Source organism: Lepisosteus oculatus, chromosome 7 (genome assembly GCF_040954835.1).
Source record: "Lepisosteus oculatus isolate fLepOcu1 chromosome 7, fLepOcu1.hap2, whole genome shotgun sequence".
Classification (NCBI taxonomy): domain Eukaryota; kingdom Metazoa; phylum Chordata; class Actinopteri; order Semionotiformes; family Lepisosteidae; genus Lepisosteus; species Lepisosteus oculatus.
The window spans coordinates 45,148,143-45,202,261 of record NC_090702.1 but is presented as its reverse complement, the minus strand read 5'-3'; the positions used below and the strand labels follow the sequence as shown (position 1 = coordinate 45,202,261).

Below are 54,119 nucleotides of genomic sequence, written 5' to 3'. Positions count from 1 at the left end.
TTTGATGTACGACGTTTTGCTGCTAAAATGCAGCACGGATATCTTTTTTGCATAGTCTTTTGGCAAACTTTGTAGAAATCGGTGGAGGTGCCATTTGAGATAGAGGACATGGCCACACTACACTGATGCAACAGGCACAAACCGCAGACACAATGTGTACAGAATGATTGCTGCTCAATATGTGCACCATTAAATAAACTGATAAAAACACATACTTCATCTTTAAGCAAAGGTATATTTGAGAAGAACACAGGAGTTGCCTGTCAAGACTGAGAGGCACACAGAGGAAAACCTGCTGGAGACTTAAAACTGAAACAAAAACTCACCTTTCAGGAGGGATGCACCCTAAAGCACAGGGTCAAAGCTGTGCTGCAGTAGCTTAATAATATGTCCCTGTAGCCCAGTTCAATTCCTGAACAAATCCTGCTTGACTTCTACTGAAAATCAGTTGAAATTGCCATCTGTGATTAATACACAAGCTTAAGCAAATCTGCCAAAATGTATCACAATTGCAACAGACTTAACCCCCCAAAAATGGTGGCTGGAATTGCTGCCAAAGGTACCTCCATCAAATAGTGGATTCATGGGTCTGAATAATTATTAATTCAATATATTTCAGTTTTTCTCTGCAGTCTTTGCTACAAACATACTGTATCTTATCTTTAGAAGCCCTTAGTTTGATCACTCAGATATTGTATAAAATATTAAGTTTAAAAACACGTGTACGCTTCATATGGTAAATTCACAAAATGAGACACCATTAGAATGGTCTGAATACTTTTTCAAAACACCTTATCCTGCTTCCCTATGCGCAATGTGGGCTATTGATAAAACTGACACTAACATAATTAGTCAAAAAGTAGATATTAACTGTTCAGGGATCTAAAAATATTTGTGCTTTTACCACACAGCTGGCTGTATGAAGAAAAATGAACAACAACTTTCTCCTCCCCAGCATGTCTCTCCACAGAGTTTTCAAGCTTTTAAAATGGTATTGTACATCAAATTAAAGCACAGGAAAGGGTACCAAATACCTCTTTTGCCATGAGAACCTAGAATTTCTAGTAGCTGCCTTCAATGTACAGTAAATTATGTTTCTATGCTATATTGTGAAAAACACATAGAAAAAAACAAACAGTTCCAGACCTAGAGTGAAGGAAATACCCATCAGTGAAACTCCCTTTTTAAATTCCCTTTTTACTATAATACTGCCAAGACTGAGCAATGTGGTTTTGCCTTTGTCCTCATGTGTCTAGTGTGATTGCCAGGAGTGATTTCCTTTGATTGGGGCAGTAAATGTTGCAATATTTAGCTGGCGTTTTCATGTTCTAGGTCTGAAACGTTTTACAAAAACACCAACAAACCATTTCTGAAGAGTTGTACCTTATGTCAGAGGAATGATATTTCCATTACTGTACTGCAGCCTCAGACAAGATTGAAGGCAGGGAATCAGATCGTTACCTAAATGCTGCTCCCATGATTTGCATAAGTTAAAGCCTTACTTTGAAATATCATCGCTATACTTCCATTATAAGAAACATGAGCTATACTTAATATGAAGAAAAAAATGACTTACAGATAGTATTATTTTAAAAGGAAGACAGCCTTATTGAGATGCTGATATATTCTGCTCAGCGGAACTTTTCTCTCCCTGTGCCTGAAAATGAAAGAAAAGCGTTAACATTTGTCTAATCAAGGACTAATCACTGTAATGTCCTGTTTGTGGGATTATGAACATGTTGTCTTTCACTTAGAAGGTTTTTCAGAATTGTTTTAGATGATGCAGTATTTTGACCAAAGCAAAACAATTCTTGAGATTGTTTTGATTTTTATTTTTGTGATTCTGTGGAGTTTAAAAATGTATTGACAGATTTTGAAGATTACCCCCTATCTGGGATAAGATAGTATGCTTAAAAGAGCTAATAAACTCTAATTCTATAAATACATTTTATTCTTGAAAAAATTAAACATACAAATTCTGGTAAATTGGAAAATAATACAATTGACTGATTCTCTATGTTTTATCATCTTAAACCTATATGTTATGTTTCTTTTCAGGTTTGCTGCTTCAGAGTTTCTAGTTGGATGTCTCAAAGGATGAACAAACACTTTCAAAATTTAAATCTAATATTTTAAAAAAAATCTTATATTGTGGGTACCAACAATCAACACGAAAATTAATTTCTGAATGTAGATAATTTTAGATAACAAGTACACTCTGTCAGCAAACATTTGTAACCTCTCTTACCTTTATAGTGTCCATATATGTGATACTATCCCATATGAAGTAACGTGTAATGTACTGCAGACGTAACATCCACTTCAAATCACAATGTAGTCAAGGACTATTCATATGACTTCCTCTATTCCCCAACACTTAAATATAAAAACCCAATTAATGTGAGTTTTACAGCTCTTTTTTTACACCAAATTTGTATTTTGCTTTTAATAAGGAACATCAGAATAATAAGAAGATATGCAAGAAACTAAGTTTTTCGGTTTCACTTCTTCCACCATGACTTTACTGAACCCCTTTGGAAATGCGGTAATTTTTGAAGGAAAAGACGTTTTGCGAATCAAGGCAGGATAGAACTGTACATTAGCTGAACTGTTTCAGCACAGACATCTCTGCAGTCCTCTGTGAAGGCACGCTGCTTGCTTCATGGTCATTGATTTCCAAGTGCGCATGAGCACTTGTGAACTTTTACAGTACATTGGGAGATCTTATGACACTGTAAAGCCCTTTTAATACATCACAACCTGAGGTTAATTAGTTTATGCAGTAATGCTTCATACACTGGGCGTCATATTTACTGTATGTAAAGGGTTCTGCAAAGGAAAGTCAACATTGCAAACGAGCAGGTCTTCTTGTGCTGCTTTTGAGGAACCTGTGTAAAAAGATAAGCCGGAGAGGGGGATACAGCATGTCAACTTTTAACATGCAACCTGCTGTTACCACCAATTAATAAAGCGCAGGAAAACACTTTTGTTTTCTTTTTGCAGCTGAACATTAAATTACGGCGTTATCTCAGCTCGTCAGGCAGTGGCCTTGGGGAGCCAAAATAAATGGACGGAGACCAAGTCGCATGCTTAATTGTCTGAGCGGTAACGCTCACATTCAAAACAAGGACCGAGAGTAATTGCCTTCCCATCTGCAAACGAACACAATCATACTTCCCAAAGCCTTGGCCAGTAATGGAAACGCCACGTCTCTTTACAATGGAGCCTGATTTTGATCTTCTTAGCTCCATTTGTGAAAGGCTGCAGCTTTCAAACAAAGGAAGGTGTTTCACTGCACTGTAGCTATATAAAGCACTTTGCCTCAGTCCTTAGGCAGTTCTTACCATAGTCTTCCCACAGACTCTCTGCCAAGCCTACACAGTTTTTCCTGGCTGTGTTTCAGGAAAGTACAGCTTCAAGCGTTCGGATGGAAACTTAGAGGGCCTTTTGCCTGGATACAGTGAAACATATACAAACAGATCCCTAATGATTCAGCCGAGGCAGACAGGCCCTTCTTTATCACAAGGCATGCAGCTTCAGACCGCTGTTATCGCATCAGAATTTTTTGTAATCCTTTTGCATATTACAGGTCAGCGATGTTAGCACTTTAACGCCAACATCAGCCTCCCTCTGCAATGTGAGCGAACCTACAGAGAAACACAAAACCGGTTTTCTCAGGATTCTAATGGTGCTGTGTATTGAAGCAAAAGGAAAATTCATGCAAATTACACTTTTTTTTTCCTACAGTAGTGACTCACTCCTGTCTTTGAAAAGCTTAGCCCGCAATGGTTAGGAGATTCCCCTGTTGATTTGTATAAACATATACAGCTGGCAAACAATCTCTGCTTGGACTCATTTTCCATATTTCATATTTTTTGGAGCATAAATCCTTGCTCAAATGAATGAAGACACAAGTAGCCTGAATACGTGTTAAGCTGAAAGTATGTATTCAAAATTACATTTCTTAAACTATGAAAAGAAAAGGACTTGAATAACATCTATTAAATCTCTAACATTTAAAGTAATTGATCATCTGAGTTTCATCATGCTTAACTTTTTAATGCACTCAAAAAGCATGTCCTCCACACAAATTAATGTAATAAATGTGTTCCAGAACAATGACAAAGGTTGCAGTTGCTCTGCAGAAAGACTGAAACTAATTTTCACAGTTCATTCAACGGGATTAGTTAAATTAGAAAGAATTTACCACCATTCTACTGCAACATAAACTGTCCATTCTCTGCCATCTAGACTCACTTCAGGAAGGATTTAAAACCTCTATTAAAAAAAAAAGCTCAATTTTTTTAGTCAGATCTCCTGCCTGGTTTAATTTCTTTGTTCCAAGTCTTTCCTCCTGGGATTTCCATGACTTTGAACTCCTTACTTTTCCTGATTTTAACTGTTAGGAATGACAACAGCCTCTTTCTGTTTCTCTGTTAACACCAAACACACAGCAAGCAACATGACAACCACCCTGCCTGCAGTATCCAATTATATTTACTTTCTCCCTTCACCCTAAATGAACCTCACCTGTCTTTCAAGTACCTTGGATATCAACTCTTTCTCTGTTGGAGCTTCAAACTGTAAAACTTCCCATTTACTCTCTGTGCTAATAATCATTCGTGTGCAAAAAAACGTGAAGATTAATGGGGACAACAATAATCTCATAGCTATACAGTACCTTACACTTTTTGTTGCTTTAAAGCATGCAATCGTGACACTTTGAAGTTGCAATTGTGACAGTGGACCACACCTCCCACTGCACGCCCCACTCCGCGGCGCGTGGGAATGCGCAGCTATCACACCGGAGGTTAATCAAGGCTGCGCTTTAAAGATCCCCACGCGGCCACAGCCGGCGTTCATCATAGAACCGAATGAGTACTCGGATCCACGAAAGGATTATCTCCTTTACTAGAGAACAGCACATTTGCAGACGACTACACACCGGCACACCGCACAGAAGACAACAAGCGCTCTGCCTGTGCTCAGGCAGCCTCCTATGACATCCGACACTATCACACAATACATATTTTTTGCATACACAATCTATTCCACCTATTCATGCCCTTTGATATGGCAAGCCCATATTAATGTAAGTACACACAATTGCCTTAGCAAACCACACAGTTTGCCGAGTGGCATCTGTCTGTGTGCGATAATAGTGGTTTAGATGATTTCTGTATAAATACAACACAGCAGAATTAGCCAGGAAAACCGGGATTAACTCCTCCACTCCTACGAACAATGCCATGGGATCTTTAATGACCAAGCAGCCAGGACTTTGATTTATCATCATTTGAAAATGCGTTATGTGTAGGTGTCTCTTTTTTGTGTGCATAAGATATTTTAATTTCTATTTCAATTTTGTGAAATTGTCTGACATATTTCCTCACATGTACAACATTACTATAAATGGTACTAATAAAATTCATAACATAAATTGTATTTTACCCAGCAGTAAATACACACCCCTTTTCTGTGGAATAGATGTGAAATTATGAGTATGACCCATTTCATAAGTTTTTGGTATATTTGACAGAAAACATGAATAATACCTAAGAATATAGTATGTGATTCTCCCATATGGATAATTTCAAGCAATTAAAAAACATGTAGTGGGTAAAGGAATAACAATAACAATAGAACAGGTATCTCTGTCTTGAGGATGTCAAGTAATGAAAATGTACTCATGTACTGTAGCTCATGGAAATGTTTTTGTCATAATGGTTTCTGTGCCTAAAATGTCTGTGCTGTGTTGGCAGTGTTGACTGTATACAGTACACTACAGAGACTGAGGGAATCACATAAAGTGGGGTTAGATGCCCTTGCCAAATTACACAGTTTGTCTTCTGTGTGGAAGTTAGACATTAGCAATTCTAAGCAGTGACTTTTGCCTTGTCGTCGTCTTGAACAGATGCCAGCCCCTTTGCAGTGCTACTTAACAAAGTCAAGAATCAAGGACTAGCCTATTCTGAGGCGTGGTCGTACAATAATACTGTAGTAACAGCCTTGGAGAGCAGCTTCATTGCACACTCACTGAAGAAATCAACGTCCTTTTCATCAGAACTTATCCTATGTTTACAACAGGCAACACAAGAACGGAGGGTCTTAAAATGTCCTGTTACCGTTATGGTGCCCAGGTCTGCAGGAAAGTCAGATCAGAGGAGTATTCTGCCATGAACTGTCTCTGCATTTTGGAAGTTTCAGAACCAAGCTTTTTCTTCAGTGTTTCCTGAAGTACAATCCTTGCTACTTGTCTCCAGTGTCCTTTCATTTCTTTTGTACAAGAACACACGGCATTGGGCCTGTTTAGCTCGTGGTTATGAGGAGCTAATTGATCCAAGGACCTTGTCTGGCCACTTCCTGAAGGGGCTGGGTAGCTTGCCACAGACTCCCACAGAAACACAAAAAAACTTCCTGAACGAGTTCATTGGGTGGACTTTAACAATGGCTTTGAGGATTGTGTACATTTAAATCAGCTCCTTGTGTGACATCCTCTGTTCATGACTGAAGAGATTCATGTATTTTTATCCCATCGGCATAGGGCATTCCTTGAAGAATGGGAAAGTACCTCATCAGTGTTCTTTGGAATGACTCCAAAGGAACAGCAATTTGTTTTTTGTAAAATGGTGGCCAAATCCAGACACAATATTATAAGTTATAATTACATCCTCATTCAAGAAATTGTGAAGGACTGTGGTAAGAGTGGGCGTATTTATCTCAGGAAGGGAAAGGGGTCCTCTTAGAATAATCCTAGAGAGGTATGCTGTCCTTGTACAAGTCATTGTTCTCTGGTGGTCTTGAATAAATTGTTCATTATGGATGCGTGTTTAGAGCTGGTAATCGTGAGGAAGCTTTCAGGGACGGTGTTATTTGAAGAACAGTATCTCCAGATTTCTTCTGGAAAGGGAAATGTTTCCTTGTATATTATGTGCTATTTTTCAGTGGTGTTGGATTATAAAATGAAAGGCGCTCATAAAAAATTGTTTCTATTATGTACTGCTTTACTGGTTCTCCTCATTGTCTAGAGAAGGAGGATGTTAATTAGTTGATTATCAAGGTGTACAGAACTGTTGATATGAAAACTCTTAAATCTTTCAGCATGGAAAGGGGACGTCTCTGACACTATAGGCTGAAATACCAAAAAATATTCAATTATCTTTTGATAATAAAGTGTGGTAAATAAGAGAACTAACGGGCTTCATAAAACTGGAAGACTGAAGAGTCTGGCTGCACTATTCTGAGCTGTGAGAATTTCCAGCGAAGGTTTTTCTCCAAGGAACAAGTTTAAATGTTCTAAACAAAATGTAAAAAATTAAGCCACAACAGTTTCAGCTGCTTGTGAAAAAAATAGATGGAGAGCTTTGTTGAGAAGTTACGTCAGAGTTTAAAAATAAAAGAGGACATCCCCAAACCTGTGTGGCCCAGCTGTATGAGGGTGGACTCATCTGGCACCGAATTCTTTTTGGATCATGGGATTTCCTCAGCTGCTTTACAAAAGGCCATAAATTAAATAGAATAATCAAGCAAATTATTGCTCTGAGGCATTGTGAACCATGTAGTGGTCTCACATTTTCCTTTGAAGGAGCTTTTGTTTTAAAGGAAATTGTTATAGAAGAAAATTGCTTGTAAACAAAAAGAAATATGTGACGTTTTGAGGTAATCTTCCTGTGCAACTGTTTGAGGATGCAGTTTCACTGACCAAAGTTCACAAACAAAGCAAAAACCTGTGGAACAGAAAGTAAGATTAATGGAAAACGCAGTGGTAACCTTTCCTCAATAATTTTGGTCATCTGACTGGGACAGCCAAAGAGAGGCATATACTGTTATACTGGAACAACAATGTGAACTTTCATAAGCTGCCACAAAGCCTAAAAATATGTAGAGAGAAACAGATACAGTTAAAAAGGTTTCTCCTGGATGGACTTCACTTAATATTCTGACACCACCTGGCACAAGAAAGAAAGGAATGCACTAGACTCTTTCCAGATCCAGTAGCACAGATGTTGTTAATTACAATTTAAGAACAAATTATTGCATTAATACACAGGGCACAGGAACATACAGAGCTGTGAAACCTAGTGGATTCTGGAAAAATAACACTGAAATCCCAGTTGTGTGATGAAGACAAACACTGTGAGATCTATCATAGTCTGCACACACATTCTTATACATAAACGTACAATACAAACATGCATGCTCATATCAGTTAACTTAATTTTATTTATGTCTTAATCCATTTGTTTTAATCTGGGATGCTTTCTTCATACAGTTAGATTCACATTGGTTATGGGCTCTTTGACACAGATAATCTCATGACATGATATTTATTGACTGTTTCCTCCATAATGGCATCTGAAATTTGACAGTCAAAGGACCGTGTAACCTTAAAAAGGGAAATGTCAGCTCTTACTCAATACAGATTGTAAATTTGAAACATATTCTAACCCTGTAATGTGAGATTAAGGATAGAATATGACCAAAACAAGTTTAAACTGTTGTTTTTAAATGGGAATGGTGTTTTCTTTCATTGCACAGTTAAACACTCAGATTCTTCGGTTATCTTCCTGATAATTTCCAAGCCTGCTTGTTACGGCTTCTTTTGATACTGTTACTGTTTTGGAAAGTTATTTATAATTTAGATGTAAAACAAAAAACAAAATTTGTTTTGCTTTCTTTAATGTATTAGATCATTTGGCAACAAGACGTTTTAATTGATCTGGAGATCTCATCCAGTTGTTTCTTGAAAGAAGCCTGGGTTTCCGTACTGCCAGAAGCCTTTGTGAAAAGGAATGCTTGTCTTTGAAAACTACTTCTATGTAGTTTCCACTTGTGTACCCTGGTTTGTGTTGATTCTGAAAAGGTCCATTGGGTTGACTTTGTCAATGTGTTTGGCGATTTTTAAATGTTAGAATCAAGTCGCTTTTAATCATTTTCTGTTTAAGACTAAAATGCTTTCATTCTCTGGATCCATTCCATTATCAATTCCATTATACTGTACTGTATATGCAGTTCTCAGAATGGCAAGGAACATCACAACTGATTCCATCTGTCCTCTCCATTCTATATTCATCTACTCCTTCTGTATAGGGTGCCAAATTCAAATAAAAACATTTTTTCAGAAGTCCTTTGTCCCCTCTGCAATAAAACTACTCAATGAAGGTATGTAAATGTAGTCACTCCACAATCTATTTATTTCTCCAACTTATTTGTATGTTCTGTACGTCTGTGGGAGAAGCCAAAGACAGATTTCCACAGCAGTGGACAATAAAGTAGCTATCTATTCATGGGAACAATATATTTTTTTTTACTAACAAGATTACCAAAATGTAAAATTTACATTTTGCACCCAATTACCCTAAACTTGTTTTTCCAAGAGAATGATTAAAATACGTATTATTAGTTTTATAATAATAATTCCTTACACTTATACAGTTCTTTTCTGGATACTCCCCTGACAGCAGCCATAGTGCACCAGAACGCTCCCCACACATCAGCTATCAGTGGGGAGGAGAGCAGAGTGATGAATCCAGTTCATAAATGGGGTTTATTGGGAGGCCATGATTGTCAATTGGATATAAATGCTTGTGAACTGCTTTACAATAATGCCTACCGAAGTCCTAAATGAACATTGATTATGCTGTACATTTAAAAAAAAAAATTGGCGAAGAATTTGGGTATGTTTGTCCATCACCTTAGTCTGCAAGTTTGACACTGCTTTGTCCAGGGTCTGTCTCACTGTCTCAGGTGTTTTTAAAAAGATGTTTGTTTCAGCTATCATACCTTTTAGCACCATACTCATCACAATGGAATGCTGATGCACTGGTTAAAGAATGACAGCTGTTGCACTCCCTTAATTAGCAAAAAATAACCCCTTTTCAATGATTGGGTTATAGCAATAAATTCATATTTCTAACAAAAAGATAGGTTTTTGAATAATATAATAAAATGACAGCTTTTTAGTTGTTCTAAAGTGACATTGAACATCAATTCAGAGAGTTGCAAAATCTAGGATGTGAAAGTGAATTACTGCCACTGCAACTCAGCCATGTACTCTATTCCAGACACAGGGCAGAATTTGAAGAATTCTCAAGAGAACAAATTAATAATAAATATTCAGAAATTAGAAGTATCGAAACGTAATGTGAAATGTATTATAACAGAAGTTGGACCTGTATTCATAAAAGTAGTTCAACCTGTCAGCCTTCCAAATTAGGTTATGTTTTCTGTTCTCTTTCTATTGACCTCTTTGTGAAAGTGTACACAAAGAGCATGGAGTTAGGTCTGAAAAGAGAGTTTGTACATCAGTCTTATTGTCTGCAAACAGTCCAATGGGTATGATAACCTTCTAAATAAATACATAACATATAAGCAGACATTAAGCTAATAGAGGTAATCAAGACACTGCTTTTACAAGACCTCTTCTACGAATGTTCTCATAAATAAATTAAATTATTATTATTAAATGGGTATACCAAAACCGATATACGAGCTATTTATGAACACTTACACATACAATTAAAGTTGATAAGTACAAGATTCTTCCCAAATTTAAAAAATGTTCTTTTTGCAAACAATATTTGGACTTGAATAGTTCAAAACACAGTTGCAGAAAAAAAAACAAGTGGCAAGCTTGTGTGTGAGAGGACTGTTTAATAGCTGACCTGCCACAAGGGGCAGTTAAAGAACGCTATCATCTGTAATTAGACACAGTGGGTGAAAATTAGTTAATTAATTAGACGGTGAAGGGTTTAGAAGTCATTTTTTCACAGGAGTGCAATTAGTGGTATTTAAAGAGCCTCAAGGGGTTAGTTGGTGGTTGGGAATTCGATGGCATTTTGATGAGGCTGCTACAGAGCAGTTTTTGTTGTTTACTTTGCATGTGCGTTAAAATAAAGCCTCTTTCACTGTCCAATGTGAGCATTCTGGGGTTTTAGGAGTTCGGATCCTTTGAGTCAACTTTGTTAAGGGTGGGGATAGTCTTAGGCTCATTTTATAATGGCAATGCAATGTGTACAACTATGCATTACTCAAGATGTAAAATTCGACACCAGTTACAAGGGCATTCTAACTTACCATGCAATTACATTCCAATTGTGCCACAATGTAAACCTCTCAGTAGTTTATAGAGAATATTTTGCACAGCTGACTATTTTAATGGGTGATAAAAGTCCATCAAGTCAGATTGATTGACTGGATGAAGCGGTTTGATTAAAATGTGGGAAAAACAACTTCTATTCTTCTCACACCCTTTGAAGCTTGTGACTTCACCCATTTTTCTGAAGTCACACTTCAAAACAAAGTGAAAGGTAATGAACAAGGCAGTGAGAAAAGAAACATAAGCTGCAAGGCAGGTCTATTGAGTAAGGTAATATTGAAAAGGTGCTCAATTCTAACTTTATAAAAAACTGCATAATTATGAATAAGTCTAATATGTTTGTATGTTTGTAAAAGACTCCCAATGTAAATGTACTGCCACCACCTCCCACGCATTGTGTATACAACCCGAGTTTGAGAGGGCTGACAGCAGCCAAGTTAGGTACCTCCATCTTTGTAGCTGCCCCTTGGTCATTTCTCACTCTGCACGGGGCCTCCAGCCTCCTCGTCCCACAGCCAGGAGGTTGGCTCTCAGTCATGGGGATTAAGCCAAATTTACTATGACAAAATGATTTTCTATGACTTTCTATTACTATGATTTTCGATTATCTAACCACTTCTTCCAGTTCAGGGTCACAACGGAGCCGGAACCTATCCCATCAAGCACCAGGCGCCAGGTGGGGTCCATCTCAGGACACACACACAGACACCCACACCCTCCCACCAGAGCCAGTTTTCACCCAGGCTAATTAACCTACCAGTACGTGTTTGGACTGCGGTAGGACACCAGAGCTAAACATTTTCAATATGCTCAAATTATTGGGTATTGTTAGTCTTGTTGCACCAACGTTTATGTCCAAAAGGGAAAGAGAAATAAGCAACCCTTGAAGGTAGGAGAATTGCCCTTGAATTGTCCATCTTTCTCATTGACTGCTTGCAATAAACTCCGGGGCCAAAAGGACCATTTTTCACTACATTGCTGCAATCTAATCTTCTGTCCCATTGAATGAAGAGACATTCCTCTGAGAGATGTGATATGTGGCTGTAGTTCTAACCTTTTCACTAACACTCGGCTCAGTAAAAGATTACATTTTCCCCATAGCAATATAAATTGACTAAGATATACTTCTTAGAACAAAATCTGGACCCCCCCCCACCTAAAAAAATGAACTTTCATGTAACATATGTTTTATCTCAATTTATTAATAATTCTAAGATACAAAAAACAGTGTATGCTTGTCATGAGTCTTAAATCACTGCAAAAATATGTGTTAGCGTGGAAAACGTCAATCTGTGACTAAATGTGGCTGGGATTTACCTGCCAGGAACAAGAGAAGTCTTGACAGAAATGAATTTGTTTAATTTTCTTCTGACAATTTGCAGATCCTCTGACTTCCTGCTGGTTGTCAAAATGCAGCATTATAAAAAAAACAGTCTGTACTGTTTGAGACCTCAGTCAAGTACTCATAATACAGCCTTTTAATGCAGAATATCTTATGAAGAATGGGTTTTTATTGACAAAGTTCTGTATTACCAGGGCGTGTGGGTAGATGTGGATATGCTTTTAAAACAAACAACTATGGAACTGACATAGTTCTAGGGGATTTAATAGTAAATTAAATCCACCCAAGTAAATGGTCAATTGTAGAGCAGGCCTAGCTCTGAGATACAGATGATGTAAATTGAGGCTTTTTTAATTCCATCTAAATAAAGCGAACTGAACAAACTGAAAACGGTCTTATGATTCAATTGGGTATATTTACAACACTCATCATGGATATGCAGCAAGAGATGTTCTCCATTTAATTATTTCTGTATGTTATATATTTTAACTGTTACAAAAGGGCAGCAGAATGTACAATCAGATTGCTTAAAATATTAAAGTCTAATTACTGAAATTGGACTATATTCACTTTAGTTCACACCTGAAGAAGGCTCCACAGCCGAAACGTTGTGTTTTCTTTCTTCTCTTTTCAGCATGGAATAAACCTATTACCTGTTCCTCTATTCTCTTTAGTTTCAATTCATTAGTGGCAATAAAACAAATTACCACACAATCACTCCCTTCGCTCCAGGGAAACGTTTTGTATTAAATTCAGCCAGAGTTTGCAAAAATTCAGACAACAAAAAGAAACAGCAAAAAGAACACGTAATGGAAACATGTACTGTATACTACTGATTTTTTTTTATTTAATTGCATTTCATTATTATTAACGAATTGCTTTACAAGACCAACATATTTCAAAAGGGAAAAGCTTTTTGGCAGCGGTCTCCTTAGTTGAACTTTGTTATGCCTTTTATGTGATTTAGTAAACTGGCTTCTACCAGCCAGTTAATTAAATTACTCCTCAGCATTGATTTAGAAATATTTTTTTTTGTTTGTGTGTGTGTATATTTCAGTTTAAAGGGAAAAGAACTGCATGTAGATGTTTTCACAGAAAGCATTGTTGTTATGTACAGTAGTACAGGCCTGTGCCAATAGGTATGAAAAAACGTGTGTATTCATGGAGGGCCGTAGATCATCGCGTTGTCACCCCAGTTATTCCAGCTGTGAGGAGTTTCCATAGCTGGTGTCTCCCCCCTCTTCAAAGCCCTGACTCCCAGCCTGCAGCCATGTCAGCCTGTGCTATCTGTGAATCACTGCTGTGGAATGTAACACAGAGAGGCTGGTGTTGTCAGACCAGGGGTCACATATTTTGCTTTAAGGGGTGGGCTGCGCTGGGCTGCTGGCAGATTGCTTTTAGTCTTGCCACCAGAGATGGAAACATTGAGGAAAATGAGAAAAGGGAGGGAATGCGCACAGGGGGAAATACCTTTAAAAAAACACTGTGTTGAGGAATTTTCCAATTTTTTTTTAACGTTCCACAAGCCTGCATCCTGTAATGGCCCCTTGTTCTATTCAAACTAAGCTGTGTAATTAAATTTTTGATTTAGATTATTATTCAAAAAACTTTTAACATTATGGCCTTGGCAGGGATAGGCCATCAGAAAAAATGTCACTGGGATTCATTTAAGTGTTGAGTAAGATCGACTGAATGAAGGAAAAATTGAGAAATAAATGTCTTTTTCCAGTGTTGCTCAAAAAAGATGTAGCCTTCTGTCTGGAATAAAGTTCAATTTGTGAAAGGTTACTGTGGTAGATTAATATTTAAAGTACTATTAGCTTTTTTGAAGCTGTAAACTAAGTGCAGCTATTCTTCTGGAATGTGGTATTACAGTAGCTGTGCATCCCAGTTAAAATATTAAGGTGTTTGTGCATTGATTGACAGTTTTATATTTGTTTTGTATTTGCTTACCATGCATACAGAGTTTGAATTTAAGATTTTTAAATGGAGGTATTAACCTCCACAGGGAACATTCTTAGGTTACAATGCACATATACAGTATAGCAATGGGTGTGTATACTTTTTAGTTTTTGATAGTTCTTTGCAATTCTTGCTGACATTTAACTTAATTTCACGTTTTTAGTCTGAGGACAGAAAAAGGTACAGTATACGGCATTTGCAGTTAAACAAAATGGGACATCATTAGAAGAGGGTAAATACTTTTGTGAGACACTATACCTAAAATAACAGAAGAATATAGTCTTAGTCTCCGTCTATTAAGTAATACTGATTCAAAGCATTTTGAGCAAACTTGCCCAACTCAAATGTTGTTACATACAAAGCAATTATCTGCAGATGTTACTGTATGTCGGTGTCATGAATGTAGGGTCTACTGTGCTTTAATGGACAGCCTGTAAGTGAGCAGGCATGTTGCTAACTGCAAATAAGTTATTGTTGTGTAACTGTCATATGTTTTAAACCCAAACACTTGCTATGGGAGTTAAAATATGTTACACATCACCTTGGGTATGTTTAGAAATAGTTGTGTATCCATTTTTTTTCTGTTTATACAACCTCAAGCAAAAGACTTATTCTATAATAATCAACAAATGTATCATCATACATCCCAACCAAGCATTTTCACTCTACTTTTTTTGGTGGGGGTCATGGCAACTGTATCACCAGTACCCTCAAAACAAACAACAGTAGGATATTTGTGAACACAGAACACATGGCACATCGTTTGAGGCACACAAAGAGGTTTCTGTTCACTACCAACTACGAACGAGCAAGGCATCGCACTGTAAACCACTCTGTTCGTGATTTTTCATGGCCTATTAAATGATAAATTAGATGCTGTTATGATACTGAGTCATGCAGAGGAGCTTTCCAAGACTTGATGAAAAGGATGCAAGAAGCGGACTGTTTTTGCTGTTGTGCAAGTATTACGAGGTTCTGGGTCTTTTCACTCCAGCATGCTTGCCACATCCTTTGGCTGCAACATGTTAGCAGAACAAAACCCCTGACAAAATATAAACCTGGCAAATCTTGTAAAAAAACAGCAGAGCAGACAATCAATGAGCAAGGGTAGCAGACATGTGTTTGGGGATCTGGTTCTGTGCTTAAGTTGAAAGTAGTCAAAAATGAGACTACCAGTTCTAAAAATGCCAAGGAAGCCTTTTTTAAACAAATGGAACACATATTTATCTGCATTTTTTTTCTTTTACCACTTTATTTTTAAAATGACCACAAACAATACCACAACAAAAAAGAATTACCCCATATATCAGAGCTATTACCCTTACAGCATGCTGTAAAATTCACTGTGCCTTAAAGGAGAACAAGCCCTGCCTGGAATATGAAATGCGTCCTCTCACTTGATATCACTGTAGGCTTGCAGGCATCCCAACTGGTCCCACTCAGCAGCCCCTTTGACCATCACAAGCACGAGTAATCCTCACATAAACCTTACAGAACCTTGCTCTGACCCTATCGCTAAATCTGACCCAGGTGCTGATGCAAACTCTAACACTTTATCCAAAAGGTAAAAATAACCCCAAATCCCCCACCTTTCTCTTAGCATTTACTGTATCAGAACCATGACAGAGACCCTTGCCTTAATCCCACATATTGCCTTATCCATTACTATTACCCTAAATCTCCCTTTAATCCTACCCGCTTTCAGAGCAGTGCCTCAGGGGTAGTTGAGTAGAGCCCTGCGCATGCTGGATTGCTGTCACTGTCCACCCCATGGTCTTGGGATGGTTGGTTTCTCCCACACACAATATGAAAGACAAAGCATTTCCCCTTTTATCAGTTTTGACACTCATATTTTTAATTGCACCCGATTTTGAAGCAGGCATGAAACGGGAAGTCATGACCAAAAAATCAGTAACTGCAAGGGTCTTTTAGGGCATCTAAAGGATTTCTTTTTTGCAGATTCTAAATTCACCAGTGCTTTAAGAACCATACTGTATATATACAGTATACAGTATACATTACCAACTTGGTAGTGTGAGAGTTTAAAATGGTCAGCATCATCTAGGGCATTACTCTTCTTCATACTGTAGAAAAGTGTCAAACAAGGAGGGTTGAATCTTTCCATCTGCTTAAATTACTTAACAGAGATTTAATTGTACAGGTCTTTTGGGGTTTACCTCTCTCCTCTCTCTGCATAGTGGTGATACGTTGTTGCTGGACTGGGTGGGGTGTTAAAAAAAGTCATTCTTTCAGAGAGAGCTCGTACCAGTTGGGAGGGTCTGTCTTTGGAATACCCTGCACACATTCCACAGCAGTTCATGTGTACACTTCACAAGACATTGCCAATAATACTTTAAACATTCACTAAAAAGGTCAAATTAGAGGGTGACTCCAATGGGCCTGATCATATTTCAAAATCTTACAATGTTCTCTTTGCCTGACATTTACTGTACTGCAGAGAAACAGAGCACTTCAGAGGTCTTGGCATACTACCAAAATTTTGTTATGGGCACCTCACTGGCAAATCATGTCAGGAAACAAATACATTTCTCCTAGTATTATGCTGTTTATTCACTCTAAATTTACAAAATACTGGGCACCCTCTGCCATCACACTGTAATGGATTGTACTCATGTTTCTAAAAAATGTAGCAGTATCCATCTTTATCACCATATATGGCAGTTGTAAATTCCTGCTTCCAACATTGCCTCCTAAATTTTCCAGAGCGTTGGCAAAGCTTTGTATGAATGCCGCAAAATTCTAATCAGGCTCTTTAAGTGTGGGTTAAGACACAGAAAGGGCTCACTCTAATATTCTTTAAATGTTTATTTAAAATAGGCAAAACAGCAAGACCCCTAATGAAAAACAGGTCAGTGGATGTTGGGATGAGGCTCCTTTACCTCTGATAGGGAAATACCCTCCAAAAAACAATGAAAAAATACAGGTACGGTTCATTATTAAACTTGCTTTCTGTTTATACAACCCCAAGGAAAAGCAATGTTCTATAATAAAGAACAAACGTATCATCACACTGTACATTTTCATTCTACTTTTTTAGTGGGGGTCATGACAACCGTACCCTCAAAACAAACAACAGTAAGATATTTGTGAACGCAGAACACATGGCACATCGTTTAAGGCACACAAAGAGGTTTCTGTTCAGGGCTAACTACGAACAAGCAAAGGATCGCATTGTAAAAAACCTCTCTGTTCTTGATCTTTCAAGGCCTATTACATGACACAGTAGATGTTGTTATGATACTGAGTCAATAACACAGTTACACCTGTCCATTTTCAATAATCCCTTCATGCACTACAGTGTTGCAGGGAGCCAGTCTCTAGCCTGGAACACAGGATGCAAGGCAGGATACACTGTGGATAGGAAAACATTTCCATCAAAGAGCACACACAGACACTACTCGTGCACTCACACATACAGGGCACAATTGCGAGCTGTCTCTTATTCTGGACAGCATGCCTTTGGATGGCTTGAGGAAACTGGAACAGCCAGAGAACTGGTCCAAGAACACAGAAGGGGACCCAAGCCTGAATGAAGAAAACCAAGTGCTGTGAGGCCTAACAAACGCCAATAAACAAAATCAAAACATGAAAACAAAAAATCTGGAGCTTTTACCAGCTGCAGTCCTGGGGCGCATGAGTTTGAGTGCCCAGGCACTTTCCTCTTCAGGAACAGACGTTTCTAATAAAGCTGACTGAAAAGAATTATGGAAAATGTGATTCACGTTGTGAAGAAAAACTCCTGATGGGAATAATCATATTCATTAAGTAACACTAAATCTGAACTAAATCGGAATGGGAATACATGCTTTAAAACTTTCATTTGTGGGGGGGATAATAAAAACAATTCAAGCCATCTGGGTGTCTGACATCTCTGTGTTAACTCTGTTGCCCCTCTCCCAGTGTCCCCTTCAGTTCATACAGTATGTTACTGTCCTTTCTCTGTCTGAATCCAACAGCCCCAGTGATCACACAGACACAAAAGAGAAAGGAAAGCCTCTGAGACTTACTATGCATTAAAATGACTCACATGTCTGGCAGTGGCATGACCTAGGGGGTATTGCGGGTTTGCACAATGGCTTTTCTCAGTACGCCAAAAATCATGCAAATGTTTAGAGACAGACATGGCACCTTTAGAGACATCAAAGAGCATACAGAAGAAACAAGGTCACTTGGCCTTACTGAGCGCTGCTGATCACCTTGAAATAAAGACTATTGTCTGTAAGGGGGCTTGACATTATAAAATATTACCATTATCTATATATTATCATATGATAGAAATGCATTGCGGTTTTTTGCCTGTTTTAGCCTTAGTAACCTTATTAACCTAGAGTTTCTCCTTTGTCACATTTTCTTTCTTTAAAAACCCTGGTGCAGCTTGACTTCTGGAGAGAGCCAGTGAGGCCTTCTCTGTCAGTTGGTGCCCGAGTTCCCTTTGCCAGTCTTCAGCCTGTGAGAGTCTTCCTGCAGTCACATGGTATCCAGTATGACGTCACGATCGACAATCTCCAGGTGTAGTGGATGCTGCTTGAGTGTTATTTAACAAAGTGCCATTAGCAAAGTTGGGAACAATCCTGTGGGTTTTTCAATGAAGTAGAAGGCATACTGTACGTATTATAAATTCAGATTTAGATGAACTGGCTTCTGGAAAAATTGACTCTGTTGTACGTGTGGGGGTGTCTCAGTTTGTGTCTGTGTGCTCCCAGAGATGGACTGGCATCCCATCCAAGCCTCCATAAGTGTTCAAGTGTTCAAATGGAATAATTGCTATCTTTCAATCTACTGCAATGTAGAGATAGTTTATTGTATCACTGTACTGGCCTTATGCAGGCTGCATGATGCAGATACAAAAATCAGAATATTATTGTTTGTCCAATTGCAGTACATCTATTAAAATAATGGCTTTGTTTGCAAAATTTGATATTAAATTGCAACCTGAAAGAATACATCAGTCCAAACCAATTGTTTCTTTTGTTTAATAATTTGATTGAGAAGTCAGTTGAAGCCAAAGACAGTAAGATGTCTTGTTCATCTTGATAGTTTTTTTCCCAATTTATTGTTAACCTTCCTAGTTAAGTACCATAACAAAAGAAAAGAAAATATCTAATGTGATTCATCTGTGGCTTGAAATGCTCAGGTTTTGCTGAAGTTTCAGCTTTTACAGGAAATAATTTCTAGTAAATGTAGGAAATAAGGGGACCTAGCATTTCATTTTTGTTTTCTAAAGCAGCACAGGCACATACAGGAGGAAAGGAGGAAATTCACTGGCCTACAATCGCAGGAAACAGACACAGTAATGTACTAAAAGCTATAAGTACACAGAGCACAAGCTCTGTACAGTATATCTAGTAAACCTTAATACTACACAGTTAACAAGAAACAAATTAAATCATTCTCATTGTCTAAGTACCCGGCCATTCATTTTTTAAAACTCTGAGCTTCAGGGCAAAATGTATTTCAAAGGTTGGATAAAAAAATAAACTGACATAATTAGAATAGAAAAGAAAAACATGAATTTCTATTGTTTATTAGCTTTCTGATAGTTTTGGAAAACTACAGTAGATGGAATTCACTAGGAGACAGGAAATGTGGAACAAATTTCACACTGGATTAAGAAGCTTTGAAGGTTTTCCTTTGGATCCTGTAGAAAAATGTTGAACAGCGTACAGTATGAGCATCTGCTTCAGTGTGCAGCTTCTTATGAAGATGATTTTCCTGGCAAAGACTTGGACATACACACACCTTAATGTTTCCCATCCGGATTCATAATCAGTCAGTGCATACTGCCTCATCATAACGACACAATCTGAATGATCGCCTTTAGAATGAAGTCTGGAACTATCTATATAAGGTTCACTGTACTACATTACTAAAACAATCAACAGTATGTGATTCCATCCACTGACATGCCTATAAATAAATATATCCATTTAAGGCACTTCACAATTCTAATTACAAAGCAAAGAACAGTACACTATAAAATATACTTTTATTTGTCTTCTCAAGAAAAAACGTACGTTTAATTTTAAACTTTTATCTCTAACATAAAGGTAGCTTCTTTGTTTCCTAAGGGTTGTTACAGTACTTCCTTCTAGATGTCTAAAACAGTCAGTCATGTCCTGAATTTCCTGTGTGGCACGCCAGCATTTATTTTTGATGACAACAGAATGGCAAATCATTAATAAAAAGACTTAAAAGAAAACTTTTCACAGAGGTGAACAGCGAGTACATCGTGGATTTTGCACATGAATTCTAATTATAATTTGATGACTCCTCTCATGGGTAATTAACACTACTGCTTCGCAGAGCCTGGCTTCAATCTCAGACTACGTTGTCTTCAGTGTGGAATTTGCACGGACTTCCGATGTTTCTGTGGATCTTTGCTGAGATCTTTTCTCCCATGTTCCAAAAACATGCTGACCCCGTCAATTGGAGTTTCTAAATTGTGTGTGGGTAAACTCTAAAATGTATTCTGCATGTTGTATTACTGCCTTTGTTCCCTGTATTTCCAGAAAACATCTGGCTTGTTGTGATTCTTACCACAAATGACCACAAATAAGTTTTGTTTTCATATATTTATATGTAAGGATATATACTGTATATACAGTACCTTAAACTTGCATACTTTGAACATTTTTCCAGTGTAAATTATAAACATGGAAATACATTATGAGATTCCCTTCAGCTACCAATTGTAATTTTATTTAGAATAAGATGGAATTTAGTTAGGACACAGAATTGCTATGGAACTACTTTTTCAGGAAGGTCCATAGGATCTTTAATGACACTTCCTACAGTAGGGTGTTCCCTGGATATCATACTGGGCATTGGTTTCTGGTCCTGAGGGAATTTCCATCACAACTAAACGAAGGACCACAGCAGACTTTCGTGGCCGCAATGGAATACAAAACATTTAAAACACAATAAATTATTTTGTGGGCACAAACCTTTGTATGAAGGAAAGCAAATCCATTCTTAATACACTTCTGCTTGAAGGAACACCAAAACAGATTCAGATAAAGAAACTTGTCAAATCAGTTTCAGTGCAGGGTATTTTTGAATAAACATTCCAGAATCCCTGTCTTAATTTCTTCCTTTTTTAAGCAACTTTCTTGCTGTAACGTTGCTTCTTAACATAAACCACATTCCTGAAATTGATTTGTCCAGTACAAGGACCACAGACAGGATATGTGTCTAGACATAACAAAGGATATTAAAAATGGATAATGGGACAAAGACACATTTTCTGTCGCCGTTCTTTTATTATAAGATGTTTCGGTTTCATTAAATCAAAGATCAAGTTCCTGACAGCTGCGATAAAATGAGTGTCCTAAAAATATGTAGTGGGGTTTATGTTATGAAGAACAGAATGGGGATGGGAGAAATCTCTTTTTTTCACTGATCTTCAAAAGTCACAATTTTGTCTAGAAACAGTGCATAGCTCTAGTTAGTTCTGGCTTGGTACAAAATACACTGACAATAAAAAAGACTCGACAGGGAATACCATGCAGAGCAACCAATTCAGGAGCTAGTACAGTTGGAAGCTTTTGGCAGAAGAATGGAGCAAAGCTCTGCAGGGTTTAAATGAGGAGTAATCAGCTAAAGGTTCTTCATTGTGTATCAACAGCTTCATTTCTCTTGGATGCATGTCAGGGCTGTGTGTCCTTTGCTTGATAGCAAAGCAAAACAAAACAGCTAAATGATAACAAAGCTAAAAAAGTGAATGGCTCAGAAATACACACGTGTTGGGTTGATCCCTCTATTTGAACAACAATTGGCTTTTCCAAACCAGGGGGATGTTAAGAGGCAGGGGTAAATGGGATGGAATCTGTTTGTTTTTTTAAAATGTAGATATAACACAATTTGAAATCGCCTCATGTTACTATGCGGCTTTTGAGGTCCATGTGTCCATTGAGGGGAGAAATGAGGAACAGGAAGCAGACCCATCGATCAGAATGTTCATCTTGTGGCACTCTTTGTTCAGTGTGTGCTTTAGACAGATCTGTAGTGGATTATTGGAGAGACATCCTGCCGACACCCTGAAGTCACAGCAGTTGCCAACTAACCCCAACCTTAAGTTCAGCAACACTGAGCCAATTATACGCTGCTTCCTGAGTTATTTGGTAAAGGTTTGCTAGTGACATGACCTATAGTAGGCTTGAGTGCACGATGCCTGCATCACAGGGCTCAACCCAAGAGCCAGAAAACCTCATTTTAAACCTACCAGCACAACAAGCCTGGACATCAGGTATGGCTGCCCCAGATTTACTGCAGGAGTCACAGTACTTTTTTATGTTATTTCTGTTTGAAAACAAAATTGTTTGAACGGACTATAATGCTGATAAACAAACAAATCACATTTTTCTTCACTGATATAGTTATCCTGGATGGGAATGTCTTACTTTACTTTGTCCATGCATCACATCTCAAAAATTCCCATGATTCATTCTTCTTAGCATGTTCTATGTCTCCAGGATCCTGCTCGGTGAACTTCTAACCTCTCTATATCGCATACAAATGTCTTTATTTCTATAGAAACCAAACCACAAAGAGACACACATCTTAGCACTGACACACTATCTTATGAAAGGTGAATAATGTGATCATTGTGAGGTGAACCCAAGGAATTTTCGAAGAGGAACATGCCTTGATATTTTTAATTTACTGAACTCATTCGAACTATTTTAATTTCTCATACTGTAGCTAAACATCACATTCAAACAATATGGATAAGGTAAAGGCTTTATAACTCTGGAAATTGTAGTGGAATACAGAAAACTTCAATGTCATTGAATAATTGATAGTTAAGCTACGTTCACCCGATGAACAAAAGTTGCTCCTGCCAGAAGAGAAAAAATAAGTTAAAAAAGTGGAGGGTTATTTAATATTGTCTCTTCCAGAAACAACATTTTAAATTCCAATTGGGTAAGATCATGTCGGTTTCAAAAGATTATACCAGTCACGAGCAAGCTTGTTTTGTGGTATGATGTTTAATATGTTCTTGGGTGTGGTGTTTGAAAAATAAAAAGAGCACTTGGATCAAAACAAAGAGTGAATGTTTAAATGATTATAATCTGCAATTATCTCAGGGGCAGCGAGAGTTCGTGTCTTCACCGCAGTCCCCAAAAACATCAAACAAAGAAATCAGACTATTGCAAAACAATGGACAAAATCTGATCTGATGGATCATATGTGCACTGTATTACACAAAAATATAAAAACTCCTCAGGAAACAGTGCGAAGCTGTCTATTATAACAATTAAATACCATATTAAAGAATGCTTAAGATGCACATGTATTATTTTTTACTGTTGTCTTCTCCTACACAGGCATGGCTACACAGTATGTACTGTATATAGGCTGTAAATGCACAATGTCCATGTCTTTGCACAGCAGCCTTAAATTTCCCATGATATTGTTTAAGAGGGAAGACATGCAAAATGCCCTGACTAGAAAAACAAACCTAGGCAAACCCTCCTTCCAGCTTGCTTCTCTTGAATGACTATCAGTGGGTTCCTTGAAGCACATATGAGTTATGTTCTGTTCATTGCTTCTGCTCTTTGATGGAATATACAGTAATTCCAGATTTCCACTGCAGTCACCATATATCACATTTAAAAGAAATTTCATCTTATCTCCACTTGACATAACTGAGGGTTTTTGAACCATCGCTGCTGTTTCTTACAGAAAATGAAATAAGGATTGAATCTGATTAAATTACTCTTGTACATCATTAATATAAAGATGTCTACAAATGCCAAACTCTTTTACTAAAAGAAATTAAGTGCGTTTCTAGATGTGTTGCATGAAATGCAACCAAATGCAAATGATAAACTAAATTGTAGGAGTAGTGTCTGCTCATCATCAACCGATCAACTCGTAAGTTTAGTCAGAAATTACAGCATCTTAATTGAGGAAAAGCTGTGTAACTTTTGCAACTTGGAAGCAATTTCAGATATACCTGAAACAAGGTATATCTGACACTTTGGACTGACTGAAGAAGCAAGTGAAATAAAATCTTAAAAAAGCAAGTAGTTCACTTATTTTATTAATTAATACTGGAGATGTTAAGCTCAGCTGGATAAAGTGCTCCTCCAGGACAAGGGTATGGTACTCCTAGTTTGGGAAAATGGATGGATGGATTTTTTTGTAGATGTTTTAGTCCATAATAATAATAATTCCTTACACTTATATTGTGCTTTTCTGGATACTTCACTCAAAGCACTTTACAGGTAATGGGGACTCCCCTCCACCAACACCAGTGTGTAGCCCCGCCTGGATGATGCGACGGTTGCCATAGTGCACCAGTACGCTCACCACATACCAGTGGGGGGAGAACTGAGTGATAAAGCCAATGCATGGATGGGGATTATTAGGAGGCCATGATTAATAAGAGCCAATGGGAAATTTGTCCAAGATTACGTGGTAACACCCCTACTCTTTTCAATAAACACCCTGGGATTTTTAATGACCACAGAGAATCTGGATTTTGTTTTTTTTTTACCTTTTTACAGTATAGTGTCTCCGTCACTATACTAGGGCATTAGGACCCACACAGACCACAGGGTGAGCGCCCCCTACTGGCACTACTAACACCTCAACAGTAGTTTTTCCAGGGAGGTCTCCCATGCAGGTACTGACCAGGCTCGCACCTGCTGAGCTTCAGTGGGTTGCCAGTTGTGAGTTGCAGGGTGATAAAGCTGCTGGTAACAAAGACTGAGAGTGATGTGGAGTGACCAGCCTTGTGTGAGGCCTTAGTAGTGTATCACAATTTGTAATTTCCCTTGTTTTATATACATATTCTGACTGTTTGCCATTTTAATAGCTTACCCACATTGTCTAGAAGATGGAATATGTCTGCATAAACACATAAGTCTTTTAATTATTCTCTTCAACCTCAACATTTGCCATTTTGTATTTATAATTCATATATAAAATAGCAAGCCAACACTCATATCACTCTGCAGTTCTCAACTGGCTACCCATTGAAGCTAAGCAGGGTTGAGCCTAGTCAGTACCTGGATGAGAGACCTCCTGGGAAGCTCTGGTTGCTGCTGGAAGTGGTGATAGTGGGACCAGTGGGGGGAGCTCACCCTGCGGTCTGTGTGGGTCCTAATGCCCCAGTATAATGGCGGGGACACTATACTGTAGTGGGCGCTGTCTTTCGGATGAGACGATAAACCGAGGTCCTGACTCTCAGTGGTCATTAAAGATCCACGGGCTTTTCTTGATAACAGTAGGGAGTTATCCCAGTGTCTGGGCCAAATTCCCCCCCATGGCCTTTACTATGGCCTCCAAATTGTCCCCATGTATGATTGGCTTGGGATGGACTGGCGCCCCATCCAGGGTGAACCCTGCCTTGCACTTGTTGCTTGCTGGGTAGGCTTCGGCTTCCTGCGACACCGTATGGTATAAAGCGGTTTGGCAAATGACATGACATATAATACAGCTTTTACAACCTACATGTACAAATGTAATGTACTTCTTTACATGAAACAACATCAGCTGGCTGTTTGCAAAGTGTTTAATTTTATCTATCATTTTGAATTTCATTTTCTGTTTCTACGGTGTTAGCTTATCCTTCTGTTCACGATCATCAGCATGCTTGCCTAGTTCGTAAACTATACAAGAATCTAGATTATTGATATCCATTCGGAAGAGCAGTAGTCTGAGTACAGATCCCTGGCCTACTCCATTAATTACATCACCCTAATTTGAGCGTTTACTGTACCTCATATCCGTACTTTTATCTATTCTAAATTCAAACATGCAAACATTTCCCCAAGTGGCTATTGCCTGTGATTTGAAAATTAATCTTCTATGAAGAACTTTTTCCTGAGCATTTGTTACAATCTAAATATACAACAAGTAAGACCTAACCAACTTTTCTAAATGTATATTCATTATTCATTTAATTTTCATATAGGTAATCCTCTGATTCTAATAATTGTTTCCATGTAAAACAAGTCATACCTATTGGTCTGTTATTACTTGGTTCAGATTCATCACTGTTCTTATAGATAATCACAACATTGCGTTACATTATGCTATGTTAGACTACATTAGACTACATAACCACTATATTAGGAGAGGTGGAAGTAGGGGAGTTTATTGCCATATGTACATGTATGTTGGAATTCTGCTCTGATCTCTTGGGACATACACAGTACAGCAGATGACACGGTAGGACAGACAACTCTACACAATGTCCTGCAGATAGTGCTCAATGTAAACAGTGCATAAGTTTCAAGGCATTAAGAGAAAACAAAAAATGAAACACAATAACTTATGTTAATGGACTGAATGACATTTCAACTTTTAATGTTTTAATGCATAATGGTAAAAAATGCTGGAAAAAAAGCTCTGTAAAAACAAGTCAGGTAAGTTAATTGTACTGGATTTTACGGTCATGTCAGACAAAGATCAGTTTGGATATAAAATAGCGCCCCACAGTGGTCCCCTAGCGATGTTGTATTTCAGAATTCTCTTTAAGGAATATTCACAGGAGAAATGCGGGGGAAAAAATCAGTTCTGTTTTTCAGTAGAAAAACAAAAACAAAAGAAAATATTGCAAAAGAAAGGTCTAATAATTTTTAATGACATTTTCAGGAGATGGAAATAGGTGACTACTGACATATACAGACCGTCATCAATGATGAAAGTCACTCATTTCTAACTTCTAAAATCATCTGTTCAAATACCTTCACTTAGCATGTGAAGTGGACTTTAGTGGACTAAACTGCGGACTTAAAGCTATATTTGGATGAGTTTAAAAGCTAACATTTTCATTCTCTGTTATTATATATTTGGCTGGTAATCAAAGAAAAATCTAAACAAAGCTATGTAGTTTTTATCATTTACTAAATTGTTTCAATCCAGAATTTCCACCTCAATCCATGCTGCTAAAAATCAGATCAAAGAAAAGCTGAAATTGTATGAAGAGCCAGTCTGTGGATTTCATTGTCCATGTTTGTGAAATTGGGGACTTCTTTATCCCTTAGGAAGCGCATTTGTAGACAGCTCAGAAATATCAGAAATTAACATGATTCAATTTCTCACTCAATACACGAAAACCCTACTGTAACTATCAAGTGAAAATTCCAAAAAATGTTCATAGGATTTTACAATGTATCAACTCAACTATAATGAATCTATAAAGGTTATTACTTGGATAATACCACTGGTGCTACATCCAGATTGGCACTGGGTTCTTGCAAAACGATGCCACATTTTCCATCTGCATTTCCTGCTTGTGGCAATTTCCTATACTTTACTAGAACCATATTACAGAAGAATAAAAAAAACTCATTACGATACAAATAAACGGAAGAGTGCTGAGAGATGTAAACTTCAAAGAAGTTTCTGCCATGTTTTACTTTTTTGTGCAAACAGAAATTTACCAAAAAACTTTCCTGAAATCATGTTATGCAATGTAAAAGGTAACTTTTTGAAGGAGAAAACATTGTGCAGTACTACACTGACATAACATCAAAAGATGGCTCCCTCCAGAACATTTCTCTCTGAATTTGTTAATGAGGCACAGATGAAAGTTACAGTAATGGCTAACCAAGCATTATCAGGTTATTAGTTTCACTGTAGTGAGACAATGGAAATTATTTTGTCAGTTTGGACCACTGCCATCAAAGACAATAGCGGGGTTTCCTTGAATTGTGTGCAATTTCCATGTTCAAATCAAAGAATCAAAGGGAACTTGTACTTTATGCTATGGGAGTAGTTATTGACAGAGATATCTAAACTTAAGGTATGCCAGTTCATATATAATATAAAGCTCATTATAACAGCAAATTGAATCAGTACTCTAAAATTTCAAATTGATTACTGATAAGGTAGAATGACACATTGATCCATTTCATACTTCAAGCAATAAAATATAAAATGCATATGCTTTGGTTTGATCTACAAGCTGACTTGAAAGAATACTATTAGCGCTTAATCTCTGAAAAACAAGCAAAGCAAACAAAAGTTAATGTTACTGCAACATTTTATTAAATAGAGTGCATTCAAAGAACAGTAAAGTAGGATTTGTCACAAGTTTTATAATCAATTCCACTTATACTGCAGTAGTAATTAGAAAGATGTTGTGCTTTAATAAGCTACTACTGAAAAATGAATTAGTCAAAACCTTATCCTCTGCCATTGAAGCAATGTATTTATACTGTCGTAGCCCTACAGTTTTGCAACTATACAGCTTCTTTTACTTTTCCAAAACTTAGAACCATCAATACTTTTTGTCATACCTACTGTACTTGATTTCCCAGCACAGTCAGCTTGCAGGCTCTAACCATGTGACCATGCGACTGTGCACCAGAGTTGTCTTGAACTGTCTTGGGGAACGCAGCCCCATTTTGGAGGTTCTGGAGGAAAGGCACGTAACTCACTGACAGCACCGCCTGTCTTCAAGAGCCCAGGAGTCCGCATTCCCACCCTAACCTTGGCAATGCTCAGCCAAATGATCTCCCCTGCTTGGGAATCCTAGCGACAGTAGGCTAATAACATGACCCAGGCTCGAACCCGTCATCACCAAGCTCAGCCTGCCCATGGCAGAACGTCTTTGTTACTTTAGTTACTCGAAAGGCACCACATCTGTTTCACTGTTTGAGCTTAGCATTTACTTTGGGATGGGGGGGAATACTGCTAAGATAAAATGTGTTGGGTTATGGCTAATGCAGCTCAGGATTAGTTCAGTAGTACTCCTGCAGAAAAATACAATGAACATTACAAAAAGTGACCAAAGGAAGCATTAGATGTGTAAAGAAATCTGTTTTTCCTGCCAAAGCTATCTGTGGCTGCGTGGCTGAATTAACATATTTCACACGCCGATCCTTGGAGCTTTTGGTTTTGGAATTGCTGTCAGCTTCTTTAAGACATGGTCTTCTTCTTACACTCCACAGAGCAGAAGAGCATCCCCTCCACCGCCATGAACCTCTGGCCCACCAGGCACTTGGAGCAGCAGGAGCACTGGAAGCACTCGGGCTCGGCGTGCCAGTTGAAGCTGCCGTAGGTGACCCTCTGAGCCTCGGGCTCCACCGCGTTCTGGCAGCCATTGCACCGCTGGGAGAGACACACAGCACATTACCGCCTGTAACCTTTACAGCATTTTCCTCAGCAGCGCCGACGAGTTAAGAAACTCCCAGCAAGGCTGACGGAGAAGACGGTCAAACCAGACACACAGCTGTCCAGATTCACAAAAACTGTGTCTCGCTGGAGCAAAAACGAAGACTGTACTTCACTAAGTTAACGGTGACCTGTATTTATCACTGAATTTAAAAAAAATTACACTTCTGGCAACCTTTACATTAGAATCTGAGAACAGCGTGAGGTGAGGTAGTGAGGTGAATACATTAATTTAAAATGTTAAAGCTGTCGTAGAAACTGCAGCGAGGCACTACTTTTCTTTATACGGCCTCAATATTCAATTATAGGCATTAAAATCTTCACGTATTTCCCTTTTACAATTGAGACTTTCATACAAAGATAAAATGCTCAACTGGGCCTCGCAACCAATTTTAGACCCTGAGTTTCAGAAGTAAGGAATGGTACTTATTTCATTCTGTTGACTTGCAAAGTATTAAACATTCGTGGACAGTAAATTCTAGCACATTCCAGAAACAATCATTACCGCAGCATGGCTCTTCATGTAGCAGGGTCTGCACACAGGCTTCTCATTCACCATGACGTACGTCTCTCCAGCCAGGACACAGTCACAGTCAAAGCAGCAGAAATGTTTCAGGTGCCAGTTCTGGCCCTCCGCCTGGGTGTACTCGTTGCTAAATATCAGCTGCGAGAGACATGAAAGAAAGGCCCACAAGTGTACAAAATCAGAGTTCAACACTAGAGCTTAGTGCTTCGATCACTGAGGCCAAAGCAAAGCAACTGGTAAATAGCTTCACAAGCGGTATCTGCAGCTGTTTCTCTGTAGTGGTGGTATTCACATAATTAGCGCGGCCTGGCACGGCAGCAATGAGAGGAATCAATGGCAGACGGCAGAAACCTCATTCCCAGGGCATATTCCATTCACTGTACGAATTGCAAAACCCAGCTCCAGCTGGGTACTGTACAGCGGGGTCTCGACATTGGGGAATTTTAGCATTCACGAATTTGCCTATTGGCGATTCGGTCTGGCTGACGGGGCCTTAAGCAAAGGGAGGCAGGGGGAGATGAGACCGAGCTGAAGGTTCTTGACCGCAATTTTCAGATTAGCGGTTTAACAGACGGGCGTCATGAGACGAACCCAACTAGTGAATGCGCTCCTCCCTGCCGCCGAGCCCCTACTGCACACTTCGAAGCGCGGAAATAGATGGCGCAAGAGTAAGAGCACGCTTCCAAATGCCAGACCTCATCACAGCCGCCGCAGCGCGGCTTCTCGCTGTCGCCATAGTGACGGCCGCAGTACAGCTGGTTGTTCTTCCAGAAGTAGATCATGTCGACCAGCAGCTCGGTGCAGGTGCTGCACACGAAACAGGCCGGGTGCCATAGCTTGTCGTAGCCAGCGCGCTCCGCGTACACTGCAGGGTCGCCTTCCCTCATGTCGAGCTGGCAGCGGTGACACGACTGTCGCGGGGGACACAGAGAACACATTGTCTTGGCGCTGTTCAAGAACCGCAGATCATCCGGAAAAAAACCCACTTGACAACACATTTTTTCCCTTTCAAAAGGATCAAGCAATTGGTGAAAGTGAAGGAAATTACAGGAATACCCAACTCTGGTTCTATAGGGCTACAGTTTCACATCATGCAACGAGACTATACAGTTAGAAATGCCTGAAAGGAAATCTTCTGCTAGTGGTCAATTAAAAGGCTTACTGGATGCCTTGGTTACTTTTACATGCTTCAGAATTATCCACCATTATTTAGGTATGCTATGTTGCTAAAATATTGCAAAATCTCTTCTTTGTAATGTAAATGTAAAACAATTTAAACGCTTTCATTAAAGATGACAATTTGTTTTAATTAATGTGGAAAAGGGCCCCCTCTAGTGGTTAGTTTTTTACAGCGCACTGCAATATTGCCGTGAACTCCTGCTCATTTCCTGTGCAAAGCACTGAAATGTAAATTACTCTTCGAAGCTCAAGGTTAACTTAACTACAAACTGGCACTTCAAAGTTACCGATAAATGCTCGTAAGACACTGTTTGTAATTTTAAGATTCCCAGATGAAGTAGCTTTAAAAAGATAACCGTACACCTAATACACTTCAAATACATCAACTTGTAAGGTCCCTGTTTTTATTTTTCGCAGTGATGTTCATGCTTCTTTACAGAAAAAATGAACGGCCAGTGCCAAATATCCCTCCGCCATACAGGAAAGGCTTATATATGCATACTGTGCAACACTGCATTGAAATTAACTTAGTGTTAAGTTTGATATTTCAGTGACTCAAAATATTAGAAGAACACTAAAAGTGTTATAAGAAGAGTGCGATTAATGAGAGATAAAGTATTATTGTTATAATTATAATTGATTTTTATTCAGAGTCATCTGAAAGCACTTAATATATAGTTGAATCCACACATGGTCATTACACAACTCGAATTACAGCCAGAGTTACACATGCAGGCTCAAGTCAGAAGAGACTGACATGAAAAGTAAAAAGGCCTTGAATGTAGTTTGATGTGTTGTGTACACTGTTCTTGGGAGTCACGGGCCTGATCTATGTGAAAGCAGTACTATGCACTTTGATCCCAGTCACTTTAGTCATGTACGCATAACCCTGCCTTTGGATGAATTCTACTACATGTTGCTCTTTCAAAACATAGCTGCATTATACTGAAACTCAGAAAGGTGAACAGGACAGAGCACTATCACAGTGAGGAAATAAGAAGCTGATGTAACAGATTAGCAAGGAGGAGAGACTATATGAGGGTGTAAAGAAGTAATTTCCTGAATTGCTACATCCAACAGACCAGTTTTTTTTACTAATCTAAAAAAAATTCAACAAGCAAGATAAGAAACAATATGAATGTCGTATTTTGGGTGTGAAGCTGAATAATGGTATTAGATATTTTAACTGCATAAAAATGTAGTGCATATGTCTGGCATACACAGTTGATTTTACTTACAATGCCAAAAGCCTTCATTTAATTATAACCTATATTTTAATAATATATCATGCAACAGCCAATCAAAATAAAAATGATATTGTGCAGTAATAACAAAAGGACTTCAAAAGAATATGGTTGAATTAGAAAATTAAATGGCAAGGGAGTAAGATCCCTGTGCACCGCCATGAATGCCAATATTACAAATAATCCCAGAACATAAAATAATCCTATCACGATTAAAAGTTTAAACTATTGAACCGTATAAACTGTTCTATAACTTCCCAGTCATTTGTTTGTGACTTACGCAAAGCTTTGATCAACAACTACCAATATGCAATTACGAAGACTTGAGCAAGACTCCTCCACTTCATGTGGAACAATTAACGACTGTGTGTTTGACAGCAAACTGGAAAAGGAGTTAGAAACATAAAACACAGATGCTGTGTGAGACAACAATGTAACACTTGTTAAGAAAAAGCAGGAGAGATATTAGAAGACTTAGCAGAGGAAGACTTACACCAGTCAAGCCCAAATCACTGCCCGAATCTACATTCCAATCCCAGCTTTTTTTAGAACTTACTTGTCTGTCAGCCCTATATGTTTTGTTCTGGTGGCTGGTAAGCAGACTTACATACGCGGCGCCCTTCCGGGGAGCTCTCTTCGCCCCCATGGCTCCCGCGGATGTTGTGGTGCTCCTGTCCCCGGCCTCGCGGGGGCCCTTCTCTCCGGCCTGTGCCTCCATCTCCTCGGGCAGCGCCACGTCTCCAACTCCCAGCGCTTCCTCCTTGTACTTCTTGACGTACTGCTGCATCTGCTTCACCTCGTTGGGGGACAATTCGTGGCATTTCGACGGGTCCTGATCATGTTCAGGCAGTTGCTTGGCCATCTGTTTTTTACGGTAGGCTGCGCCCTCAGTGCCCACCACAGGCTGCTTTTCCTTCGGGAGCATCTCAATGTAGCGCATAGCCTGGAAGCAGGGATTTAACACCCATTAGGACAAACCGTGCGGGATTCCACCTGAAGTTCTCTTCACCTGTGGCTAGGCAGTCTGTTCCTGAGTCACTCCCTAATAATATTCTATAAAAAGAGCAGTTTGTGCAAATTATATACGGTTTAATAAGCCCAGACATTTTCAGTGCTTTTTTCTACAGAGATTGTTTTCCTAAAAAAAAAACCTTTGTGAGGGCAGTAAATTTCATCAATTGAATAAGAGGAAATGAGGGGAGGAAGAATATAAGTGTTACACCAGCTCAGGTTCATATGGGTACAGAACATTGTGGATTCCAATTTACCTCCCTAGCACAAGTTCCAAAAACCTTGCTTGGGAAGCCTTTTCAGAAACTGTTTGATTAGAAACGTTTTATTTACACCGAGGTGAAAAGAAACGGAATCTTAATAAAATATGCAACAAGCACAGACCGCGTGGTCTAGGAAGTAAATAATTTTAGTTAATCCTCAAGACATAATCTTATGCACTTTTATATGAAGTGTGGTTTTCCCTACACACACACACCTTTATGAAGGGTACTTCAAAAAAACAAAAACAATAGTAAAACAAAAAAATAGAATATTTAAAAACAAGAATGTCCTGTTTATACCAATAAGTTATTTTTAAACTGATGCCTTAATGTGCTAGGAATGCCCTTCAATATAAACTATGTCCTCCACTATGCAAAAATGTTAAAAACTTTAAATGTAGTTCTGCTGGGCTGCAAAATAATGTCAAAAACATATGCAAAGTAAATATGTCTGATCAATTACCTAAAACTGCAATATCAGTTCTTGCACTTATTTAAAACAAATAATTTTCTGCTTAGAATGTTGTACAGCTGCACATTGAACAACAGAAAAACATTCAAAAATCCTTGATATACATTCTAGATCTAAAGTCTTGTGGAAAGTTGAGTACATGGAGCACCTTTTTGTAAGTAACATTGAAAATAAAAAAAGGCAAATTATGCCTATAATTTGATAGTTTTCTACCTAAAGAGATTAAAAATCCATAATGCCAACATGCTACTAGAGACCACTGAAGAAAACACGCTCAGTATCCAGCGCAGGTCCTCAGCTCCCTGAGTGAACTCAATGACTTAAACCTACAGACTTTTCCTTATCTAATCTACCAAAAAAAAAAACCTGCCGAAAGACAAAAAAAAACACCTCTTTCTTCCTGATACTCATTACAAACCAAAAGAATTACTCATAAAGCTACAATAAGTGACAGGCAAACAGATCGTTCACTCCTCCCCTCCAGCACAGATCACTTGCGAAGGCTGGGGCTACTCAGCAGATGTGGCTTACCAGGCTCTGATTAGCCACTGGGGGAGCCCACTCGTAGGTCACAGACTTGATGTCCACATCCTTCTTGGCTGGCACAGCGTTGGTGAGCGTGACCATGTTCCGCCTGTACTGGGGCACCCCGTCAGTCTTCAGCTTGGCGATCAGGGTGGTGTACTTGGTGTCCTCCAGGAGCTTGCCCACCTTCTTGTCCTCCGCCGAGCCCGTCTGCACATCGTGGTCCTCAAGGCCACACTTGCAGTTGCGACAAACTTTCCTGCGCATTTAGCACAACACCGTCAGCCAAGGCCAATGTCCTCGCTTACAGATCATGACAAACCCATTTAAAGAGGCAAAAAAAATCTAAAGGCAAAAGTCCACTTAGCACATTCTTATGCTACTGTAGGAGATTGTGAGTGCCTGTTCACTTATTTCACCAGACTCATATATGGATTGAAGTTTCATTACCTCTCACTTTTTTAACCTTTTTAAAGCTTTTCTTCAATATTCACAGAAGATCAGAACTGTCTGATATTCAACACCCCACACAACCAGTGGATTTTAGCACTTACCAGCTTTCTTCAAATTTAGCACATTTAGTATCAGATGTACCTAATAACAATTTTCGCTGGCTGTACTGTGTAATAAATGAAGCACTTTATTACTTCTGCTAATCCATGCCATAGAATTAGCTCAGCAAGTGTGGGGGGTGGAATGTTATGAGCAAATCACGACCCTGAAAGGCTTAATACTAGGCTCGACTAAACAGCACATCATGCCTCAACCTGACTGCATATGAGACATTACTTTATCCCCTTGCAAATTCACTACATGTGGGGACTTGAAAATCCAAGCTAAAACTGAAACACACAGAAAATTTGAAATGGTGTAAGAATATTCCACTGTTTACCTCTGTAAAGGGAGGACTGCTAAAAATGTACAGTTTTCATTTTAACCTTGACAGAAAACAGAAAAGAGAACATATTCAAAGATGAAAAAAACAAGTATAACCCTAAACTTTCTGAGGCTTTTTTAACTGTGCACAGAAAGAGAGCACTGCTGACAAAGCTTGGAGACAATAAAACACACAGAAATATCAGAGCCAAAACAAAGACAATTGAGACGTGAATTAGCCAGTTCACACTTACATTTAATAAGTTAATATGTTAACTGGGATTGTCAGACCAATGGCTAAAGGTTATTACTAAATGGAAAATACACTCCTTTTTCTTCAGAACGGCAATAAAGTGATTCACTGTGAATGTTTACAACAGGGACTGGTTGGAGAACAATATGGTAACTGCTGTGTTTTTTTCCCCAATATGATTACTTCTGTTTCAGACAAATGCAGGAAAAACAACATATAGTTTTTATCCGGTGTACAAGGCCATAAGAGCTAAAGTATGTACAATGCAGTAGCAGATAAAGGTTATTTAGAGTTCTCTTTATCAGAGGAACTAGGGTAAAGAAACGGAGTAGTAACAGGCATACAAACCTTAAATAGCTGTAGGTTGGAAAATATAATTTAAATGACCCTTTATCAGCAAGTTTAGAAAAGCCTGAATTGCCTCTGAAAGGTTCCAGGGGCACTGAAATAATACAGGAGCATTACAATAATGCAGGGGTATTGCAATAATCCTCCAATGCTACTTAGTGTTTGGAGGCATAAGAAAGAGCTTCTGACTTTAAATTTTCTAAAAGACCTGTAAAAATTTTTATGGCAGCTGAATAAAAAACACTCATATCCAAGCCTCTGAATAACCATGCATATTCATTCACCCAATGTGATTATCACAAAATTAGTCCAAATTCAAGACATCTCTAAATGATAAAACCCACAACCAGCCACCACATCTTCTCTTTCGAAATAATATATAGTGATGGAAAAATGAAACGCAACATTTTCTGGAATGAGAATACTATAGTTATAGCTTATGTATTTTCACAAAAAGATGTCAAGTTGTTTTAAGCCCTCTGACCAGCAGTACAGCTTGTGCAGTGAGGCATTGCAACTTGCCAATCACACGAAAGCTCGTTAGGTGCACTTTTACCCACGAGGTCCAGGTGGAACAATGCCTGAACAGGTCCACTTAAAAAGGCCTTAATTCAAAGCTTAGGTCACTGCAAGAAAAAGGCCACACTTAGTCAGTTTTCTGCGCATTCCATAATGCCTCCAATGTCACCAGAAGCAAGGGAGAGGGCCATTGGCATGGTGCAGGCAGGCATGTCATGTGCCAGCGTTGCCAGACACTATGGAGTGAGCTGCTCCACTGTGTCCAAACTACAGAGAAGGTTTCAGCAGACCAGCAGAACAGATGGCCGTCCAAGATCCGGTCATCCCGTCGAGTGACCACACCAAAGCAGGACCGACACATCAGACTGCTCCATCTGAGAGATCATTTCAGATCTGCCACCCATACTGCTGCTGAAACTGCGGGTAGACACAATGCCCGCATCAGTGACAGGACAGTGAGGCTCCATGCTGCTGGCCTTATAGCAAGGCGACCTGTCAGAGGCCCTCTTCAGCCTGTTCCACGCAGACAGGAGGGCCAGGGTGTGGAGGAGGAGGTGTTGTGTTTCTTTTTTCCATCAGTATAAAATAAACAGTTGCTGTTATATTTGTGCATTAAAAAAAACCATCAGTACAAACCTCCAGAAATGAAGTTCGAAACCTTCACATTTATCTTTGCATTTCAAACACGGAGCTCCTGACCCTACTTCATGGCCCAAGGTCAACTGTGGACAAAACAAAACTGTGAAAAGCACTGAAAATCAGTTTCACAGACACATCATTCATTGCATCAATGCAAGCTGGACAGAACAGCAGAATGTGGTTCCTGACGTTGCAGTTCAGCGCCTGATCAGAAGGAAATAGAAAACGACATGATCCATGTCAGCATTGTAAAGATCAATTAGTGCATTTAAGGCCACCTGCTCCGTTATCACAAACATTAGAACATAAGAGAGGTTACAAACAAGAAGCTGCCATACTGTAGCTAATTGATCTGAGGAATTTAATCCGACATTCCTTGAAAGATGCCAGGGTATGGGTTTTCACAACAAGGTTGGACAGCTGGTTGCCTACTCCCATAAGCCTTTGCATAAAGAAGGGCCTCCTGTTCTCCATTTTAATGCACTGCCTCAGTTTCCACTGTTTCACATATGCAACCCATATTCACAGAAAAAGATAATAAAAGCATGACTTTTACCTTGCCCCTTTTTACCTCATTGTAAAGACCTTTTTACATTTACGGTGTAAATATTCTGGACTTTTCAATCATTTGTATATTTAGGGTCATGTCTATAATACCTGTCTGAATATCAACAAAGAGAAATATTGTTCTGTAAAACACCAGATCATCCTCAGCGCTTCTTCACTGTGAATCGGTGATCTCATTTGTTATGTCCTTGAACTTGCGACATAAGTTTGCACGTTAGCAGTATCCTTAGCGAACTGCAGCAGCTTTAGTCCATATATAGTCAAGTATTTGATGTTGTGAAAAAAAAACTCCAACAGAAATGGAGCACGGACCTCTCAATTCTCAGAAAAGAGATTTGGCAAATCTGCAGAGGGACTATAGCACAATCCTGAAGGAGTGCAGGCCAACACTACTGAGGAATGCAGGCTTTGACTTCATTTTTAAAAAGCAAAGCTCTGCAAAGAGCATGCACTACATTAAGACTGACACTACTCAAAACCAGTGCTCACTTTGGCAGTGAGTGGGACAGAATCATAAGCCTTCAACAATACAGTAGATCTCTGCTGGACTGTAGTAGCTGCAGTTACCACTTTGTCTGTTCTTTATACCTGAAATATGGCCATCATTCCCCTAGAAGCCCTTCCCAGACACAGAGAGGATCTTTCAGACACCAATCTAGGAGTCTTAACATTTAAAACTCGCACAAAATTAAGTCCCCTCAAACAGCTAGTCAGCCAGGAAACCAAGACCCATTTCAGAGTAACTGGTTAAGGAGAATAACCATGGAGATCAGACCCCCTCTTTAATGAGAGCTGAGTCAGAGAAGACTGCAAGGGCAAGAATAGGGTGGAGAGAGGGATGTGAAAATGAAACACATAAATGAGTAAGCAGTGTGATATTTATATGTGATTGGGAGGAAGTTTGCCTATTGGATTAGATTTTGACCTCCTCCAGAGCTCAATTTTAAAACTCTAATTGATGCATAGTACTATCTGCAATAAATCCTTGCTAACATACATTGACGTAATGACGTGAAGCTTGCACTTTTTTATGACATTAAACTATCCATGCTGCTCACTATTACATACAAACTCCTTCTCCAAGTGCTGTATCACACACCCAATAAGTACATAACAGTGACATTTTTTACTTTCTGATAAGGTGCTACTCACCCAGAAACAAGGAACAGGAACACTTATTATTCTGTTGAGAATCATCTTGTAAAATAAACACAAGAACTGTTATCACCACCAAGAACATAAGCACAAAGAAAATTCCACAGGAGTAAACCATCCATCCCTGTTGCACTGCCAAGCCGGAACCTAGACAGACGCGGGCACAAGGCGGAATACAGTAACCTGAACGGACCGGTCTGTGTGAGAGTTCATGAATAATTGCCTTCCAAAAAAAAAACAGTCTTCAATAGAATGTTTAGAGTAGATAAGAAGAGTTAAATTCACGGCAGATAATCAAACACATTATGTGTACGAGTGTAGTTATAAACCGAGCTTTAATTAAACGGCACTCGACAACTCAACACTTTTAAAACCATCCGAGCGTGAAGGAGGCTTCTTGCTGTTGAATAGTACAAACAAGCGCACAGCGTGACATGACCAAATATTGCCGTACGGTTTCTAAGGGGTTTTGCATCTCTATACCACAATTTACAGACATGGAGCTGGAAGTAGGCCCGACTGTTTTGGCTTAAGATGCCCTGCCAAAAGCTCCATTAAAATGATGAACTTGAGGAAACGGGAAACAGCTGCTCCGTGTCAGTGATGTCTAGGTTAAAATAAAGTACTGTAATTTCGTCTGTCGTCTCGTTAAATGTCAACGATGCCACCGCACCACACCAACATAAATTCACGAAATATGTATCAAGACATATTCATATATGTTTGAAGAGCGAGTGCATTACGTCGTGCACTAATATATGTTTCCCACAATATTTATAAATACCAAGGATACCTTAACAACAGAAAGGTCATTGGATTAGAGCAACTGATTGCTGTAAATTCTACTTTCTTTGTGTAAATATTGTAAATTAAACAGGAAGAGTCTGATGATTTTCTCAGTACTAAGGGATTCAGCATTAGATTACGAAGAAGTGCTGTGGATCAAAAACTTTTTTCTCCAAATGCAAGACGTTAAGGCTGAGTTCCTACAAGATTCATCTCGCATTATAATCCTTTTGCTAGTAATGTGTCATTCTAAACGTGCTCAGTAGTACTGCTATATAATATCTTTCACTAATGGTTTACGGACAAAAAGTCTTAATATTCAAAGAGTATTCTTAATAAATCAGACGTTAACGAAATTTTCTAAACCCGGGACAGTGTCTTTTAATGTAAAACTGGTAAAAATCTTTTTTTTTTCCTAACACCATCCTCAAACAGCACGTCGAACTTTTAGAAAACTATTGTAATTATTTTCTTGGGACCCCAAATTATGTTTAGGGAATTGAGGTGACAGGACACCTTTGGGCGTTGACGGATTTCGGCTGATCGGACCCTTATTCAAAGACAGACATACCTTTTTAATCTCTTTTTCCACTTCCATGCTTCAGTTCTTGACGCTTTCTGTGGAGTCGGTAAACGGTCGTAGGATAAACAATGGAAAGCGGGTTTAAAAAAAAAACTCTCTGTTTTCAATCGGCTTTGAACAGCGAATCTCACGCCTGGTAATTGTAGTGAAGGATCACCCGGAGCACATATGCTGCTTCATTGTTTCTGAAAAAGGACTTCCGCTATCTCATTCCGATCTCCCACTCTAAACCAATAGTAATTGACCGCGGGCACTGGAGCAAAGACCTGCAAATCACAACTCTCTGGAGGAGAGTAGACACACCAATCAAAGCCAAAAGTCGTCCCACGTTTTAAGCATGCAGGGATAGTTCGTGCAGAAGTTTGAGGGGTAGAGGCTGCTGCAGTAGCTAAAAATTCCTGATTAAACTCACATTTCTAGGTATTTGCAGGGAGAACAAGTGATAACTTTCCTGTACCGTATTCGATATGTGGTGTGCCTATACCAATTATATGTAACGGGAAATTACGATTTTTTTAAAGTATTTTTAAAAAAATGGTCACGGTGTAGTACAGTAGTATCGTGGAGAAGACGGATGCTCAAAAGCCAGTGCTGCTCTTTTTGTTTTTTGTTTTTCGAGCTTTTGATGTTCTTCACTCTTATCATTTTAGTTACTTCTGGAATCGATGGTGTGTGACTTAAAACATGTTCCTAAAATATCGTTAATTAAAAATGAGTTCCTAATGGTTCTTTCTTGGGTCTGATGAAAAAAGATCGAGTAATATTCCTACTTAAGTATTTTAATTTAACGAATTAATATTCTCCGTTTTTGCCGTTTTTGTCAGGTAAAAACAAGGGAATTATTACGGGATTATTAAACTAAAGATTTCCCAGCAAGCAGCATAACAACCAATACGCACTCAAACGTAAGCAAGCTTGATTTAAAAAAAGATAACTATTCATGGAGCTGGTTGACTCCAGCAAGGATCAGAAATAAATTAATGCAATACTAATGACAGCATTCACACTGTAGGGTTATTTTCTGTCATTTCGTATCCCAAAATGTTCATTTTGATTGTTCTTTCCAGACCGAGGTAACACTAGTATTTTAAAATACAGAAGACTAATCTTCAAGGAAGGAAGTGTGGTTCATTTTCTGAGTAAAGTGTAGTTTTGTGTTGACAAACGCCCTGAATAGCTCAGTTTCCTTTTTTACACGAGACGGCCATGGGCCTTCTTGGAGGAAATAGCAGTCCTCAAGTATTATAACATACAGTGGTGCTTTATGAAGTATTATCCAAAAAGCATGTGATGTGTAAAATAAGCATTTTTGTAGCATCTCGGTAAACTACTGGTCTGTTTTAATTTGCTATGGATGCAAATTACTTTTGAGGTTCATGGCGGTACAAGCAACCTGTTACAAACAACCCCATTTATTAAAAAACAACGCCCACATGCTACAAATGATAGCAATTCAGCTGCGCCGAGTGCCGTTTGTAAATAATTCATTGAAAGTGTGGGAATTCCCACAAACAAAAGTGACAGTTCAGACTACAACCTTGAAAAATGTCGATAACGAAATGCATAAAAGCCGAAAGCAGTTAATTCCGTTTACACGAAGAGGATGAAGTCTTTTATGATTCTGTGTAGCCTTGTTGTGGCTGCTGTAAGCCAAAAGCTGTTCATTGGGTAAGACTTGCCGTTAGTTCTCTATAAAAGAAAATGAAATAAAGCCACGCTCGTTAAAGTTTTCTTTGTTTAAAAATTCTGAGTATTATTTTCACAATCTTCTTTGTTTATAAACTAATTTCACGTATCTAGTCTGTATAGCAGTAACGGCATTTCCTTTGCTCGGTGGTAGTTTGTTTTTTGGAAATACAGTAGTACCACTTAGGAATTTGCGTGGTTGTTTAGTCTGTCCACAAGGAGGAGTCAGAGGCAAGCGCAGTACAACTAGGACGCAAACTGATAACGGACAAAAAATAAATGAGTCGTTCCGTTGTTTTTAAAATGCCTTCCACGCGTGCTTACTGTGATGGTGTATCTTCAGGGACCAAGTGCTTCGCATAACGGCTGAGAGTCATGAACAAATTGCTCTCCTCCAGGAGCTGCAGGGGCTTGAGCATCTAGAGGTAAGAACCTAGAGCTGATCTTTCTTTCCTTTTCTTCCTCTCACTTTCATAAATACCAAAATATCTTGTTAAACACAACAGTCCTGACCACTTACATTGTGCCTTGGGCTGAGGAAGGAGACTCAGTGTATTATTGTAAACCAATAGTTCTTACTTCTAATATGTGTAAGTGTATGAATAGGGTCATTAGAACTGAATTGGAGGTTAATTTCCTAAAAAATAGGATACCAAGAAATAATCAGCACGGTTTTAGAAAAGACAGACCTTGCTAAAGTACAGTGATGTACTGGAGATAATCTCTGAACTACTGTAGCAACAACTGTTATGGACACACAGAGAGTACATGATGCATTATGTGTTATCCAATCTTATATAACGGAAAGGCATTCAGAGACTTCTGGTATGGTTGTCTGCCTTATGTATAAATACTAAATAACAGCACTTTATATTGATCCCTGTGGAACACCAGGAATATACAACTAATACATCTTCAAAACTAAAACTACCAAGTGAAATAAAATTGATTTACAGCTTGGTAAGATTTAAAGTGCTTACAGGCAGTACAAACTGATGCCAAACAAACACATAGTAATCAGAAAATGATGATTAACAGCATTTGTAACTCTAAGATAATTGAGATAAAAAGAACTGAATAACTGCCACAGAGAGATTATTCGAAATCTTAACTTTTTTAGCAGTTTCAGTCATACAGTCTAATTGTCTGAAATAAGATTCAAAAGTTTTGACAAGCTTGGTTACAGTGAAATCAGTTAAACCTCAACAGTCCTTTCTAATATGTTAAGCCAAAATAAGACAGGTTAGATGTAATGAGTTTTAAAAGGGACCTACATATTGAGCTACACCTCAAATGCAAGATAGTGAAGAAAGAGCAGAATTAGAAACCATTATGTGATTGATCATCGACAGAGAATGATTACAGACAATAAAGGCATAAGGTGATAGACATGAATTTCCATGTCGAAAAGAAGAATTTGATTTTAGTCAGATAGGTTCTTTCAGACTAAAGCTGTGACGTGACCTTTGTAATGACCTGGATCATGGACAAATCCTGCAAGACCAAAACAATCTGAAAGTGCCAGGATTCAGCAGATGGGGCTAAAATGATCGTTAAATAGGGTGAAAGTGTTATGCTATTTTACAGCATGCATGCCTTACTGTAAGCTATTCACAGGAACCATTCTCCTAGAGTTTCTCCTTTGTCAAATGTTTTTTTTTTCTTTAAAAACCCTGGTGCAGCTTGACTTCTGGAGAGAGCCAGTGAGGCCTTCTCTGTCTGTTGATGTCCGAGTTCCCTTTGCCAGTCTTCAGCCTGTGAGAGTCTTCCTGCAGTCACATGGTATCCAGTATGACGTCATGATCGACAATCTCCAGGTGTAGTGGATGCTGCTTGAGTGTTATTTGACAAAGTACCATTAGCAACAACACCATTAAAGTATCATTAGGAATACAATCTTGTGGGTTCTTCAATGAAGCAGAAGAAAAATATATTTCAAATTTGGATTTAGATTAACTGGCTTCTGGGAAAAGTGTCTCTGCTGTAGGTTTGTGCATGTACTGTATGTGTCTATGAGTTCCCTGTGGTTGGCTGACATCCTGTCCAGGCTGTGTCCCTCCTTGTGCTTGTTACAGTACATTTTGGGATAGGCTTTGGCTCCCCTGTGACTCTGAATGGAAACACTTATATAGCGCTTTTCTGGACACTCCACTCAAAACACTATACAAGTAATGGGGACTCCCCACCACCACCACCAATGTGTAGCATCCACCTGGATGATGCAACAGCAGCCAAAGTGCACCAGAATGCTCACTAAACATCAGCTGTTAGTGGGGAGGAGAACAGAGCTATAAAGCTAATTCATAGATGGGGATTATTAGGAGGCCATGATCGGTAAAGGCAAATGGGAAATTTAGCCAGGATGTCAGGTAACTCCCCTACTTTTTTTGAGAAACACTCTGAGACGTTTAATGACCAGAGAGAGTCAGGACCTCTGTTTTACAGTATAGTGTCCCTGTCACTATACTGAGGCATTAGGACCCACATAGACCACAGAATGAGCACCCCCTGCTGGCCCCACTAACACTTCTTCCAGCAGCAACCTTAGTTTTTCCCAGGAGGTCTCCCATCCAGGTACTGACCAGGGTCACACCCGCTGAGCCTCAGTGGGTCACTAGATGTGAGTTGCAGGGTGATATGGCTGCTGGCAATATAAAAGTAGCTCCATGATAATCTAAAAAATATAATTCCAATTGTTTTTCAATAAATATGTGCCAGTATATCTGTTAGAAAGGTGTAGATACAGATGTTACTTCTTGTGCGCTGATGTTAATCATCATAGTAATATAATATCTTCTAATTAATATTTTCAAAGGTTCTTCTAGACAGTGAGATGGAAGAAATGAATCATTCTCGCCAAAGGCAAAGAAATACTGACAGCTTTGACTACTCTTCCTACCATACTCTAGAAGAGGTGAAAACCATACATTTAATATTGTTACAGCTAGGGCGTTAATACTGCTATAATAATGCTGGTGGCATTGCTATTATTGATATTGTCACTGTCTCTGGGAATAAACAGGGGGAAGAGCCAGAAGAGGATAAAGAGTTATTGAAATGTGAACATATTTTTGTAGCAAAAATATGATGAGGATGAGTTTTTGATATTTGTGTGTCAGTATAAAACTTAGTAATACTAAAGGTCTTTGATATTTGACATAGCCTTTGTTGAGGAAAGTGAGGGTATGATTTACAACACTGTCAATACAGTCATACCCAGGCACAATCCAAAGGAGTTGTGTGTATTTGTGGAAGTACAATGACAATGTCACCCAAGAAAAAAAAAATGGCAGTTGAGTTGATTTTTCTTTGCAGATCTACAGTTGGATGGACAGTCTTATAGCTGAGTTTCCAGACTTAGTCTCCAAGCTCACAATTGGCTCCAGCTATGAGAAGCGGCCAATTCATGTACTGAAGGTACTGTACAGTAAACCCCTTGCCAATTTATAAATGCTTTTGCAAACATCAAGGTTTTTTTTGCTGTCGAAAGCAAATTTGCTAAATATATCAACATACAAATGACACAGAAAGCATATACTGTAGTAGTCTTAGTGCTCAAACAAGGGTTAGGTGACACTAGGTCAAGTGCATGAATATTAAGGCAGCATGGGTGCTTGCCTTTATTTTGTTACATTGTATTTCATGTATCCATGATGTTTTGTAACATCGTCTGCAGTTCAGCACAGGAGGTACTAATCGTCCTGCAATCTGGCTTGACACTGGCATTCATGCTCGTGAATGGATCACTCCAGCCACAGGAATGTGGACAGCAAAGAAGGTAAAATAAATAAAAAAACGTTTGAGTCTATCATGCATTCAGCTGTTCATGTTTAGTATGCTTAGCTTTACGGTGCAAAAGTTAATGCTTTCTCTCCATTTAGTTTTTAATAATAATAATAATAATAATAATAATAATAATTGCTTACACTTATATAGCACTTTTCTGGACACTCCACTCAAAGCGCTTTACAGGTAATGGGGACTCCACTCCACCACCACCAATGTGCAGCATCCACCTGGATGATGCGACGGCAGCCATAGTGCGCCAGAACGCTCACCACACATCAGCTATCAGTGGGGGAGGAGAGTAATGTAGCCAATTCATAGTTTAAGCTGAAAAACAGATGTGTGCTGTAGTATTTATGCTGCAAACCCCTGCACAAAGATTAAAAGGATGGAATGAAGTTTTTGTGTGAAGTGTTTAATACTCCTGAAAAGAAAAGCTAATGTTTGGTTGAATTTATTGTACTGTTGCCAGTTATTTAAGAACGCTGAACAGCTGTACAAGAGGAGAAAGGTGGCTCGTAACGATAATCTAAAAAGCCAATTAGCAGGAGCTTTTATCAAAAGTGACAGCTTTTATACTGTAGTGTAGGAGTAAAATTAATTCACTTTTACTGCAGTGTATTACTATGTATTAGTGTTTTACATTTTATTAAACATGAACAAACAGAAAGAAGGAATCGCCAGTATCTCCACCCATTCACTCATAAAATATATCAATGTCTTCTTCCTGTCAATTTGTGTTTTCAGATTGCTCAGGAATATGGGCAGGACCCTTCATTAACAGCAATATTGAACAAAATGGACATCTTTTTTGAGATTGTCACTAATCCTGATGGGTACACCTTCACACACACGACAGTAAGTGCTCCTTGGTGCCAGGAGTTGATTTGGCCCCTAGAAGTCTGCTGTGTAATGAAAGATCAAGACTGTGCTTGATCACTGCAGGAAAAATACCTTTCTTCAAGAGCAGGTGTCATATGGAATATTTAGCACAGACCCTGGGCTCAACTGGTTTGTAAATGTATGTTCTTGTAGATTTAAAGAAAAAAACCCAAAGATAGTGATTCTGAGTTTCACAACAACAAAATGAATAGATAACATTTCACAACACAGTTCGTTACTTGGTGGTCTCACTTCATCCTACAGGTCTTAGGCAATTTGAATTACTCAATATGTCCGCTTAAGAAACGTTTTCACTTTTCAAGACTTAACTGTGGATTGTGGTTCTTGCATTCCATAGTCTCAAGGTACACGGTGAAAAGTAATTTTCTTTTCTTCAAACAACAATTTCTTCTGCCCAGTTGTTAGATGCAAAACTGCAAAGTGGTGAAGTCAAGTACAGCCAACAAGCAAAAAATGTGTAAAATGGACACTGATTAGCTGATTAGGGACAGGTAAAGGTTTATCCAATGATGAAAGGAAAAGAAAAGAGACACAATGTTTCAGTTGTGGAGCCTTCTTCAGGTGTGTGCATACTGTATCTTATTCAGGATACACCTGAAGAAGGCTCCACAGCCTAAACATTGTCTCATTTCTTTTCAGCATGGACTAAACCTTTACCTGTTCTTTTGCAGCCTACGCTTGCTGTCGCAGCTACCTACTGTACTTGAACTGATGGTTGATTTGCTTATTTTGTTGGTGTATATATTAAATGCACTATTTCTTGATTTTTTTATTTATGTTATTTATTTTGCATTGTTTCTAATGCAAATCGGAGGCATGCTTTTAAACGGAAAACAACGGGAGCTGGTTTGTGGGAGTCTGGAACAAGCTTTATGTTGTGGAAGGTGACATTCTGGCTTTTTTCAATAAAGGCATGGTTGAGATACTCATATCAGTTAGCTTCTAAAACTCAAATGAGCTAGATGGGGTCAAATGGAATCTGTTCTTATGTGTGCATTTTTAGAGCAAGGGTAGTATTACTTTGTCCTGTTATAGTTACTGTGTAACTAAAATGACTGAACCATACTATATATACATTCCTGAAAAAAAAGGCGATTTAAAAGTTAGTATATGGAAGTTAAATTATATTTCATGCACAAATGATTGCATTCCCTTCATATGGATTCATACCGTAAATACAGGTTTAATCCAGTAAGCAGTGTGCATATCCTTTATCCCTCCAATAGAATCGCATGTGGCGCAAGACAAGGTCAATCAGTTCTGGATCCTCTTGCATTGGAGTTGATCCTAACAGGAATTGGGATGCAAACTTTGGAGGTAAGACTTCATTATATTAAGTAGAATGTCTCATTAGTGTCCAGAAGAGCAACATTGAATTCTCTATTTTTCAGTGAATTGCAATACATTATACTCTGTCATGCAGAAACAAACTATATCAATGTTTAGCTGACAGAAATAGAATGTCTCTAACGAAGGGATACAAATTAGGAGAAGCACCTTGGGCTACACTGTTCTTGTCTGTAGTTGTAAACAATCTCAGCTCTGACAATAGCTGCCCCTTTTTCTGTGTAAAATGCAGTTGAACCCACAGCCATTTGTTCACTCCTAGTTTTGAATGCCTGAATCACATTCCTTGATTTCATTTCCTTGTTCAAGGCTAAATTATTCTTTAAACATTTATGTAACCTCTCTAACAGAACAATGACTTTTTACACAACACTATAACCAAAACAACACAATATTTGATTTTGGGCTATCAGGAAAGTTCTAAAATGTAAACACTAGTGTTGTTGCTGTTCAGTTTTTTTTCTAATAGGTCTATTTTGTTTTTTATTGCTTCCTGACATTATTTAGAAAATGGGATTTCCAGCACTTTGTAAAGCTGTATCCTTTCTATGTCAAAGCATCAGTTCAAGCAGTGCCTCACAATGTTCGCTGAAATAATTGAAAACGTTTGAAAATTCAGAACATTTTTGATAAAATTCACCATGAAATATTAATTCTTAAATTGCAAGCCAGGCATTCAGGAAAACATGAGTTTTTGGACTGAGAATTGATTATTAAAAAAGAAAACAGAGGTTACAGGTGAATAAACATAAGGAGAATAATAAAGATTGAATAAGCATATCAATAATTAGAGAAATATTAATTAGTGGGGTACCATAAGGATCTTGTGGTACTAGTACCACTGCTCTTATCAATGATCTATGTTGCAAAATAGTACATAAATTAATCACATTGGAAGAAGATACTAAATAAGGGTTATTAAACACCAATTACATGTAGAAGCATGTAAAATGGTGTAATGTACATGCTTCTGCATGTAATTAAATGAATTTCCTAGCAAAAGAGGTAACTGATTGCTCTATAAAGTACTGGCTGAGTCTTGTGTCCTTTCTCATGCTTGGGTTTTATGTGTGTAGCACCACATCCCCTCAATGCATAAGAGGTGCTAATGGAAGTCATGTGCTGGACTACAACAAATCACATCTGCATACCTGTGTCTTCAGTAGTTTATGCAAGAGAGGTACAATAATGGTTCCTTATTATTAGAGGTGCATATTTACAGATGGATCATTTGTCAACCGAATTCCTCTGAATCAGGTCCTGGTACCAGCAGCAACCCTTGTGATGACACTTACAAGGGACCGTTTGCGCACTCAGAGTCTGAGGTGAAATCCATCGTGGATTTCATCCTGCGTCACAAGAACGTCAAGGCCATGGTCACTATCCACAGCTACTCCCAGATGCTGATGTATCCATATGGGTATACCTCCACCCCCACCCCTGATGCGGACGAACTGGTGAGTTGTGAACTGGTGATGAAATGACATAATTCGACTAATACAGAAAACATATAAAACAAAAGATCACAACATGAAAAGGGGGGGGCTAAACATCTGAAATACATTGAGCCTCAATCAATTTGGTAGAGTCTGAATGTTCATAAGTGGTGTTCTCCTGAATACTAACAGTAATATATTGTTTGTTCTCATTCTACAGTATGCAGTAGCCAAAAGTGCGGTAGATGCGCTTGGGAGTCTGCATGGAACCAAGTACACCTTTGGCAGCATGATCTCTACTATCTGTACGTTTTTCTCAAATACTGTATCATAAGAGAAAGATTACAGATGGTCATTAGTGGAGTACCATAAGGATCTGTACGAGTAACACTGCTCTTAATTATTCAGTGATCTATGTTGCTTAATAGTACATAAAGTAATCACATTTGCAGATGATACTTAATAAGGGTTAAGAAAAACTAATTGCATGTAGAAGCATGTAAACAAACTGGGGTTTACAAGTCAGTAAGATTGTTTTCTTACTAGCAGATACTGTAGCTTGATCCAAGGTTTTTATTTCCTCATTACTTGAAAGAAGCCACTGTATCAGGTGTCAGAACTGGGGCTAAGAGAGAGTGATGCTGACTAATGCATCTTTAGCGGATAAGCAGCATTCTGAAGAGACAGGACAAACTGGAAGAGGTAAAGTAGTATACTTCTAGAATGCTTCAACAAGAGCATTCAGGCACAGAAAGTTAACCTAGACGAATCAAAAGATTGGTCAGACTTATAAAAACTATAAAAAAAGGGTACTGTCTAGTGCTAGGGGTATGGTAGAGATGACCAGATTACTAAAACCAGGAATAAATTAGTAACAAAATGTAAGGTGGTGTAGTGGTCAGGGTTGCTGCCTCACAGTGCTGTGGCCTGGGTTCAATTGCATGAAGTTTTCATGTTGCATGTGGGCCTTGGCGCTATTTGCATGGAGTGTGTATGTTATCCTCATATTTGTGTGGTTTTCCTCAGGGTGATCCAGTTTCTCTCACAGTCCAGAAATGTGCTGTGACAAAAAAGTCCCTGATATAATAATAATAATAATAATAATAATAATAACTGCTTACACTTATATAGCGCTTTTCTGGACACTCCACTCAAAGCACTTTACAGGTAATGGGGTCTCCCCTCCACCAACACCAATGTGCAGCATCCACCTGGTGCACCATAGTGCACCAACACCAATGTGCAGCATCCACCTGGTGCACCATAGTGCACCAGAACCCTCACCACACACCAGCTATCAGTGGGGAGGAGAGCAGAGTAATGAAGCCAATTCATAGATGGGGATTAGTAGGAGGCCATGATTGGTAAGGGCCAATGGGAAATTTGGCCAGGACACCGGGGTTACACCCCTACTCTTTTCAAGAAACGCCCTGGGATTTTTAATGACCACAGAGAGTCAGGACCTTAGTTTTATATCTCATCCGAAGGACGGCACCTGTTTACAGTATAGTGTCCCCCTCACTATACTGGAGCATTAGGACCCACATGGACTGCAGGGTGAGCGCCCCCCGCTGGCCCCACTAACACCTCTTCCAGCAGCAACCTTACTTTTTCCCAGGAGGTCTCCCATCCAGGTACTGACCAGGGTCACACCTGCTTAGCTTCAGTGGGTTGCCAGTTGTGAGTTGCAGGGTCATACGGCTGCTGAGTGTGTGTTGTCTCCGATGGCCTAGTGTCCCATCAAGGATGTATTCCACCTTTCCTCATCTTTTAATTGGATCAGACCTTAAGTGTTTTGAAGATGGATGAATGGAATTATAATTGAGTTTTATAAATGAACTGAGAGATGTGTAAAGGAAGAATTTATTATTGTAAAAGATTGAATGGCAGGAGCTGAAAAAGAAATGGAAGTAAATGTTGGCCATGTCCACCTTGTTCCGTCTATCAGAACAGCTACTGGAGGAAATGTCCATATTGGTGTAATCTTTTCAGGTAATGTGTTAGAGTAAGGAACACAGATATCAGAGAACTGTCAGGGAACTGTGATAACAATATGGTAAGTTTACAGCTAGGGTCTGAAACAAAGCTTTACAATTCCAGGAAAGCAGATTATGAAGAACAAGTTTATGAAAAGTAGCAGGAGAGATATGGAATCAGTAGACCATGGATGATTTGTTTAAAGATATTCTGCTTGAACCAGACAACAAATTAATTCCAAGAGTCTGAAAATCTGAAAAAAACGGTGACCTAAATAGTGCACTGCTGCTAAAGGCTAAAAATATTACAGTTTTTCAGCCTGTAAGAGTAAGACATACCTTGAAGTGTGGGATAATAATATCCAAAATTAGATCTTTACTAATGAATTGGATAATGTTGATAGTGTTTTTTTCCCTTCTCTGTCTCGAGGAGTTTTATGTCTTTATCATCTAAAAAGGAGCTTTTATTTCCAGTGTTTATTTCTGTTCAGTACTGTTCTTCACATAGAGAGAGATTAAGGATGTATTGACCTTTTAACTGTAATTCATTATTTATCAGGCATGCATTGATTAAGTTTTATTAGGTTTGACTGAGACTACAAAATGAGTAAGATTGTTTTTTTTTGTGCGTTTCAGATCCAGCGAGTGGTACCACAGCAGACTGGGGCTACTCTAACGGCATCAAGTATTCGTTTACTTTTGAGTTGCGTGACACAGGTCGCTATGGTTTCCTACTTCCCGCAGATCAGATTATTCCAACTGCCGAGGAGACCTGGTTAGCACTGATGAAGATTATGGAGCATGTCCGAGACCACCCTTATTGAAGAAAATGTGAATTAAAAAAAATCAATTAAATGGATCGTTTGAAAAATACATTTTAAGAAGGTTTATGAATGTTAATATTTTGAAGGCCTCTCTTCCATTTAATACTACATACTGTACATCTACATGGCTTAAATCTGATTACTTGTTTTTATTATTTTCTCCATTCTCAGTAAACATTTCAAAATGGTACTATTACCCTGTAAATAGTGAAAACATCAAATAGTTTACAAGTGGGAGGAGGCCATTGGGCTTGTCTGGCTTGTTTGGTAGCTAGTAGCTAACTGATTCAGGGATCTCATCCAGTTGTTTCTTGAAAGCAGCATGGGTATCAGTTTTAAGGACATGGCTGCGTATCTTGTTCCAAACCCTATGTGTAAAAAAGTGTCTCCTGTTGTCACTTCCTCATAGTTTCCATGTGTGTTCTCTGGTTCATCTTTCACTATTCATTCTGAAGGAAGGCAAGGCTTCTTCCCATCTTATCCCTCTCATACCTTTTGTGAGAAAGTATGGGGCAAAGTTAGAGAGCCTAGTATGAACTATGGGTGCAATGCCGTTCCTTCTTGATTTGTTTAGTTCATGAAGCCCATCAAGACTGATACTGTTGGCCATCAGAATGCTTTCCTCAAGTTTTCAATTTAAACCCACGTTCAGCCCATGTGAGGGTGTGGCAAACATGACTATGCAGAGGGTCAGAGCTCTGAGGCGCTCTCAGAGTTTAATAGACGCTATTCTGGTAACAAGTTCTTTTTTTGAAAGAAAGCCCTAACAGTCTGGAAAGAATCAGCATTAAAGGTGAAATGAAATGTTTATCTCCACATGCTAGCAATAATGCAGGCTTGGAAAATAGAATAGTCATCCGATCCTTTATATGGACATGTACTGTATGCCTTAGAATGTAGATAGGACTCCAAAGAAGGAGGGAGGTTTTATTTTAATGCTTTGCTATGGATTTTGAATTTGGAAACCTCTTATATTGGAAGTAAAGGTACCTTATCCACAGAGTTTCTCTTCCCATACATGAGGATGAATCCTACAGAGCCCAACCGCAGAGTCCCGCAACACAGACTTGTAACACCCACAAAACATTCCTAATTAAAAATATCAAAAGAAGTTTAGCAATAGGAGAGAACAGTTTCAGTTTCTTTTGCAGTGAAGAATTACACTCTCCCTAATTTCTCCCCCTCCGCTAATGTTTGTATAGATGACAAAAAACAGCTGCTTGTAATTTCTGGGGCTGCCCTTGTGATAGGGAAACAAACTGAACTGTCCTTTGGGTTACACAAAACTTCAGGAGTTAGTCTTTTTAACTTGAGAAACATGTTGTCAGCCAGTGACTATTGTTAGTTGTTAACTATACTGTTAAAACCTAATTTCTGTATGAAATTCTTATATTATTACAACATTAATATGATTCATATGTTTCAGTAATAAGCACATCTGGTATATGTATGGATTGAATGTAATTTAACAGGTAACATGAAAACATGCAGGTCTCACTGATGACTAGAAATCACCTTGTGTCTTACCACACAACAGCACTGTGAGGTACAGTAGTGTTTAGGGCACTGAACGGGATTCAGTAACTGGTGTTGAATCCCTTTTTCAAGGTACCTTTTTCAAAGTTTTTTGAATGTGGTAAAATACCCTCTGTCAAATCTG

General features: G+C 38.7%; 2 protein-coding genes across 3 annotated transcripts; one reads left to right on the top strand and one right to left on the bottom strand.

Annotated features, from left to right (window-relative positions):
* Nucleotides 1-28,404: 28,404 nt before the first annotated feature.
* Nucleotides 28,405-40,706, bottom strand: tes (testis derived transcript (3 LIM domains)). The gene is made up of 7 exons (XM_006633271.3): nucleotides 40,490-40,706; nucleotides 37,408-37,493; nucleotides 34,782-35,034; nucleotides 33,112-33,447; nucleotides 30,777-30,992; nucleotides 30,061-30,219; nucleotides 28,405-29,492 (listed from the first exon to the last, which is right to left on the bottom strand). Exons 1-7 carry the CDS (start codon nucleotides 40,514-40,516, stop codon nucleotides 29,301-29,303), a joined length of 1,269 nt encoding a protein of 422 aa, XP_006633334.1. The 5' UTR covers nucleotides 40,517-40,706; the 3' UTR covers nucleotides 28,405-29,300.
* A 1,306-nt stretch (nucleotides 40,707-42,012) lies between these two features.
* Nucleotides 42,013-52,508, top strand: LOC102685329 (carboxypeptidase A1-like). Of its 2 annotated transcripts, XM_006633272.3 has the most exons (11): nucleotides 42,015-42,169; nucleotides 42,531-42,612; nucleotides 43,870-44,004; nucleotides 45,003-45,101; nucleotides 45,503-45,604; nucleotides 45,864-45,965; nucleotides 46,721-46,831; nucleotides 48,103-48,193; nucleotides 49,481-49,680; nucleotides 49,880-49,964; nucleotides 52,272-52,508. In XM_006633272.3, exons 1-11 carry the CDS (start codon nucleotides 42,105-42,107, stop codon nucleotides 52,457-52,459), a joined length of 1,260 nt encoding a protein of 419 aa, XP_006633335.1. In that variant the 5' UTR covers nucleotides 42,015-42,104; the 3' UTR covers nucleotides 52,460-52,508. The 2 variants fall into 2 exon arrangements, with proteins under 2 accessions (XP_015207907.1, XP_006633335.1); XM_015352421.2 differs by lacking the exon at nucleotides 45,003-45,101 and having other exon boundaries at nucleotides 42,013-42,169.
* The last annotated feature ends 1,611 nt before the right edge of the window (nucleotides 52,509-54,119 follow it).

Coding starts and splice junctions, on each gene's coding strand:
- LOC102685329 (XM_006633272.3), top strand. CDS start 42,105: ATGAAGTCTTTTATGATTCTGTGTAGCCTTGTTGTGGCTGCTGTAAGC. Junction 42,613..43,869: donor AGGGGCTTGAGCATCTAGAG/GTAAGAACCTAG, acceptor ACCCTGGTGCAG/CTTGACTTCTGGAGAGAGCC. Junction 45,966..46,720: donor GAATGTGGACAGCAAAGAAG/GTAAAATAAATA, acceptor TTGTGTTTTCAG/ATTGCTCAGGAATATGGGCA.
- tes (XM_006633271.3), bottom strand. CDS start 40,516: ATGGAAGTGGAAAAAGAGATTAAAAAG. Junction 37,494..40,489: donor TGGAAAAAGAGATTAAAAAG/GTATGTCTGTCT, acceptor TTTTGTCCACAG/TTGACCTTGGGCCATGAAGT. Junction 35,035..37,407: donor TTCGAACTTCATTTCTGGAG/GTTTGTACTGAT, acceptor CTAAATGCGCAG/GAAAGTTTGTCGCAACTGCA.